Source organism: Nyctereutes procyonoides, unplaced genomic scaffold (assembly GCF_905146905.1).
Source record: "Nyctereutes procyonoides isolate TBG_1078 unplaced genomic scaffold, NYPRO_anot_genome, whole genome shotgun sequence".
Taxonomy (NCBI): Eukaryota; Metazoa; Chordata; class Mammalia; order Carnivora; family Canidae; genus Nyctereutes; species Nyctereutes procyonoides.
The window spans coordinates 691669-763757 of NW_026575129.1; the positions used below are offsets into that span (position 1 = coordinate 691669).

Consider the following 72089-nt stretch of genomic DNA (forward strand, 5'->3'; position numbering starts at 1 on the left):
ACCAGGCTTTGTCCCCAGAGCTCGGGCCCTCCTTTTGTGGCACCCCTCTGCTCCCACACACCCTGGCTGAAAGTAGGAGCCTGGGGATCCCTGGGTGGTGCAGCGGTTTGGCGCCTGCCTTTGGCCCAGGGCGCAATCCTGGAGACCCAGGATCGAATCCCACAGCGGGCTCCCGGTGCATGGAGCCTGCTTCTCCCTCTGCCTATGTCTCTGCCTCTCTCTCTGTGTGTGACTATCATAAATAAATAAAAATTTAAAAAAAATGAAAGTAGGAGCCTGTTCTGTTTGTAAATGTGAACTCCTGTTGCCAGAGACCCATCTCAGCACTTCCGCCCGACATCTCTCAGGGGTTAGGGATCCAGCGAGTATTTGCCCAGAGAAGAATCCTGGCCCTGGGATGCGAACTTCCATCAGAAACTGGAGGGGCGAGATGGCACACGTTCACTGCTCGTAGTGTGGTTAACAGACAGCAGCAGCAGCTGGGTGTGTATGAGAAGCGCAGATCCCAACCCCAGACTGAGTGGGACTCACACTGGAACAGGATCCCCAGTTGAAACACGCATCTGCCGTGCGGGACACGGCACAGCGGGGCCGCTTGAGCCGTGGAGGAGAGTTGCACACCTCAGCGGTTGTTCCCTGCTGTTGGGCAGGGACCCCTTGCTTGATGCCTTATCTGCCCCTCTGGTCTGTGTGAAGCACAGAAGGTGCATGGCACGTGCTGGAGGGAATCCAAACTCTGGTCACCCTAGAGAACTTCCAGGGAGGGGACCTGGAAGGGCTTTCATTTGCTGGGCTTCCTGTCCAACGGCCCTCAGAAGAGGAATGAATTGTAACCACAGTCATACAGAAAATTCAGTTAGAATTAAGATCACAATAAAAGAGACCTCAGCACGTGGTGTCTCACCTCTGACTGTATGTACTTGGCACAGGAAAGGGAAGTTTCCGTGAACACGGCCCAGGGCTCTGCTCATCTGGCTGCACGGGACCCTGATGACACCGGCCGCTCCAGCCAAGCTTCTGTATGAAGAGCTGGTCCGCGCACGTTTCCCAGAACTAGCCGGTGAGTTAGTTTCAAAATAGAAGCTCCTTCTCCCTCAAAATGGTGGGGAGACAGTGAGCAGAACAATACTGTCCATTAACAGCAACAGCCCAGTTTGGGGAGACCTACTGCTCCTGAAGAATATGCAGCTCCTGGGGAGGTATTATCAGTGGATGCTCCTCCAGGGAGGATTATCAGTAGATGCTCCTCTGGGGAGGATTATCAGTAGATGCTCCTCTGGGGAGGATTATCAGTAGATGCTCCTCTGGGCAGGGATTATCAGTAGATGCTCCTGGGGGAGGGATTATCAGTAGATGCTCCTGGGGGAGGGATTATCAGTAGATGCTCCTCTGGGGTTATCAGTAGATGCTCTGCAGGGATTATCAGTAGATACTCCTCTGGGGAGGGATTATCAGTAGATGCTGATCCCGGGTGAGCCTCCGTGTTCTCAGCATCACTCTCCTATTGGGCGTTTGACAAAGTGGAGGAGCATTTCTGTTGCTGTGTATTCGAGGAAGGGTTGTGTGGGGCGTGGGGAAGCAGAGAGCGCAGGAATCTCAAGGTTCTAGGAGAGTTTCCACAACTAAGCGCAGTCCTGCAGGTCCTGCTCACAATGCCGTTTGCCCCGCTGGGGAAACCTGCCAGTCAGTGTATTCAAAAGCAGGATCTCTAGGTGAAGAGAAAAGAGCAGACAGGCTTTTACTCCGGCAACTTGGGTTTCTGCTAAGAACTGCTTGCCAAGGACTGCATCACCAGGGAAGGCGCTTTCAAGACCTATCGATAGATTAGGGCTGGGGAACGCTCCTGTAAGGATGGCCATTCAAGCAGAGTGTAGGCACATCTGCCGTTGCCTGAATCACACTCCGCAAGACTCAGTGTCAGGCGTGGTAGGTACAGGGATGACGTCTCCTCCCACGACCTTGTCCTCGAGCACCGGGATTGTTCCCTCAACTTTAAATTTCCTGGTTTCTAGAAAAGAGTAAGAATTCTCAGGGGAGACTAAGTGGCAGCCCCCCGAAGTGGTGCAGGATGTGCTTGAGCGAAGACCGTGGGCCTGGGCCTCAACGCCGGCGCTAGCCTCACTGGGCCGGTGCTCTACTTTACGAACTAGAAAATGGTCTACGTCGAAGGGTTGTTGTGGGATTACATGAGTCATAGTACCTGGCACGTAGCAAGCGCTTAATAAATGTTACCTATTAATAATAAATGTTATCCTATTTTTTCCAGAAAAGATCTTGTCAATTCAAAAACGAAACGGACTCGAGGTCCAAGAAATGTGCAGTTTCATAAACACATAAAGAAATTGTATTTGGGGATCCCTGGGTGGCGCAGCGGTTTGGCGCCTGCCTTTGGCCCAGGGCGCGATCCTGGAGACCCGGGATCGAATCCCACGTCGGGCTCCCGGTGCATGGAGCCTGCTTCTCCCTCTGCCTATGTCTCTGCCTCTCTCTCTTTCTCTGTGACTATCATAAATAAATAAAAATTAAAAAAAAATCTTAAAAAAAATTGTATTTGATTTTCCACTCTGCACTTTTAAAATTCAGTTCATTAATGCCGTAAAATTCCAGTAGTAGTGTGGACTCCCAACTATGAAGATGGTGATGACGGAAGCTCTACCAGATGGAAAGACGGTATTAGTATTTGCCAATTACTGAAATGGAAGGCCAATTTTTTTTTTGACTTACAGCCAATGGTATGATTTTTGCATTTCTGCCATTTTTTTATAAGTTTTTTTAAATTTATTTTTTTAAAATTTATGATAGTCAGAGAGAGAGAGAGAGGCAGAGACATAGGCAGAGGGAGAAGCAGGCTCCATGCACCGGGAGCCCGACGTGGGATTCGATTCCGGGTCTCCAGGATCACGCCCTGGGCCAAAGTCAGGCGCCAAACTGCTGTGCCACCCAGGGATCCCTGCATTTCTGCCATTTGATGCAACATATGTGATAGCATAATCTAGGTTTTACACTGTTTGGTTTTTTTTTTTTTAAATGATGGTAGGAGCAGCATCCTAGGATATGAAAAAACCAAGGGATTTAGAATACATAGACATGGTTTTACTCATGGTTTTGCCACTTATTAACTGTGAGCCTTTGGGCATACTAATATTCAAGCTCTCAGATCTTCAATTTCCTTACAGAGGAGTGTCTCTCCCACAAGAGCGGAGATGAAGGTTGAGTGCCTGGGAAATGCCTACTCTTATGCCCAGAGCCCAGACTATTGAAATCATCCACTGTTCATTATTTCCCTCCAGTGAGAGAACTACCTTTGGAAATGTATAGTTACTCTTGGCTTTAAATAACACCTATAAGTAGTATATTGCTTAGACAAGACCAGAAGTGTATACCAATGTTGTTTCTTTTTAGTCTCTTGGTTATGTAATTACAGGTGATTTTTATTTTCTTTGTACTTTTTGCTACTTTCCAGGGTTTTTTTTTTTTTTTTTACAATCAGCATGCAGTATGTTTATAATCTGAGAAAGTTGTGAAATAAACATGATATCAAGTATCAGTGTATATCAGTTTCTGTGCACCTATTCATTATAATTTAAGGCTCTCCATTCTCAAATTCTGACTCTAATTCTATAAGGCCAGAGATAAAAGTCTTGAGCAATAGGAGTCCAGTTATTCTATTATAAATTTAGTTTTACATCTCTGTCTCATGCTCATTGTAAATGGCCCCCTTACTTTTATGAATGTTTAAAATAAGTAGTATATTTACACGAGTCCAAAAAGTTTTTAGAGGGATGCCCGGGTGGCCCAGCGGTTGAGTGCCTGCCCTCGGCCCAGGGTGGGATCCTGGGGTCCCAGGATCGAGTCCCACATCAGGCTCCCTGTGTAGGGCCTGCTTCTCCCTCTGTCTGTGTCTCTGCCTCTCTTTCTGTGTCTCTCGTGAATAAAGAAATAGAATCTTAAAAAAAAGAAAACGTTTTTAAGAAAAGTATTCAGTGAAAAGTCTAGTCCCCATCTGTTTTTCAATATGAATATGCTGGTTTCCACTGACCATGCTAACTTACTCCCTCTTCTAAAATCTGGGTAACCTCTTTATGCAGAAGCAAACAAATAGAATACATACTCTTCCTGTAGGAGTGTTTTAACTGTGGAGTTTAACTTAGGTTAACACTATTTGGTTCTGCCTTGGACAATATACTTAAAGCTTAAAAAGATGCTTATGATACTCTTAATTACAATATTCATAATATGCCCTTTCGTTTGTCCATATAGTTATGGCTTAGATACTGAAAACCACTCCCAGTTGTCACCTAGGTTCCTCAAAAAGCAGAGCCTGAGATTAAAGTCTATGAATAGCTCTTTTTTTAGGGGTACAAATCCAAGAAGCAAGAGTGAGTTGAGGAAGCAGGGAGAGCCCAGACCAGGGTAAAATACCAAACTGGCAACCATTTGGTATTAAGCATAACTGATTATATGACTTTCAGGGTACTCTGTTCTGACAGATGCAATGGACACTTCAGGGCAGTTCATACAGGGAAGAAAGGAAGGACTGATCTGTTACCACAACTGGGTTGTTAATTCTGGGCTGCGTAGGAGTAGATGCCAAGTGGAGCCTACAGTCTCCTGTGCGTCTCACAGAGTGCACGGCGCAGTCATAAAGAGTGTGGCTGTGGATGCGTAGCACAAGAAGTGCTGTTGGTTTGTGTTTGTTGAAACCGATGAGGAGCTGTTTGCCACAGTGGTAGCTGGGCAATTCAGAATAAGGATCTAATACGCTAATTCTCTCATTCTTTACTTCAGAAAAGCCTTAGTGTGCACTCCAGAAAATGGGATGTCTATCTCACATTTATTCTCTGTTCTATTACAACAGAACGCAGTAAGAAAAACTATTTCCTATAATAAAGTTAGAGCATAGATCATGTTCAAAGTCAGAGGCTTCTAATTAAGTCCATCCAGTTCTGCTAAAGATATGAAAATTGAGGCTCCGGATAAATCCTTTAGAATTTGTTTTTATGTAACCCAGAGTACTGGGTGAGATAGGAGGGGAAGGTAGATGTCACTGTTTCACAGATGGGATCCTATTATTCACGAAATTAAATGTCTGGCCCAAGATAACCCAGTCAGCTAGCAATAAAACCATGAGAAGCCTGGTCCTGCTTTCCTCAGTCACTTTTACCCAGATGGCTTCCTCCTATTGGCCAGCCTCTGAAAAGTCTCTGCCAGGCCCAGAAGGTTTGCTGAGTTGCCCAGTGCTATACCCACCCCCATTTAACATTAATATTATTCATATGTCTCACCAATTCTCATTTTTAACAGTCTTAGGAAAATGAAAACTAATATTAATATATTAATAATAATCACAAAGACTTTGTGATACAGTATCATTATTACTCTTTATTTTTAAAATAAAAATACCTTAATTAAATCTGTTTAAAATAATTTTTTTAGTAAACTTCTCAAAATTTACCTAATAACACTGGAAATGATTTAGCCTTTTGGAAGTAACATTGAGAAAACAGGATTTATACACTTTTATGGTATAATCAGGGACAGGCTGAACTTATTAAACAAATTAAGTCGCTTTTTAAAAAAGTTTTACTTAATTGCTTAAATTAAAAAAACATTAAAATAAGCCTACATATAGTTACAAAGGATGGTATGACTTGAAAGAGTCTCTTGTAATTTTGAAAAGATGAACATGATGCATCCATGGTGTTCTAAGAATATGAAATTTTAAAAGCTAGAGACTTCAAATCCTTGGTAAAACCAGAAGAATTAAAAGATCTCAATGTGCATATTCATTTTAGTCAACCACTTTTATGGAGTGAATGCTTGTGAGAGACTGGGTGTGAGTTGACCTGGTTCCGAGGGACCGAGAAGCTGAGGTACTACTTTCAGGATGAATCGTCCGGGGATATTTTGCTGCAGCAGCTTGAGGAATGGTTTGCTGAAAAAGTTAAAAGTCTACTTTAACAATCCCGTAAGATTACACACATTAAGTGCCATTTCATTATATATAATTTAACCAAACAAACATTTGTTAAGCATCCAGTAGACAGAGGCAGTAAGCTAGGGAGGCAGCCATTAGAACAATTAAGCTGTGGTCCTTAATCCGTTAAGTTAGACTCGTGCTCAATACTCAGTATAGAGCTACCTTGCAGAGGGTCACATAAGGAGCCGTGGGAGTCACTCCACAGAGAGGATTCCAGGGGAATCCTGAAATGTCCAGAGAGGCCAAGTACAGAAAGGGACTTTATAGTGTCTGGAAGAAGGGTCAGCCCAAGCCCTCCCTCCATTCTGGTCAGTTTTCTCCTCCCTGTATCTGTGAACACACGGGGTTCAACCTCAGGGAACAAGGGGGAAAGCTCTGAGGAATCCTGCCTCGTCCTTGCTTCAAAAAAGAGCACGTGTCTCCTACCTACCTCAGCCTGGCTCACCTGGGAGCTGACTAAACCTTTTATGATCATAAGCGAAGGTATTTCCAGCAGCCTGGTGCTCCTCAGCATGGATTACAACCTTCTATACAAATAACTGGATGCTGGGGACACACACTGAGAGGAGGATACCCATGCCACGTCAGAGCTCTGGGGAACATCTGGGACGTGAGCATCGAAGCCTCAGTCGGTACAACCGACTTCACCTACACATGTAATACGTGCAAGTACAGGTTTTCTAAGTACACGTTACATGCATACACACGCATGAGATGTACCAGTACAAGGATTCCCTATACTCTGGGGCTACAGCTTCCAGTAGGCAGCAGTGGAACTCATTATCCAGTCTGCAGGCCACGGCACTGAGTGGTGCAGGCACATTCCTAGTAGAGTCTTCCACTTAGAAGAGTCCTCTTTAAAGTACTTGAAGTAAAATTATATATATCTGACTACAACATTCACTATGTATTTTAAAAAAAAACCTTTTCTTAAAAGAATAATGAATGAAAACTTTTTTTTAAAACTTTTTTAATTTTTATTTATTTATGATAGTCACAGAGAGAGAGAGAGAGAGAGAGAGAGAGTCAGAGACATAGGCAGAGGGAGAAGCAGGCTCCACGCACAGGGAGCCCCGGCATGGGATTCGATCCCGGGTCTCCAGGATCACGCCCTGGGCCAAAGGCAGGCGCTAGACCGCTGCGCCACCCAGGGTTCCCTGAATGAAAACTCTTAAAGCTGTTTGTGACATTCCGCTTTAAGAGTTCCTCCTTAAAGAAACAGAAAAATAATTTCCTGACTTTAATGTATTTTACAGAACTGTTTCACTGTACGTAAGTAACTGGATAAGCATTACAGGTGGGGAGATCTTCCAACTAGTAAGAAACTAGTTGCCAACCACCTAATCCGACCCTGTTCAGACAGCGATTTCTCCTTGGGGACCTGGGCTACAGGAAATGGAGAAACAGATTCACCCTACCACTGCTTTCATGATCTACAAAAATATGGCCGAGAATGAGGGAGCACAGGGAACAATTATCCAGCAGATGGGGCTAACGTGTCAGAAATCCATGGTTTGTTAGGAACAGCTGTTTCCAGTAGTTACAGCTCCCGATTCTGGGGATAGAGGGAGAGTACAGAGGACTGCTCTAGCTGTCTGTCATACAGTCCCACTTAGGGAATAACGGAAGCAGTTGACGGCTGTCTTGTTCACAACCAGTTGCTGGAGAAGTGTTATAGACAATCAGCAAAGGGCAGCTGGGGAGGGAAGCCTCAGAGGAGTTGTCTTTTATTTCTTTTTTTTTCCTCGTAGAATACAAATCCCTATCATTAGTACAAAAACAAAAGGCTGTCTAAATTAAAAGTAAGCATATATGTATGGTCTCTTTATGCCTTCATTATCTTACAAATGGATAGTCCCTTCTCTATACACATATGTGCTGACAAAAATAGAAATTAGTTCATTTCTTATTTCTGATAACTAATTTCACATATTCAAACATATGTCGAGAAGTCACCTAAGGACTTCAGAGTCTCTGCAACCTCTGAAGGCTGATACTCCTCCACCCTCCATATCCCCCATCTGGACTTGGTGCCTCTGTGTCTGTCTTCCACTTTCCTCTCCTGTGGCCATTCTTTACCTGAGGCTAAGTTTAAACAATCTCTCCAGCTTCTCTTAATCATCTAGCAACCATCTAGTGCCCAGAAAGAAAAGGATGCAAAATCATTTCACATATATTTTTGCTAATATTTTGACACAGTAAGTAGACAGGAATGTTGTCTAACATTGAAAATTTATGTACGGAGCATTCTCTTTTAAAATCAATTCTTGTTTCTCTTTAAGGATGTGATCTTATAACTTTCAAAAAAAAAACGTTTTGAGAAAATTGTTGATTCATATGCATTGTTAAGAAATAATACAGCAGTATCCCATGTACCTTACTCTAGTAATTTTCAAGTTCAATATGCTTATGATGTTACAATTTATAAAATACCTTTTAAAAAATATATATCTCATTCAATTTTTACATTATCTCATTTAATCCTGAATCAAGAAAATAACTGTAGGAGCGAAGTACTCTTAACATTCCCATTTTTACGCAAGAGGAAATAGAAACTCAAATCTTTTACTTGATTTGTATATAATCACAAAGGCAGTAAATAGCAAAACTGAGGCACTAACTCAGGCTTTTTTATTTTTGCCTAAATTCCAGGCATTTTCTCTTATTTCACATGAATTAATTACAACCTGAATTTCCTTTTTTCCAAACTACAAATATGCTGACAGTTGTACTGAAAAAAGGGGAAGACTTAAAAAGAGCAAAAATTAAAGACTATAAAACTATAGGGAAGTGTTTCTTGTAATTAAATACCCGCTACATGAGTAGCAGATAACGAGTAAACAGTTTTTGTCTCTTTAAATTAACGAGAAATCATGTATAGGTTTCTTTTGGTCACCAACATAGTGGATTACTTTTTGGGTTGATAATTTTTACACTGTTGAGAAGAAATGTTTCTGAAATCAATTTCCTAAAAGAGCAAAGGTAGATTTAGAGCAGGTTTGGCAAAGCAGAAGTTTTATAAAGATGATCATAGTAAAGACAGAATAAGAATCATCATAAATTTTCATCTTCTCAACATGTAATTTGTTTATTAGTCTATGAACTGAGGAAAAAGATTTTTTGACAAACGTCATCAAATATGTACTTACCACTGTGACTGGATGATGTTTCTCCACAACAACTGAGCTCATGGGAGGAGAAACTCCCATTATAGCTAAGCCGCTGCTAATTCTGTTTTTTGAGGCAAAATCACATCTCCCTGTGATCCGGGCTGTAATTGTTCTTCCAGCTTTCTGTTGTGCAGATGTTACAACTCTGGGCACATACTAAAAAACCAAAGAAATAACCAGCTGGTAGAAAATCCATGGCAAAACATATAGTACTGTTGCTTCTGTAACTTATGAGGAAAATACACAGGCATTAAAAACTAATTGTAGGGACACCTGGGTGGCTCAGTGGTTGGGCGTCTGCCTTTGGCCCAGGGCGTGATCCCGGGGTCCCGGGATCAAGTCCTGAATCGGGACTCGTCCCTGTGGGGCACCTACTTCTCCCTCTGCCTCTCTCTCTCTCTGTGTCTCTCATGAATAAATACATAATATCTTTAAAAATAAAAATTAATTGTATATTTAATCAACTTTAACACGGAAAAAAATAAATGAGACAAAAAGCCAAACAAAGAACCAAGCACCCCAAAACACCCCCTTAATCTTGGGTGTACCCACCATACTATAGACTTAAAAAACTCTTTATTTTGAAATAAATACAGATTCATAGTAAGTTGCAAAGATAATACGGAGAGGTCCTTTGTATTCCTCACCTGGTTTCCTGCCATGATTACATCTTACCTAAGTACAGAATTATGATGTCAAAGCCATCATGTGTACAATGCCTTGGTTAACAGATCTATGTCATTTGAACACATCTACATTCCTGTAACGATCACTGTAATCAAGACACGGAACTATTCTAGCACCACAAAGGTCCCCCTCTTGTGACCCTTTAGAATCATATCCATTTCCCTTCCTCAACTGCCCCTAACCATGGCAACCATTATTCTGTTTTATAAACGCTTTTGATCCTTATGTATAATTAATATTATACACATGCTTTTCATTAGACATATGCTTGTGTGCTCTTTTTTCCTATTGCTTTGTTAAATTTTTTTTTTTTAAGATTTTATTTATTCATGAGAGACACAGAGAGAGAGGCAGAGATGCAGGCAGAGGGAGAAGCAGGCTCCATGCAGGGAGCCCGGCGTGGGACTTGATCCCGGGTCTCCAGGATCACACCCCAGGCTGAAGGCGGCCGCTGATCAGGGCATCCGGGCTGCCCGTTAATATATTTTCTCATGAATACAGAGACCTGCTATAATTTTTAATGAGAGGTTTTAATACCAACAAAGTACAGTTTATCTAACTCAGTTATTTTCCTATTATAGGAAACAAATTTTTGTAAATGAAGATTCCTTTTCTTTTGAGAGCTATTTCTGTAGAATATTTCACAAAAATGAGATGACCGTATCAAAAGGTAATGTCAGCTTTTACAGCTTTCGTTACTGCTGGATAATATTCCAGAAAGGTTCTATCAGGAATAACATATATTTGATTTAATTTGTGGTTTCTTATTAATGTTTCATACTTATAGTTCATTTTGTCAACTATCCATTTTCTTTAATTACTTGCCAGGAATAGGTATTGCTCTCAAAAATGTTCAATGGCTCCTAATGAATGTTTAAGGGCTCCTGATACAGATACTCATCTCATAGTATTTTTCCTATTTCGTTTTATTTATTTTTCATGCACATAAATTTAAAAAATCATCGCTAATTTTGTCATTAATTTCTTCCATAATTGAATCAACCAGCCTGCTTTGGACAGCTGGGATAATTATACTCTTCTAACGTTTATTTATTTGGGTTTAATTTATTAAAACATTTACAATTTCAGTGTGAATTATGAATCTAATTTTCCCTCTAACCATAATTTTTCCAAAAGCATTATGAAATAGTGATCTTTGTCCATCTGAGGTATCATTGAGTTCTTTACATATCTGCATCTAGCTACAGATAGTCATCAGCTATATACTGAAGGATGATGATAATGGGTTCCATAAGAAATGTCTCTGGGAAAATTAAAATGATAGAATATTGATGTGTTGGGAGGACGCTAGGAAAACAGCGCTCAGTGAGGTTTTGTAAATCCTTAGAGAGTTTGAATTTGAGACTTAATTATAGTTGCACAGAAAATCAAGCAGAGACAAAAATAAAGGAATCAATTCCAAGAAAAAAAAAAAGTTGTACCAGAAAGGAAATGTAGGCATAGTATACATTTGTAACTTAGCTATATTTACATACCATAAATTTAACTTAATGCAAAGATGGAATATCTGTATCTAAATATGTAAAGTGGAGGAGCACCTGGGTGGCTCAATCGGTTAAATGTCTGACTCTTGATTTTGTCCCTGGTCATGATCTCAGGGTCACGAGATGGATCGCCATGTAGGGTTTTGTGCTGACCGTGGGCCTGCTTAAGATTATCTCTCTCCCTCTCCTCCTGCGTGAGCTCTCTCACACACACACACACACACACACACACACACACACACACACACAGACACACACACACACACAGTGGATGGGGGAGGGGAAGGAATCAGGTGGTATCAAAAGGCCAAATTCTTTCATCCATAACAGGAAACAGATAATGTCTGAAATTGATGCATGTGGAAATAATGATATGAGCATATTTAGGGAAAAAAGGTAAATAGAAAAAACAGCTAATAGAATTTAAGGAAAGGGATTTGGAGGACTGTTTCTCACTATAATACTTGTAGAAATTATTTGGCTATTTAAACTACATTTTTATGGATCTTATGAATTTAAGGAACCAAAATGCAGATCCTAAGATATTTACAAATATATATTTGTAGACTGAATTCATGCTTCTGACCTTTGGGAAACTTTATTCTATTTCTTATTAAATATAAAGTATAAAAAAGGATTTTATAAACTGCCGAAGAGCCTTAAAAAACATTTTAAAATGTAAAATATAAAATTAATTGCTGGTAAGAGTATTTTTATGAAAAATTAAAAACTGAAGTACAATTGAGCTGGTAACCTTATTTCTGCCCAGTCACATTTGAGGGGTATAAACACTCCCAACCATAACAGCTGTTCTTACTTGGAGGATGAAGGAGTGAAAGAAAAACTAAGTTAGTTTTGACTAGGAGACGTGTGGAATAAGAAAATTTAGAGTAGCTGGGAAAATGCTCATGGCTGAAACCTTCACTCAGCCAGTTGAGAATTGCTTTAAAATGCCTTCAGGGGATCCCTGGGTGGTGCAGTGGTTTGGCGCCTGCCTTTGGCCCAGGGCGCGATCTTGGAGACCCGGGATTGAATCCCACGTAGGGCTCCCTGCATGGAGCCTGCTTCTCCCTCTGCCTGTGTCTCTGCCTCTCTCTCTCTCTCTCTCTGTGACTATCATAAATAAATAAAATCTTAAAAAATAAAATAAAATGCCTTCAGTAAGGGGCGCCTGGGTGGTCAGTTAAGCTTGTCTTTGGCTCCGGTCAAGATCCCAAGGTTCTGGGACGCAGCTCCACACGGGGGCTCTCCACTCAGTGGGGAGTCTGCTTCTCCCTCTACCTCTGCCCCTCCTCTCCCGCTCAGCTCTCTCATTCTGTCTCAAATAAATAAAATATTTTTTAAAATAAAATAAAATGCCTTCAGTAAGATGAAAATACATACTCCAGTAAATGAAAAAAAAAAAAGACTTTAAAAAGAAACCTTGGGATCCCTGGGTGGCGCAGCGGTTTGGCGCCTGCCTTTGGCCCGGGGCGCGATCCTGGAGACCCGGGATCGAATCCCATATCGGGCTCCCGGTGCATGGAGCCTGCTTCTCACTCTGCCTGTGTCTCTGCCTCTCTCTCTCTCTCTCTCTGTGACTATCATAAAATAAAAATAAAATAAAATAAAATAAAAAGAAACCTTTATATATTTCTCTGAATTAAATAGTTGTCTTAAATTGACTTGCATGTTTATCAAGTCCTCTTTTGGTTTTCAAATGGCATATTCTATCATCAGATTGCATTGCAAGTTTTGTTAGATTCTTGCTTTACTTGACAAAGACTGAAATGGGAAATTAGAGAAAAATAATCCACTGAGTGTAGCTTATATAAGAGAAGGCTTAATTACAACCTGTAAACCCATACTCAATTTGGCTCCACATTAAAAAGTAGCAAATTAATACACACTTTTGAGAATAAAATAATGTGTAAGATATATATAATTTTTTAAAATTTCCTGCTTTACCTGACTTTTTAACTGACTTTTTGACTAAATGACCACTTACTGGTCCCAGTCATGTTGAATCTCATTAAATTTATCAGCTTTATTGACTTGGAAAAAATGCTATAAAAACGGAAATTCTAGCTTTTTATACCCTATCAATAAAAACAACAAAATCAAAAGGATTCAGAAAGAAAAGGGAAACGACATATTTTTAAAACTCAGTATTTGTATCTTAATATTTGACAGAGACAAAACCTGATTATTGGTTAAGAAACAGGGCACTGTGACCAAACGGTCAAAAGTCTGAATACCAGTTCTATTACTTCTTATATCCACAGGCAAGTTACTCACTCCCTCTCTCTAAACCTCAGTTTCCATTTATAAAATGAGGAAAGCTGTCCAGGTGCCTAATGATACCCTCTCACTTTCCATTCAGATGAACAGGAAAGTTAAGAGGGAATCTTTACTGAAGAGCTTAAAAATCCAACTCTCAATTGTTGAAGTGTCAAAAGAATAAAGTGTCACCTATTGTCCAACCTTGTGAACTGCAATGTATTTGCTTGTATAACTGCCTGATGTTTTCTTTGAAGAGTGCTTTCCTACCATGAAATTCTGGTATTTTATTTAACAGAGTGAGGGTATCTGCAGAAAGGAAAGAATTTTACAGGTGAAATTTTACAGGGGTTATTTTACTAGGATTATCTTATACTCCTTTCTCCAGTTGTTTCCCAGGCTCTGCGGCTTATTCTCTGTACACACCTCCTACTAAGTCTGGAAAAAGTTTTTTGAACGTTCATAGGAAGACTCTGTGATTAAAATGAAAAGAAAGATAAGCAGGCCTAGCTCAGAGATCTCTCCTTTCCCACTTCCAACACTCATGGTTTCACATTAGGTAACTTATCCAACTAATGTACTTGTTTTTAAAAAGAACCATAATAACAAAAGTAGGAAACAAGACACATTTGAGGTGAATCTGAATCTGAGTTCTGTAATTATATACAGAAGGAAGAACACCAGCATTACACTGACAGAGTGATTTGCTTCTGATTTTCTTCTCCCACTAACTGTAAAGGCTGTATTCATGTAACAAAAATTGAATGTGTATCTATTAATGAAGAAGGAAGGCTGGAAGGGCTCTCTATACAATATTTTATTTTTCAGGTTTCAAAGACTTCAAAATTATCTCAGATGATCAAATTGTTTCAAGAAATAACAAGTAGAGGGGATCCCTGGGTGGCTCAGCAGTTTAGCACCTGCCTTCGGCCCAGGGCATGATCCTGGAGACCCGGGATTGGGTCCCACATCGGGCTCCCTGCACGGAGCCTGCTTCTCTCTCTGCCTGTATCTCTGCCTCTCTCTCCCTCCCTGTGTATCTCATGAATGAATGGATGAAATCTTAAAAAAAAAAAAAAAGAAAAAGAAAAAGAACAAGTAGGTGTTAAGCATATTCATGCATTCTGTTCTTCTGTGGATGTTCAGGTTTATATATAAATGTACAGATGTACAAATGGTGTAGTCATATTTGAAGGGAATTCTGAAAAATCTAAGTCTATGTATTTTATCTGAATATGCAACAAAAGACAAACCAGAAATTTAAACAAATACTCACTGTGTTTACTTAAATGAGATCATCTGTATAGGATCACACTTGAAAATGTGTAATCATGAAAAATAAACACAGTTGAACATATGCAGAGTTGAATTTTAGTGTCTTATTTCAAAGTCAAAACTCCCTCACATACTCAAATTTCCCTTAACAGCTTTATTTTTTTAACCTCTTTGAATCAAGAGCAAAAATGATAAACAGTAGATCTCAACATATTTCTCCCTGAAGTTAGTAGCTTTCAAAAGGCAGAAATTCACGTGAGCTGGAACACCCAGGATGACCAGTTGTCTGGCTGACTCAGTGCCTTCCTTCGCTGCAGAGAGTGGTCTGGGGCAGTGGCAACTGGTGACGGTCAGCCAGGGAAGCCGTAAGACACAGAACCCATTCCGCCATCCTCTGTCCTCTCAGTGGTTGGGGTTGGGGAGGAGAGGGACACAAGCAAATCCCAATCCTCTCAGGAGCTTTATAAAACTACACGTGCCTTTGTGCCTAAGCCAAGCCAGAGCAGGGAAGGTTACAGTGTTGTTAAAAAACAGCCCTGCAGAAGTGAGCCCGGTAGGTAAGTTTGGACTGAATCCTTACTCCCTTTGCTTGAGAACCACGGTTTGAAGAATACAGGATTAACAAGAAGCCCAGGAGTCAGAACCCTGACATGCTTTGTCTATAACTCTTCTAAATTAGCTTGATGAATTCCCCTTCAGGCAAGTTCTCACACAGATACTCCATCCCCATTCAATCATTCTAGCTCTACATACTTCTCTTGAAAGTAGCTCAGTGACTAGGAAAAACTACTCCCATCTTTATTCTAATGTTTTTCCAAATGAAAACCTAACCAAATCAAGATGGAGTAATTACAGAGTTGTGTTAATGATAGATCTGCATCCAGGAAAAGGGAAAGTTGTAATTGAATACAAAATGTACAAAAGAGCCATTGATCTTCTAAGCCCTTGAAAATACCCACTAGGGTTCCCTTAAAAATAAAAAAGTCCATCATCAACTCTTTCTCAAATTTATTTTTCCTGAATAGTTCTTGAAAAATGGGAAATGAGAAAGTTATTTCTGTTTAATTATCACTACTATATTTGAACTTTCAAATATTATTTTCATTTTAAATTGTTTTAGCCACTTCACATATTAAATATTTTCTGTAGGTTGGTCTAAATATCATTAAGACTTTTCCTCCATGAGAAAATATATTCTAAGTTAAAAATACCCAATATACAAGCAAGGTTTGAGCCCCTTTCCCCACGAGAGCACCTGTATTAACTGTACTAACCATTTCTTCTGGTGCAGCAGTAGCTGTAGGTCCAGCGCCAAGAGCTGCAGAAACGGGAGGGTGAGTAGAGGAAGCGGAAGCAGGCCCAGCAGAAGAGATGGAAGCAGCAGAGGGAAAAGCAGCAGTGCTGGCTGCTCCCATGGCTGCTGGTGGTGGGGACGGTGGCAGTGCAACCACTGAGGGCATCGGAGGGGCCAGAGGATCCAAATGAGCAGAATGTTCTTTTCCTTGAATGCCAGGGCCATACTCTTCCTTTTTATTATTTGTGAAGTCTATCCCTACAAATTACAAATTCATCAAAATTCTTCCAAGCTAAGGTTAGTCTTATGTCCCCCAACAATGAAACTACATAATAGCTAAAATTTGGTTCTAAAGAAAATGTAGAAACTTGTCACGTACTGCATACAATGTTTAGCTAATATAGTTTGTCATTATTAACTGATTAACGTCCACATTAACTATTAGAAACTTCAGACCATTTCCTTCAACATGTGAACACTAATGAAGAACTGCTTGTATGTAAAAGATAAAAATAAGTATCTATTCAGCTAGGATGTCAGCTGAGTAAACTGTATTATCAAAAAAGTCATTATAATAATTTGGTCACATTAAGTCTAAGGATTTATGTTTTTTTAACATCATTTCATACAACTGTCCTGATCGGGGATCCCTGGGTGGCGCAGCGGTTTGGCGCCTGCCTTTGGCACAGGGCGCGATCCTGGAGACCCGGGATCGAGTCCCACGTCGGGCTCCCGATGCATGGAGCCTGCTTCTCCCTCTGCCTGTGTCTCTGCCTCTCTGTCTCTGTGACTATCATAAATTAAAATAAAAATAAAAAAAAAATAAAAATAAAAAACTGTCCTGATCGATGGTCTGGTATTTAGATCTGTAGAATTCTTTTCTGCTATCACTATACCCTCTCATTTCCATCTAATGCTCCTATTCAAACAAAATCAATGTATTTTAAACTTGATTTTTCAGCAAACCATAATAAATCAGTATGTAACCCTAAAATTTTTACCTTTAACACTGTAAAATATAAAGCACAAAGTAAGGTATATTTGCATACTTAATTGACTTCAGTGACACACTATATATTAACCTTCTCTCAAAACTGAACCTTACCCTTAGATCAGAGTGAGTAACATCGGCTTCCAGATGCTGGAGCAAAGGGTTTCTTCAAATTTTAGATTTGAAGAATTTAGATTTGAAGATTTGAATTTAGATTTGAATTCTAAAACCCCCAGTTTTAGAATTTGGTTAAAATTCCCACTTAAGACTATACCTATGTGGCACCTGACACCAGGGTGAGGGTTTGGAGATTCAGTCACTGAAACGTTTCAGAATGTCTGAACAGAGGGTGTTATGCAGCCCTACATTCAAATGGTCTCTTCCCATTGGAAATTTGGGCTTCTGTGTAAGTCCTTCTCTCAGGCTACCTTTACATAAAACAGAGTAATAGTACCTCATTAACAAAGTTTAATGAGGGACTATAATGCATAGATCCTTTGAAATCCTTTGATGAGAGGGACTAATTCAATATAAAGCAGTGTTGACAATTAAAAGACCATTTATTGGAGAAATCAAGCACTTCTTTGGGTATTAGCAGGATAAACTAGTCTGCTCTGAGATTCTAAGTTTCTAACCTGCAAGTGGACCACACACCATGGTTGCTTCAGACAAAAGTTCCTTGCCTTAACGGCTACCATACACAACACACACAATTTAAATAATAATGTTTGAAGATGTTTTAAAATGAAGGTACAACAACCACAGAAGTTATTCACTGGATTGGAATGTTAATGGTGTTACAAAATGAAACCGACTCATTGATAACTGTGAGTCTCAAATACGATTTAATATGAGGATATACTGTAAAAAATGATTATGTATTTACATAAAATCGGCTGACTTAATATCATTACTATCATCTTACATATCAAAGTATTTTTTTGTCTTTTAAAGAGCTTCCGATTATATTTCACTGCATTTCCACAAGAACCCTCTGTGAAGCAGGTAGGAAAGATTTACATTGTCTTCTTTGTTCAGAGAAGAAAACTAAAACCCAATAAGGAAAATAGACCTTGGTGCACATTACTGGCAAAGATTCTAGCCATGTGCTAATAATCTAAGTCCTGCTGAAGAAACACCCACATAAACAGATCCCAGCTAATACATGGACTTCTCTTCTTAAAATAAATTAATTTTAGTTGAGGCCTCTCTTAAATTGGAAACAAGCAATTTTTAAAATGGGAAGACATGACTAGATAAATCTTTAATAAACAAAATAGCCCAAGGCACTTGGCAAATTAATTAATTAATTAGTACTTGAAGGCATTGAAATTATTAGTTGAAAGAGCCTTAAAATGTTTTACATTCAAAACATCATTTTAACATTGAGCCTAAACACTTAAGAATTGAGAGTTTACTTGATCAAATCTAAGATACTATAAGTAAGCAAAATGGAGTGACTTTTCATGGCAGAATTGAATTGGAGAGGATACCATCAAGTAAGAACTGTACCTGGATAAGACAGTCACTGCAGAAAATTAGTACCACAGACCATAATAATCACTGAAATCTCCTCAAATCCTTTTTGAAAGTAGGCAGAGAACCTTAAATAAAATACTAACCTGTATCACCTCTGTTTTGAAATATAGTCATGGCTTCGAGATTTAATGCACACACTCCCCTCATGAAGGCTTTCTTCATGGAATCTTCAAAATGCTCTTTTTCATGCTGCATTCTTTGGATCTCAGCTTTTGCATTTTCCAAAGCTCCAGATAACTAAATAAGGAGAATTTTTTAAAAGAAAAAGATATGGGACACAAGGAAGGATGTTAATTATTAAAAAAATAGACTTACCCTGTGATGTTATTATTTTTTTTAATAAAAGGCAGGTTGTGTTTTTATTTAGAGTCACAAGCAGTTAACTGACTCAAAATGACTCCAAACACAATGAAAGCATTCTACTTCACTCCATTCTGAGTCCTAGGATGGCCCCAACTAACAGGCATGCTGCTTGGAGCCCATTCACAAGTTTAGTTTCTCAGTGAGGGCAATCTGTGACTATGTGATTGGCCAAGTAGCTATTGAGCATGGTCTCAACATCACTGGGGATTATCTTGTGTACTTGGTTAACCAGACTCATCAAGCAGCAGCATGAGATATTGTCAGTGGATGCCTTTCCCGACACCACATCCTCTGTATACTGCAATGCTGTGCTTAGGACATCCTAGATGTGAACTGATGCCTGTCCTACCTGCTGCAAATTGCTTGACAGTCTGTACCCTTGGTTGGGGCTAAAACAGGTCTTCAGGATCAGGTCAACTCCAATGTGTTCAGTGTCATAATATGCATATTCCACTGTCAGAGGTGTGAACATCACCTCCATGGTACTCCCAGGGACACCAATTCAAGTGCTGACGTAGGCCTTGGTGCTCATGTGGCCATTCTGGAGGCTCCTGTCCACAGTGAGGTGAATAGGACAGGGACTTCCCTGCCATAGTACCCCTGGATCAGCACAGGGTACTCTATAATGTCATGGCCTGTCAGGTACCGGCACAGGATGAGTTCTTCTGGAGAGACTATAATTCATATATACTCTCAGCGAATTTAATGTCAACAGATACCTCATCTTTTGACTCCTTGTGAGGCACTGAAAAGCAGCTGTTAGTGATTTCCACTGAATGCTTGTCAGCGGTTCTCAGCAGGGTCCTAATAACGGGCAGCACCCTCGTTGCATGGTGGCTGTCCATGATGGAAGCCAAAATGGCCCGAGTGCAGCCAGACCACACAGCTGCAGGGGGAAGGGGTAGGCGAGGGGCAAAGATGCCTGGGAGAGCAGGAGTGGGGCCTAGACCAGAGTCACGGTCCTAGCAGTTTTGCCATGGGGTCTACAGATGAGGCTGGAGCCAGCACTGGAGTTGGAACCAGCGCCAGAGCGGGAGCTGAGGCCAGGGCTGGAGCTGGAGTGGTGGCAGGAGTATTTGCTGGTGCTGCTGGTGTGGCCATCTTGTCAAGCTGTGAAGTTATTTTTATGTGACATACTAAAAACACTTTACCTCTTCTGCTCTGTATCTGTTTATTTTAAAAGGTGCATTTATTTCTACTGTCTCCATCAACAAACCGTTTTCATTCCTCACCATAAAATCAAGGTTCAGACAAGGGGAATTTCATACCAGTCCCACCAAAGGTTGCTGATGTGTTTTAATTATACAAACAGACATGTCATTTCTTAACACAAAACTTTTTTTTTTAATTTTTATTTATTTATGATAGTCACACACACACACACAGAGAGAGAGAGAGAGAGAGAGAGAGAGAGAGAGAGAGAGAGGCAGAGACACAGGCAGAGGGAGAAGCAGGCTCCATGCACCGGGAACCCGACATGGGATTCGATCCCGGGTCTCCAGGATCGCGCCCTGGGCCAAAGGCAGGCGCTAAACCGCTGCGCTACCCAGGGATCCCAACATAAAACTTTTATAGAGAATATTAAAATACCGATCTCATCTCTTCAGAAAAAAAATACCTAAGTGCACTATTAACATAATTTTTCTTCCTTTTTTAAAAAACTGTTATCCATAGAATTCAAAGTGCAGAGGGACATCAAGCACAACACCCATAGACCAAATTAGAAGAGACTGCATTTCTTTTGCATGTCATTTTGAATTGCAAAAATTTGTATAGTAAATCTTATTTTTAGCATTAAGAACTTAGTTCTATAATGGAAAAAGGTTTTTCTTTTAATATTTGACTTCAAGAGACCTACTGCATTCTTCACTATGGTTTTTATTTCATTTTGGGTCTCAAATATTTTCCCTTGGAAACAATGTTTATTAATAAAAGTCAATGGGAAAATAATTTTAATTTATATGCAACTGCTTTATATCAACCTTATCAGAACATAATTTACTTAAATTAACATAAGGATAAACATTTTTGTTTCGGGTCTTTACTTACAGCTCAATAAAAGTCAAATGAAGCAGGAAAGGAAAGCATGCTTTCTTAGAAACATAGGATTCTATAGGTGATTTACATTTCCAAGGGAAATGGATATGCTAGAGATCCAACAGAAGTATGGAGTTCAGAGAATTATGTCTGTGGATCCAACTTACTAGCGTTCTTTGCTAGGAAGTCTTGTTTGAATCTATAGGGCATTAAATGGAACTGGAGAAATGGGTTACTGTGCTGAACTATAAACTAACGGGTTTTTATCTTTTTAATTTTTATTAAAAGAAAGTGAAAGTATGAGAAAAAGTTTACCACAGCAACTCTGGTTTCATAATCATTGGAAAGCTGGACACAAACTTCTTCCGCTCTTGCCTGACAAGCTCTTTCCACCACATCTTTCCACTGCTTCTGTACTATGGATCGCCAGCCCTTCCAGACTTTCTTCAGTAAAGTTCTCTGGAAGTACTGGTCAGCCAGTTTACCTTCGTAGACCTAAATGAAAGTAATACGCAACCTCAAAAACACAGTGGACTGGTAAATATATTGGCAGTGACGTTAAAAACCATAATGTAACACTGCTAAGCAGTGTACATATGTTATCATCTAATCCTGTGTAATCACATTATTCTCATCTGCAGACAGGAGGACAGGCTTAGAGAGGTTAAATAACCTGCCCAGGTCACACAAGTAGAAATGGAAAAGCCAGCCTTGTCTCACTTCAGAATCCAAGCTCTCATCCTTATATCATCCTATATGCCACCAATCAAGTTAGGAGTAAAAAAACAAAACAAAAACAAATGAAGGAAAACTAGTAACTTGCCCATTGGGGGTAGGAATGAATAGCACCTTTTACTTGAAGGCAGGTCTAGGCGAACAACAGAGAATGGCTGCAAGGCAGAGACGGTGGTGGCTGTGGCTTCAGGTGGCCACCACTAGAAGAAAGGCTAATTTAATTTACACACTTTGCCATCATATATAGCACCAAATAGATCCAAATAGAAACCTATGCCAGTCTTCTTTTATCAATGAACTTAAAGTCTTTGGAAAAAGTAGTTCCAATTTCAATTTTCTTAAATTTAAAAAGCTATTCAAAAAACTGATGGCAGCCGCAACTATTTCAATATTTAAACATAATATATTCTCATCATTTCACTTGGTAAATAACTTTCAAAATATGGCATGCTCATTTAAGTAATTCTTTTCAATATAATTAGCATAAATTAATCTACTGGGATTAATAAAAAAAGAAAGAAAGCACTAGAAAGTATCCTTCAAAGAGAAATCCTATTCCATGATAGTAGTAGCCTTTTCCTTAAGTATTAATCTCTTAGAAGTAAACCCACAGAGCTCACTCCATGGCTCACATGAGCATCAAATAAAACACACACACACACACACACACATCCATTCTGTACACTCTTGAGTCTCCATACTTTGTATTCTTGTTGGATATACATGGATTCTCACTTTTCCACTTCTGATACAGTAATTTATTCTTCTTAGTTCATATTTGCTCTGCTACACTGATTTAGCTCTGATTTAATTAAAATAAGATGTTCAAGTGTAAATTATAAACAAACTAAAGATAATTTTTAAAAAGCTATACAGATATGGCTTTTTTGGTTCTCTGAGGCAAATCTACAATAGACATTTACACAATTTTATAATATATCAATATAGTACTTCCTCTTTATGAAAAGGATATATTCAGGCATTTCTGAATTAGCAACAAATAAGAAGTATATATGTTAAAGATTGTAAATTCTTTCTCCACATCTGACATTAAATTTGTTGAAGGGGTTCCATGACAAGGGAATCTGTAAGTCAGGTATGATCGTTACTAACTTTATTAAGTAGGAAACCATATAAATCAGTCTATAAAATATGAGGGGTTTTTTCCCCCCAAACTATACCAAAATCAAATTCCCTTGAAATAAGAGCAATATTAAATTATAAATTCATTTTGATTTATTAGAAAACAAATCTCCCTTTGACTTTAATGAGAGCGCTAAAATGTGATCCTAAACTCTTTTGAGTTCAGAAGTCTAATATCTATCAGTTATCATTTTGTTTTTATACTTACATCCTGTCTGGATTTAACATGGCCAATTCGCCAGTGGAAGAATGTTCTCATCAACTCTATCCTTTCCTTTTGTTTGCCTATGGCATGCGACAAGCTAGAAATCACCTGAAAACAGCAATTAACCCAATTATTGCGATGTTATAATAACAGTAATTGGTAAAGTAACTTGCTTATATATCAAAAAATGCCCTAGAGAATTCCTATATGTCACTAGTCTATTCATCCAGTTAACCTCATTATTATCTGTAAAAAGACCAAAAAACTTGACCACATGAATGTACTATGTATCAATGAATGAAGGGGAACAAAAGAGAACAGTAAGAGAAATCTTCATTATGTGTATCACGGTAATCCTCAAAAAGTTCACATATATGAAAATTAATATGGTCATTGACATTTAATTCAAGAAAGATAACTACACATTTGAATATTTTGCTACATATACAGAAAGTCTTTGTTCACTAGGCTTGAGGGTAGGACCAGGTTTTAAACATCTTTCTGGTCTCTAAATACCTTTGGTACCTTGGATTAGAAGTTGTTCAATAACTGTTTAAGGATTTTCTGGAGTCAACAAACTCATTAAAGCAAACAATAGTTATCCTATAATGTACTTTCTCAGGTCTTCTTGTTCTTTAAAAAAAAAAAAAAATCTACAAAGGTGTTTAAATCCTAAGATGGTATTTTCCCTTAAAAAGAACTGAATAACTAAAACACATATTTTAAATTGGCCACCTTAAAGCAAAATTTAGTAAATTGGGTATATTTATTTTACTTTTTTTCTTTTTAAGATTTTTAAATTTATTTATTCATGAGAGACACAGGCAGAGAGAGAAGCAGGCTCCCTGCAGGGAGCCCAATGTGGAACTTGATCCTGGAACCCTGGGACCACACCCAGAGGCTGACACCCAACCGCTGAGCCACCCAGGCATCCCTATTCTGGCTTTTCTTTAAATTATTGTCAAAAGTGGAAAAGGGCACACATTCTAAGACATTAGTAATATTCTATTTCTCGAGCTCTATGGTAGCACACAGCTGTTCATCTTATCCATTTTCAAAAATTAGACACATGTACACTCTTTTGTGTGTGATACTTTGAAATTAAAAAACATGCATTTAAAATATTTTAAAATCTTACAACAGAATTTTGAGGGGAATAGAGAAAATGACTGACATTAGTATCTACTGCTTCAAAAAAAAAGAACTATATAAAATGTTTGATTTTATAGGATACCCTGAACATTAAAAGAAATGTGTGTGTGTGTGTGTGATATGTCTTATTTCTGTGCATCTACTTTTTTTTTTCCAGTTTCTGAAGCAAACTTCCCTTTGTATCATGTATGACTTGAATACATTTAAGTATTACTTGGCATTTATTACCTAGCAAGATTTTTACTGCATCTCACTTAAAAAGAAATATAAAAGTGAAGACCTCATCTTTTCTCCCAATGGAGACTTCATAGGCTTTCTGCAGCTCCTTCAAGCTGTTGATCTGGTTGCACAGTTGTTTTAAGTGTGCTGCGTGTTTTTCTTTCTCTTTTTTCATTTCCATTCTGTGCCAGTCAATAAAATTAAGTCTCCATTTGCTTAGTTCAGATATGATGTTTGTCTGAAAAATAAATACACCAGCAATTAAGTTTAATATTGCTTCTTAAAATTACACTGAAATTAAGACATATTAAAAATAATCAGAACAAGCAATCAACATTAAGAGCTATTTATAAAAACCACTAATGAGAACCTTTTTAAGTTCAACCGTCACGGCTCTTCTCAGTTCATATTTGCCATACTAAGGAAATGAATTTTTTTCCTATTTTAAGTTACTCTCTATGAAAGCTGGTTGTCCTTTAAAAAAAAATTCAGGTCTCCTCCACCAGTAAACAGATACTTTATTTATTCAGGACTTTAATGTCCATATTAAGATGGAAAGAAGAAATGCAAGGGTTATGGCCTAGGCTCAGCCATAGGACAGGAAGTTATTTAGATAGAGGCGGACAATGGAAACCATGGGGATTGATGCTTTCCTCCCCCACATTATTTATCACAAAGGCCACCTTACAACAAACTGTTAAGTGTGGTCCCTTTTCACCCTACTAACTACCGTAAGTAAAAATACCAAATCATCATGTTATCAAAGAAACTGGGTGACAATATGATTAACTGAACGTAGAACAAATTAGATGACTGGCTACTCCAATGGACTTACACCATGACTGGAAGCATGAAACCTGTTCCAATGGGAGAAATGGTAAAAATTATACTAAAATATTATTTCTAGAATTTATGGTTTCAAATAATAGAGAAATATAAATGCCACAGAACTCTCATTAGAGTAATTTCACTGTGAAGGTGAAATCAGTTTTTTCAAACTGTGTCTCAGAAACACTGTCATTTTCTCCATTATATATTAAATAGCAAAAAACCCCTGCCATTTCTATAATACTGTTTTATTTAGAGGCCAATAATATCACCAAAATAATCAGTTTTTATAGACTTCTCAGTTACACACTATGGTTGCTTTAATAAGCAGCTATAAAATGAATATATGTTGCTAAAACTGGATGCTGTGTTTCAGACAAAAAGAGACATGATATGGTAAGGGTTCGATAAGGGTCTCTGCTACACATAGGCTGAGTCTTTAAAAACATCTGAGAAATTCAGTGGAACCTGCAGAACTATTCCAGCAACTGCTGAAAAGTATGCTATTCAAAGTATGGGTCCTGAACTAGCAGTGTCAGAGCTTGTTAGAAGTGCATGACCTCAGGCCCTCGTCAAGACCAACAAGGACAAGCTATAGCTTAAAAGGATCCCCAGATGATTTGTATGGACATTACAGACTGAGAATTGTAGATTTAAAACACCGGACTAATCTTCTCAGGAAACTAAAGACTTTTTTCACAAAATCTTTTGATTCAAAGAAAAGAACAATAGATAGTGGGATCAAGAGCAAAACTGTTATACTACATATTAAACTGTAATTGAATAAGCATAATACCTTAAGTCCTGAACTCCAAAGATCAAGTACATTTTCCATCTTCTGAAGGTTTTCATCAGAAATAAGAAAATCGCTCACAACGATCTCATGGACGTCTGCATGACTAGAAATAGACCCTGGTGAGGAAGAGTCACCTAAGAGGTTAGAACTGAAAAAATCCATGACTGGGTGTGAGGGCTTCCTTGGTGATGACACTGGTGATGACCCTGGAGAGGAGGGAAAGATGTCGTGGTCAGGCTGGAGAAAAGATAACCCAAATGTAAGGAGTTCTAATAGACAGTAAGATGTCAGTTACCTACAGAGGTGGAGCAAAATGCAGAGAAATGACTTTTTAGTGTACTTTTTAAAGATTTTAAAATTTTATTCATGAGACACAGAGAGAGAAAACAGAGACACAGGCAGAGGGAGAAGCAGGCTCCTGGCAGGGAGCCCGATGTGGGACTCGATCCCTGGACCTGGGATCACAACCTGAGCCAAAGGCAGACGCTCAACCACTGAGCCATCCAGGCATCCCGTTATAGTGTACTTTTAAATTAAACTGAGCACAGTCTGAAATTAATACTGTAATTTCAGTATTGTCACTGATTCAGGACTAACCAGCCCAAGATGCCTCCTATACTCCCTCCCCCCAAAAAGGACCTCTATCCCAAACAAGGATACTTCATATATCCAGGTCCAGCCTGAGCTAAAGTTATTCTCATCTGCATCACCATATTAATTAACATTTACTAAGTGCTTGCTATGTTCCTGTAATAGTGTTAGAAAGATGAGCTCTGGGCAGCCCGGGGGGCTCGGCAGTTTGGTGCTACCTTCAGTCCAGGGAGTGATCCTGGAGACCCGGGATCGAGTCCCGCGTGGGGCTCCCTGCATGGAGCCTGCTTCTCCCTCTGCCTCTCTCTCTCTCTGTGCCTCTCATGAATAAATAAATAAAATCTTAAAAAAAAAAAAAAAAGAAATATGAGCTCTCCTATTATACGCCACCAAAAGAGTCAGGCATTACTATCTCCACTTTACTGATGAAGAAACAGGTGCAGAAAGAGGCAACTAACCAAGGTCCTGGTGGTTGTATATAGGTGATTATTACTTCATGTAAAACACTGGTATGGGTTTTAACACCACCAAAATTCAACTCTATAAGTAGAAAGAGACTAGTAGTTTAGTTTTATCAGATAATCAGCTGTAAGGCACACTGTTAGCCTTCAACATATAGGTGAAAATATATATACATCTCTTTCTATATATATCCATATATACATAATTCCCATCCTCTGCCCACAGACATGGTGGCAGGGTGGGGGGTGGAGGTAGGGGTGAAAGCCAGAGCCAGAAAAACTGGCATCTACCTTTAAAAAGCACAAAGTAGGAAAGGTTACTACTTTATCACACATGCACGTTGGAATTAGAGACCGTTTATCATTTCTCACGTATTTTGCTTTTCTTAGGAGGGTCCTGATAACCAAGATTAAAAGGCCCCCGTCTTCCTTAGTGAATGAGTCAAACAAAGGTAAAGCTACTACAGGAACTTACTTAAAAGTAAACCAAGAATGTTTTGCAAAAAGGATAATCATTCCCTAACATATATTTTTATATAAAAAATTTATCAACAAATAGTTCAGGCTAGTCAACTATGAGACACTACGTATTCTGAAGAATAAACCCAAAGAATAGAGTGACAGAGTACATGAATGTTCTCTTTCACTAACAAGAGTTGCACTTGTGGAAAAGCAAGAGGCTCTGCTTTTTAAAAAATTTTTAAACATTTATTCACCTTTTACAAAATAGAATGACCTAAATGAAGTACTTGAAATATCCCCCGGGGAGTACAGTGCCCAAGCCTTTTATTTACAAGTGAGGAAATAAAGGATAGAGGCACTCTTTATGTGGTGGCTTAAATGGCCTATACGTCATATAACATCGAGTCACAAGGCAAGCAAAGTGTCCTATTTTAATTATTTCAATCATTCTATGTCAAAGAAAAAGTTTCAATCTGGTACTAGTTTGCTTTTATAATCTCTGTAACACAAGTTAATCTCTCCTTTAAACAAAGAAAAAGCAAACTTCAGGCTGAACCCACCACCACTAGCAGTATTCAACCAAAACTTAATAATTTTGTCTGAGTTGCTTTTTACCGACTGTTAAAAGGGTATATTAGTTTTATGCTATAATCAGTAATGACACACACCAATTTTCCTTTTAATGAATTTAAGCTAAAAATAAATATATCTGAAGAAAACCAAAAAATGATAGAACAAGTGATATAAAGATAGGACAAAAATAATTAAGTTGGTACACAAATGCCTGAATGTTGGGAAATAATGCCCTGGTTCATAAAAACATTTAAAATGGCCAAGCTCTCTGACATTCCATTAATTCTTTTAAAGTATTTGCCTGCTAACCTAGCAGTTTTAAGAAAGGATGCCATACACTATTATACATTAACCTGTCTTAATTGTACTATTTTGGAATTTTATGAAATTACTTTAAATAAAATTAGTTAATAGATTAGCAACAGCAATATTAAAGAATCCTGCCAATAAATAATATGGTGAAATTATTCCTCTTATTACACAAATAATATTCACCAAACCATACAATGTTATATATTAATAAAAACAAAGTAAGGCAAAGGCATACCATCTGTCTTTGAATGACTTGAAATATTCAAATCACATCCTTTCCCAACTTCCATCCTTGATTCTCTTACTACAGGGCTATTTCCTGCTGAAAAGAATTATTATTTTTTTTTTTTTATTAAACCAAACTACTCATATCAAAGGTCTAATGACACATAGCTAATTTAAGAAGGTAAGAGTGTCTACAACTTTAGAGCAAGCAAAATACAACTGCTGGGGATACAGGGACACCAAGACAAAGAACAAGAAAGAAAAAGTCTGAGACTAGAAAAAGTCTTACTGTATCACTAGTTAAGCTCAAATTGACCCATCAAACAGAGCTGAAAGAGAATGCAGCCTACTGCAGCATTTAGTCCACGCTAAGAGACTAAGTGGATGACTGGCATTAGAACTTAGGAGCTACGCTAAAAACACTGGTTGTTTCCAGGGGCCTGGGGCTTTTCACTAGCTGCAATCAAACTAAAGTGACACTGGTTCCCCCAGAACAGGGACTGAGTCAATACACGGCAGAAAGAAAACAGAGGAAAACTTCACTAGAATGGCTGTGCTGGAGGCTTACATATACTCTGCCAACTTCAAAATACACCCTACTTATACCAAGTGACAGCAAATGGGATGATAAATGCATATATTCCAACCATGCCTATGTGTGAATTGGGATATGTAAATTCACTGCCTGCTGTGTGCTTAGATCTCAAACCCTTTGTGGAAAAGGCAGAGTATGAATGAATGAATACTAACTTGCATGCTAGAGAAGAACAAGGGTTTTATTTATTTATTTTTTAAGATTTTATTTATTTATTCATGAGAGACAGAGAGAGAGAGAGAGAGAGAGAGGCAGAGACACAGGCAGAGGGAGAAGCAAGCTCCATGCAGGGAGCCTGACGCGGGACTCGATCCCGGGTCTCCAGGATCACACCCTGGGCTGAAGGCGGCGCTAAACCACTGAGCCATCCAGGCTGCCCAGAACAAGGGTTTTAAATTCCAATTGATGTCCCTGAAAGGCTGGCAAGTCGGGGCAAGGAAAGGACTCCCACTTTGTGTCTCTGGGAACAACAATACAGTAGGACTGCAGCCAGTGGAAAAGGAAACAAGCTTTTGGTAGAAGCACAGAGGGTGAACACATGGATTGACTATTTACATATTTTATAAGACAGTACGCAGCACTTTGGGTTTGCTCAGTAGGAACTACAGGCTGAGGTCAGGATCATGGTCAAGATCACTATGTAAAATGAATAAATCCCAGTGTCCTATCTCTTGAGGATCAACTAAAATTTAGGCAGAAAATATTCAGTGTTAGAATGTTTCAGTGGCATGTTCTGCCCTTGATCCACTGCAGTAGGCGGAGGACAGACGAGCAATGAAAACTCCAGGTTTGCAGAGGGAGAGGAACCAAATATCAGGGCTGCAATTTCCCAGAAACCCAAGAGCCTGCTGACTCCGATTAGGCTGCATCATGTGCCTTCAAGGAGAGATCCTCAGAGTTATGCCTATTGTTGACAACTGCCCATTGCCAGGGCCATCTTAGGGGACCTTTCTGTGCCCTTTTAAGTAATATTTACTTAGTGAGCTGTTTGGAATCTTGCACTTTAGTGAATAAGGAATGGATAGGTGGAAGGAGTTTTACCCTCCTTTCTCCAGCTTTCATTCATCTATCAATATACATTCTGGTTTGTGTTAGCTTTCAGTACTGTCACTGACATAGTCCAAAATGGGTTCACCTTTGTGGTGATTTCAGTCTTCCATACTCACAGAAACGCTACCAACCATGCCCCAGCAAAGGGCAGTTATCAACAATAGGCATAACTCTAAGGATCTCTCCTTAGAGGTTTTTTTTTGTATATTTTTTATTGGAGTTCGATTTGCCAAAAATATGGAAGGCTTCACAATTTGCGTGTCATCCTTGCGCAGGGGCCATGCTAATCTCTGTATGGTTCCAATTTTAGTATATGTGCTGCCAAAGCCGAGCACAACTTAAAAAGTTCTGAGGGCTACCTATGGACCACCTTTAATTTGGGGCCTTGGGCATTTAGTTTCCAAGGTAATCCTGGTATCTAACGATTGGAACAAGCAGAGGTGCAGTATACTCCACTGAGGAATGTACAATGACTACTGTGTTGCTTTAATTATTATTTTTCATATAAGTAGCACTCAAACAAAATTCACATAAAAATCCAGCTGTCACGTAAGAGAGATAAACATACTGAAATGGAAAAAGTTCCTCCAGATGATAGTGATACACAGGACTGACTGAGAAGAATCACTGGCGAAACATTTTCACAATCATAGGTCAATAGCATTAATGAGCTCAGTAACATCCTAAATTAAGAGATATCTTTAAAAATATACATAACCTTGATTATGAAGAACATCATCAATTACAGCAGGAACCCTAACATCTGGTACCACTTCTCCCTTAGAATGACATGGCTGTGAAGCATCTGATTCAATGTTTGGAGTCACAATGGCATAACGAAGCAGTTCTTCATATTCTTCCTATGAGAAGCCAATAACAAAGAATATATTTATTATAACACATTCAGGCAAAGAACAACAAAGACACAGTTAAACATGTTCTCTACTTCAATTCTCAAAATAGCATTCCCATGTCATAAGCAATGTGTATTCCTTAAAAACAATAAAATCCAACAAATAAACCAATCCAAGTTTCTTCCAGTGATAGTACCTTAGTACACAAATTCCTTCGGCGTGTCTGTCAATTTAGCAGTGGTGACACAAATTACCTAGTGTAGTTGCCTGAAGCCAACCAACAGCTACAAGGCAGAAGAGCCCTCCCTCAACTGGCAGCTGCTTGCAGGCTGGCAGAGACACCATTAGCCGCTTCTCTGCTTTTCTGAAACTTAGTTTGAAGATGTTGCTCCCAAAGACTCCACAATAGGATAGTCTAGGGATGAAAAGTAGTTTTGACTCTGCTTACTGACAGCCACCATCCAACAACAGCCACTCAGCAACAACTCTGGGTCTCTCTTCACAGTATGAAAAGAATATAAGGGAAATACTGGAAGAGGACAAATATTGACGATAAAGAGACCATGAATGTAAACTTGTTTCACTCTATCTGCTGGCACCTTCATAGCACATGAGAAAGGAGTGATAAAAAAGAGGTTACGAAGTGTAGACCTTACAGTAATTCCTCAGGCTTAAAAAAAAAAAAAAAGAATTTCCTAGCGCAAATACTTAGCTATTTCTTTAGCCAAATCAAAAAATGTTATTTGTGAAGTAAAAAAGTATACTGGAATTTAGTCTCTATTCACAAGGTATTGGTATGATGTAACAAATATTCCTCCTAAGCAGTTACTTTTAAGAGTATTGCATGGACCCACAGAATGTCTTTGCATTAAAAAAATTGGGGGGAAGATTTTCAAGAATGCTAAATGTTATTATTCCATGGGATTATTCTGTGTTAGTTTTTCTCCATAAGAAGTTTAGTTCAGATACAGAACTATCTTCTCAATAGTCCTAATTGTCTTATTATCTGGATTCATCTCCAGTATGAAGATAATCGATGCTCAAAACTACCTCTTTGAAGGGTCATAGTCAAGACCTGCTGAAGCGAACTGAGTGAATTGTCGAAATCAACGAATTATCTTTAATAAAATCATTATATGGTATACGCATTGGAAATTAGCAATTTTTGCTCTTTCCCTATGATTTTCTATGAGTAAGAATATTTAACTGCCCACCACACCCAAGTTTCCAGCCATGGTTGTATCACAGTTAGCTGAAGTAAGTGTCTTCATGTTTCCCAAAGGAAACCAGTCCCTCCCTATGAGAGTGAGAAGCTGTGCAGCAGCAAATGACTTCAGATCATGTTACATGCTTATCATATTACAGTCTTAGCACTTATTCCAAGTTTGAATCTTCTGGGTGTTTCTTGTGTGATTTTTATATTACGAAAAGTTTGAAGAAGCAACCAATTTTGTTGGTGATTCCACACTGAATCAAAAATTTTCTATCAATTTTTTTTATGGTTTTGATCAGTTTATTTGAAGAGGAGATACATTTTTAAGAACCTACCAATTTTTTTTCTTTCTTTGAAAAGATTTTATTTTTTTTCATGAGAGACACACAGAGAGAGGCAGAGACACAGGCAGAGGGAAAAGAACAACAGGCAGGGAGCCCAATGTGGGACTTGATCCCAGGACCCTGGGATCATGCCCTGAGCCACAGGCAGACGTTCCCACTTAACCACCCAGGCGTCCCAAAGAAAGCTACCAATTTTTCATAATGCACAGAGAAATTGAATCACTATGGTATACACCTGAAACTAATGTAACTCTGTGTGTCAACTATACTCAAAAAAACAAAAAAGCTACCATTTTCAACCATTTATGTTAAGAATCAGAATTTTCTTAATATCATGTAGCCCAAATAAAATACAGATGCAAAAAGGTCACTTAGGCTTATCAAACTATGCTGGTCTTCTATCATTCACCAATGTCAAATCTGCATTTATAAAGGCAGCCTCATTGTTTTTGCTAACTTTGTGAGAAGTAAATGTCACATATTTGAATTTATAACATAAATCTACACAATTATATTTCTGCTTTAACCTTTTCCTATTGGAATTTGAAGCAAAATTGTTTGAAAACAGGGTTTATGCTGGTAGCTGTTTGAAAGCTGCTGGTCTTTAGGGTAATTAAATGTAAAAAAGTGACTTGGTTTTAGTTTCAGCCTTGATCTGCATATTTAATATAGATTACTTATATACAGTAAATTTAGTTACAGCAAGCTCAAATTTTTACATGTCAAGGCTAATTGCAGAAGAGAAAGAGATACTCCAAAGGGAGAATCATTAGAAAGAAAACTTAATCATCAGATTTTGGGGCACCTGGGTGACTCAGCTGGTTAAGCATCCAATTCTAGGTTTCTGCTCAGGTCATGATCTTGGGATAGTGAGATCAAGCCCGAGTAGGACTCTGCTCATGGCAGTGTTTGCTTAAGATTTCCCTCTCCCTCTCCTTTTGCCCCTCCCCCACCCTCTCTAAAATAAATATTAAAAAAAAGAACCTTTCATCTGGCTATAGTCAACTCCTTAGACATATCCCCTTTATGATAATAAACACATGTCTGATTTTTATTTATTTTTTTAAAGACTTTATTCATGAGAGACAGAGAGAGAGAGAGAAAGAGAGAGAGGCAGAGACACAGGCAGAGGGAGAAGCGGGCTCCATGCAGGGAACCCGATGCGGGACTCGATCCCTGGACTCCAGGATCACGCCCTGGGCTGAAGGCGGCAGTAAACCTCTGAGCTACCCAGGGATCCCCCATGTCTGATTTTTAAACTTACATTTCCTGACAGAAAATAAAAGTATTTCACATTATGGTTATCACTGAGGTAGGAGGCTCTTATTAGAGAAAAAGTAACTTAGAATTTCAGATACATTTCATTTTTATGTTGACAAAAATAACTACAATTCTTTAAATTTAAATATTCTTAAATTTAAAAAATAAATTCCTGAATCACATCAGTTTTCCAGTTATTACAATAAAAGGAAATACCCAGAGAGTTTGATAAATTGAAGCCCTGTACAAGATAATCGACTGGTTTCTATATACTCGAATGTATGAGTCAGTCCTAACATATATAACATTTCAAGGGTAATACTCTCTATGACAGAAAAGGCTAACAGTCCAGCAGCATCTGTTTCCCCTTTATTCCTTTAAGTTTCTAAGACCTCAGGGTCTAACCTGGGCAAATGACCACCCAGCAACATTTCTCAACCTCCCTTTCACAGGTATGGCCAAGAGACCTGGACTATGGAAATGGCGTGTACAACTTCAGGGCACGTCCTTGGAAAGGAAGCTGCTTGCTCCTACTTGTTCTTCCCATGGGTTAGAGACGGCAGTGAGCTAGCACCCAATGATGCGAACCTTGTCAACACCCTAGGGCATGGCACAGCCACAGGAGAGAAGAGCCAGAGTCTTCAGGTGACCTCAGGACTCCCTACCAGCTCTGACTTACAAGAGACTATGTATCAGCTCACACTTTTTTTTTTTTAAGATTTTATTTATTTAGTGTGTGTGTGTGTGTGTGTGTGTGTGTGTGTGTGTATATATATATATATATATATATGAGAGAGAGAGAGAAAGAAAGAGCACAAGCTGGTGGACCAGCAGGCAGAGGGAGAGGGAGAAGCAGGCTCCCTGCTGAGCAAGGAGCCTGATGCCCTGCAGGGCTTGATCCCAGGACCCTAAGATCATGACCTGAGCTGAAGGCAGACGTTTAACTGACTGAACCACCCAGGCACGACTCACTCAAGCTTTTAAACAATTTACTTAACAATTTTTACTTGGTTCCTGTTAAAGCGGCCAAAATAATACCCTATTATACTTCCCAAACAGCCAAAATAAACTTTTGACTTCGACTAAGAACACATAAAAATGTGGCTGTTACAGATTGAATGTCAGTGTCCTCCTCAAATTCATATATTGATAACTGGAATCTCCAGAGCAGCTGTATTTGGAGATGGGGCCTCTACAGTAATTAAAGTTACCTAAGGTCACAAGGGTGGGGTGCTGATAAGTCAGGATTAGTGTCCTTTTAAGGGGCACAGAGAATTCTCTGTCTGCCCATGCACACGCACTGAGGAAAAGCCATGTTGAGGACTCAGTGAGAAGGCAGCTGTCTGCAGGCCAAGAGGAGAGAGCTCACCAGAAACAGACCCTGCCAGACCTTGCTTTGGTACATCCAGCATTCAGAACATGAGAAAATAAATTTCAGTTGTTTAAGCCACCCAGTCTACGGTGTTTTGTTATGACAGCCCAAGCCAACTAATACAGTTGGCTATCTTGTACTTATATTTTGATGTCAATTAACTTTTTAATTGGTGACAATTACAACTACATTTAGCCAAATCAGCATTGCTCAATCAGACTTAATTTATTACAACTTCTAGCCTATAACGGGAAGGGAATTAGAAGTCAGTGGCTTTAACTTGCAGCCTCCCTAATCTGACTTCTGCTCTGGATCAGAAAGGGGGGGGGGGGAGAGCCAGACATGTATTTCAAAGTCCCCACAACAAGCACTATGACTTAGAGCAGAGATAAGTAGGTGTATATTAACAGTATTCTATGTACATATGTTAATTTATCTTAGGTAAGACTAAAATACTAGTTATTTAAACAATTATCATACTTTCATATATGTAGATACAGGCCAAATGGGCTATTTTAAATCTAAGGATCAAAATAAATAATATTGTTTCTTAATTATTAAAAATAACCTGTCTTCAGGTAAATAAGAATCCTGAACTAACAACCAAAACTTGTAATTTTGCTCCCCACCAATAACAGCTGGACTGGTGTGACCCTGAACTACAGGTGAACCCATACATACCATGTAAGGTCAGGGCAGCTGACCTGGCAGTTTGGAGTTGTGCTTGGAGGGAGTTACCAGTCAGTAAGCACCACGGATGCTGCCCATCCCTCAGCATTCATCAATGAAGTTCTAGGAATCATTCACACAATTGAGACAGTGAAGAAAACTCCCTGAGAAGGAGTACTGACTTGTAAGGGGCTCTTATATTAAATGTTTAGTTTTACATATTTGTTATCTATGTAAAAGCATATAATTATTTTATTTTTAACATGTTTTAGTATTCATATTTTGAAATGTTTCCAGGAATGGAAATATAGCCAAGTTTTCAACTGTCATCAAGAACCAATAGGGTCGTAAGCTGAGGGTTACTAATAAACAGAATCTCAGGTGGGCTGACATTCTAAGCAGGTAACCAATAACACAAAATTATTTCTGGCATGTTTCTCTCAAATTCTACTCTGGAGATTTATTTTTTTGATATAAAGCTTTGTCTCCAGGCAAAATGACAACTTGAGATCTTACAAGGTGTTTACATTTTAATATTAAAAGGATCTGAACCCAACAATGACAATGTGTGGGGTTTTGATTCCCTCACCAGCAACAAGCTATTCTTAGGCACTAGCTGAGTGTCCTGCAATTCAACTCAATTCTGACACTATCTACTGGAGACAGCTTCAGGTTCCACAAAGTAAGGGCTCAGTCCTCTAAGACTTCACCTCCCCCAGCCCAAAACTCAGACACCAGGACCAAGTCCAAGTTACCCCCTGAGCTTATGACTAGCCAGCTACACAGACTGGAGGTTCTAAAAATCCCTCTCCCCAGGTCTGATGAATTTGCTAAAGCAGTTCACAGAACTCAGAGAAACATTTTCCTTACCAGATCACCAGTTTATAATAGAAGGATGCAAGAGACACAGGACAAAGTATAGGGTAGAGGGGAAGAGCTTCCATGCCCTCTCCTGAAAGCCAGTCACCCAGCACCTCTATACAGCCACCAAGCTGGAAGCTCTTGGAACCCTCTCCCACTGGGTGTTTATGGAGGCTTCATGACACAGGCAAGCCTGATTAAATCATTGGCTCCTGGTGGCAGAACTCAATCTCCAGCCCCTCTCCCCTTCCAGGAGCTCAGGGTGGGTGGGATGAAAAGTTCCAACCTTCTAAACCTGTGGCTAGCTCTTCAGCAACCAGCCCCAATCCTTAGGTGGGGTCCAAAAGCCATCTTGCTAGCATAACACACACATTTATCACTTTCATTATTTAGGAAATTTCAAAGGCCTTTTGAAACCATGTACACAAAATGAGGATGAAGATCGAAATATATTTCTTATTATAAATTGCAATATCACAAGTATAAATTAATCAGTTCTCTCCTGAAGCAAGTTTGAAAAAGGCCGAGATAAAAAATGCAGGAAAGCCCTGCTGCCTTCAAAGACGGCACAAGGTAGAAGTACATCCAAAGCTAGAGCAAGGAGGAAACATCTAGGTCACAATTCCACACTATCTTTATCCTAGTAAATATTCACAGTATTTCCCCAATAGCTTCCCAATTTCTAAATCTGTAATTTCAATTAAAGGAAAACATGTTTCATAAAATATCTTCCTAAAGTTTTTCTCATATTATACACTTTCAAAAACTTATTCTATTTAGGCATAAACATAATGTCCAGCTTTTCCCCCTCTTAAGTGGTACAATTCTAAAACTCAAGACATACCATGTCAGACTCTCTCATTTAAAATCTACTCTAGAAATCTGAATCCATATTTCTGATAATAAAACATGTAGCAATAAAAGAAATTTAAAACAGTTCATGTAAAAACCACACCATCTATCTGTCACCGTCCAGGTCCTGGGCAGCAGAATGTGCTGAATGTTGTAGCAACAGGGACTAGAATCTAGAGTAGAACTTTAGGGAACCTAGGGCCCCAGAACTCTGGGCAGTTTGACAGCGTATTAATTTGCATTAAAGTGAAAGCAACATTCAGCAGCAATGGCTACAATGAGAAAATCTCAAGGAAAAAAATGTTTCTTGGGTTTCCAGCTTCACTTGTTATGCTGTTTGAAGCTTTTGCACAGAGTATTTGAAGAGCTCATGACTGTTTTCTGAAAGGTTCAAACAATGTAAGGCATGTATGTCCCAAAGTTTGTGCAATAATTCTCGAAGTTTGATTTTATTATAATTTGACCTACATCATACGCTATAAACAAAATGTAATTATAAAATGTACGTGGCGCGAATAAGTGAAAAATGTATTCCTAGTTTTCCCTCATATTGTCACTTGTTTAAAATAAATCACAACAGGGACGCCTGGGTGACTCAGTGGTTGAGCGTCTGCCTTCGGCTCAGGTTGTGATCCCAGGATCCAGGATCGTCTCACATCGGGTTCCCCGCAGGGAGCCTGCTTCTCCCTCTGCCTGGGTCTCTGCCTCATGAATAAATAAAATCGTTAAAAACCAAAATAAAATAAATCATGACAAACTTAGACATGTCTTCCTACCTGAAGATCTGAAGAGACAGAACTGCACTGGTCAGAGTCTTTCTGCATAACGGGAAGTGAGCATTTCTCTTCATCTGATGACATTCTGCACAAACACTACAGAACAATAGAAACTCACTTCAGTTTTCTTCCCTTGATATTTAAACATTTTAGTTTTCTATATACATACATCCTAACCTGTAAACAATAATCCTGTTAAAATCTTTCAACATATTGAGCACCCATGGACAAAATAAGTAGGCAAGGAAGGAAATAGTAAAAGACTCAATTCTCAGCATCAGTGAGTTTTTAATGTAGTCAAGGAGATGACACAAATATATGAAACGTTAAAGAGAAATGGAAGCTCCTCAGACATCCACAATGGGGTCTGTTGAGAATAGACTGTGACCAATGTTCCTCAGCAATGTGTGGCAACCTGTATGCTGTTCATTGTCCTATAAGATACTGAACCGAGAGAGAATGAACAATGTAGGCAAATTCTCTGCTTAAGGAAACTTACCATTTGGGAATATTATTTTAAGAAAAGCAAGACTATATAGAACGAAAGATTCTTATACACAATAGAAAAACTGTTAAAAGTCTTAACCAAAAAAATAAAACAAGTACTTTTAATATCAAGTAAATAAATTTAAAGGGCAAGTAGTAGGGAGCCCGGGAGGCTCAGTCAGTTGGGCATCTGATTTTTGATTTTGGCCCAGGTCATGATCTCATGTCCTGGGACTAAGCCCCATGTGGGCTCTGCACTCAGTGTGGAGTCTGCTAGAGATTCTCTCTCTCTCCCCCTTCTTTCTGCCCCTCCCGCTATTTGTTTGCACACACATGCACTCACTTTCTAAAATAAATAAATCTTAAAAAAATAAAAAAAAAGGACAAGTAGCGACTATTCAAATTCCCTGAACAGGAGGTACATGTAAAACAGTGGTGAGGAATTAAGATGAAGTTCTGTCCTCACAAACTTCAGAATCTGCAGAGATAGCCAGACACACATAGAATATGAATGACAAAATGGAAGAAAAAAAAAAAAAAAGCTAGTAGACCCAAAAACAAAAGCAGTACAAAGCAGGGAGTAAGGAGTAACTATTTTTCATGGGGTGGGATTATGAGGGTGAAGAAATGGGAACGGAGTCAGAGAATGTTTTAATTAAGAAGATGAACTAGGTATTGAGATCTGAAAGAGAGATAGATGTAAGGACACGCTAGGCATTAGAGTAGCAGAAGCAAAGACACAGAGGGGCATGTTCGTCGGTCAGGAACATAAGTAGTTTGCATGGCTGAAGCAAAGGGTGCAAAGCGAGGCTTGGCTAAGGATGCAACAGGCAAGGTAAGGAGCTGCTAGTGTATGGAAGATCATTGCGTCATGTCAAAAAAATGTGGGCTTCCCTCTAGAGAAGTTATTGAAATGTTTCAAACAAGTCATGACATGCTCAGCCTCTTCTTGTAAAGCCTCCAGGTTTCTAGCTTGGGCAATCAGACGGATAGTAGTGCCACTCACCAAGGTGAGAATCGTAGGAAGATAATAAGCAGGTTGGGAGGGCAGACAATGGGTTCAAAATCAGACCAGCTGGGTGTGAGGCACTGCAGTAAAGCTGTGGATACACCCTTTACAGTGCACAACAAGGACTGTGTCCACGATGTGAATGCTGCTTTCTGGAGTTAAGCAATGAGGGAGCTCTTCTGCCCTGGAGGTACAGTAAGAAGAATCAGCAGCATAATGGGAAGTGCTGAAAAAGGGAGGGGGAAAAGACCACCCAAGAAGAGGAGTGTGAGAAAGAGTTCTTATTCTGAGGTCCATTCACCCAAATTATATGCAGTATTTTTAGTATAAATGCACATGTGTATTTATCTAGTAAGAGGATCCTCAGCTTCTAATGTGTTCAGAGGGGCCTAGAGCCCTAATCAAGTTAAAGGCCTACTACTGTAATGAGATTAAAAACTAGAAACACACGCACAGAAAAAAAAAACAAAAACAAAAACTAGAAACAGTAACATTTAAAGGCAAAGACAGGAAAGGAAGTCAGGGGAAGCTCCGATGGTTCAGCGGTTTAACGCAGCCTTCGGCCCAGGGCGTGATCCTGGAGACCCCGGATCGAGTCCCGCCTCGGGCTCCCTGCGTGGAGCCTGCTTCTCCCTCTGCCTGGGTCTCTGCCTTTCTCGCTCTTTCATGAATAAATAAAATATTTGAAAGAAAAGGAAGTCAGAGTGGTAGAATTATCAGAAAGAAAAGCATCATAAAAACTTGGGGAAGGGCGAGGTTAGGGTCCAACCTCGCCGTTCCCCAAGTTTTTATGAAGAAAGATGAAAACTGGGGTCTCCTGAACATGGCAGGAAGGAAGTAGCTGACGTCTATCTAAGTAATTTCGGCGGAAGATGAAGCAGGTGTCCATCACAGCAGCCTGAAACATAAATGAGACCAGGACATCGAGGTGGAAAGCGCAGAGCACGGAGGTCAGGCCCGGGCTCGGGACGCGTCCGCCGCATCCAGGGGACCAGGAGCGGGGGGGGGGGGGGGGGGGGCGGCGGCGGGCGCAGGGAGCGGGGAGGGCGCGCGGGGCTCCACCGGCCCTGGCCGGGTCACACTCCCTGAAGAAAGCGTCGGCCACGGGGGCCTCTCCCCTGCATCTTCACGGGCCGGAACCGCCCCCCCGCCGCCCCGCCGCCAAGGTACCACCGGCTCCGCGGCGTAGGAGCCCCGGCGCAAACACACGCGGGCCGCGGCACCCCCCAGCCCCGCACGGCCTCCGCCACCCACCGGCGCAGCTCTCCGCGAAGCCGGACGCTCCCCTCCGCGTCTCGTCCCGCGGCGCCGCCGCCACAGCAGCCGAACAGCGGCTCCCGGCAGCAGCCCGACAGTTGCAGCCGCGGGAGGAACAAAGGACGGTGCTGTTCATTGGCCCCGAGCTTCAGCAACCTGCCGCTTGATTGGCCTCAGCCTCGGGGGCGGGGCCCTGGCCGCCGGAGACGCACCGGGCGGGGCGGGGTGTCTGGAGGGAGAGCCCCGCCCCCGGCGCCGGTCGCAGCAGGGGGCGGGGCCGTGGGCCGACGAGGACCCGCGGGGGCGGGGTTCTGGAGGGAGAGCCCCGCCCCCGGCGCCGGCCGCAGCAGGGACCCGGGCCCTGGGCGGACGAAGACCCGCGGGGGCGGGGCCAAGAGAGACCCCCGCCTCCGGCGCTGGCTGCTGCAGGGGGCGGGGCCCTGGGGAGCTCCGCCCCGCGCCCGGGAGCTGAGCCGCGGGCTCTCTCCGCTCGGCCCCGGGCCCGGCTGGGTGAGAGGGCGCCCAGCTGCGCTGATGACCTCCGATGACCCTAAAGCCCGTGCTGGCCCTTGTGCACAAGAATCCTCTTGTCCGTAATGCCCTGCTACAGGATCGTTGGAGATGCTTTTTAAAAGTACGGATTCCTGACACCCACCCCTCTGCTTAATTCCTTCCGTCTTAGCGCCAGGGAATCAGAATTTTTACCGAGGACTACCAGTGATTCTGGTGGAAGAGTCAGCGGACCACACTGTAAGAAACTGCTGAACGGCGTGTTACTAGTGACCTCAGGTCAGGCCCTTCTGGCGAAGTGACTATGAACCTTAGAATAATCGGGTCATAATTGTAGCTGGCTCTACCAGCTATTCGCTGCCACCTTGGGTAATGCTGCCCACATTAGGATCCAGGTTGCAAAGGGGGAGCCCCGTCTGGGGACCAAGTAATGAGCTCTGGCTGTTCTCAGGCTCCCTTTGTTACGGGAGGATGAGGTGTCTGCGTTTTGTTTGTTTCTGTAGATAGAAATGGCATAACCTGGGCCCCGTCTACCTTCCCGTTGGCAGAGCCAGACTTCTACTTGTACAAACAATGAAGTCAGAAGAGCCAGCAGTTTCTTTGGCATGAGCTATGCTTGTGTTCCTCTCCCCAGCCCTCTCCTGTGGTTATCATGAATAGAACAAATTCCTGCTAATGCATATGAATTCATACCTGGTTGAAATATGTTTTTGAATTGAAATGCAACTAATGACTCCATACACTGTAATTTTTACTGATGGACTTCCCCCTTTCTCTCCTGCCTCTTGGCTCCATGTTGCTCTTCTCTGTCTTCTCTGTCCTGGGGGGTAGATTTTCATAGAAAAACATTGGGTAGGTCATCTCCATTCTTCTGTGAGGGTACAGAGAGAAAGAGACCAAACCTAATCTGGATATCAGGAATTTAAAACTGATTCTTTTCCCAAGATTCTGAGAGAAGGGGAGAGATGGAGAAAGAGAGAATCAAACACCTGCAAATTCATAATTAAATTGCCAGGTTGAACCTTCATAATTATTCATTCAACAAATAATAATCTAACATGCATCAGATGTAAAACATTTTGTTGGTGCTAGGAATAGAGTGGTGAACAAAATAGACACAGTCTGCCCTCTCGGGAAAAAGGACACATCAAAGAGGAACAAAAAACCCCACACATGTGAATAAAAAATTATGAATTATGTTTGAAGAGAAGGGATAGCAGGAAATGCCTGACTGAGAAAGTTTATTTAAGCTGAGACCTGAAGAACACGTAAAGAACTTATTTTATCTAATAAACACACATATGTTACTATGTTCTGGGCATTATATTCATTAACTCATTTAATTCTCAGATTATCTCTATGATATAGATGCTGTACCCATCCTTGTTTTAAAGATATGAAAACTGAAGCTCACAGAGTTTATGTGGCTTGCCTAGGATCACACAGCCAATAAGAACAGAACTGGTGTTCAAATGGAGGCAGTCCAGACTCCAAGTCCATGTTCTTATCATTCAGTATGTTCTGTTGGGAACTGTATGTCAGTTATGTATTGGATGGTGTCCTCCAAAAACGATATTTAAGTCCTAACCCCTTGTACTTGTGAATATGATCTTACTTGAAAATAGGGTCTTTGCAAATATAATCGAGTTAAAATGAGGTCATTTTGGATTGGAGTAGGGCCTATCCAAAACTAGTGTCCTTTTGGAGAGAGAGATATAGGGAAGAAGATGAAGGCATTACAGAGAGTCAGACGGAAAAGTTCAGTTTTCTTTTTTTATTTAAAGATTTTATTTTATTTATTCGTGAGAGACACAGAGCGAGAGAGAGAGGCAGAGACACAGGCGGAGGAGAAGCAGGCTCCATGCAGGAGCCCGACGTGGGACTCCATCCTGGGTCTCCAGGATCATGCCCTGGGCTGCAGGTGGCGCTAAACCGCTGCACCACTGGGGCTGTCCAAAAGTTCAGTTTTAAATATGCTATTTGGAATGCCTAGAGATAGCCCAGTGCACTGTCCTTTAGGCCATTTGACATACATATCTAGAGCCCAGAAAGGAGATCTGGACTCATAAAAAAAAAAAATGGGTATGCTTTGGATATAAATCTGTGGAGGACTCCAAAAAGGCTCCAGTTCTTCATATCTCCCGTATCAATGTCCTTTGCCATGCCCTCTCATTAATGGCCAATGGGATTTAACAAACGTGGTGGAGGTAGAGGCTTTAAAGGCACTTGTGTGATTGACTTGGCTTATTCTTGCCCTCTTTTTTGATCATGGGGACGTGCCTAGACTAGCCAGTTGGAAGATGAATGACATGTGTATTAGACTTGAGGTGCCTTGTCATCCTGGTGGAGGCCATCCCAGATCAGTCTGTAGCCTACTGACATTCAGACAGGGGTGAAAGTCCAATAAAAAATGGTAAGACCACCAGGTAAACTTCCTGTCATGAGCTCAGTGAATGTTGTCTAAAGCCACTGTGTTTTGGGTGGTTTGTTATGTAGATTAACTTAGATTGACTCTAAGAGAGAACTGATAAGATGCAATTTAAAGCTAAGGAACTAGATGAGACAGCCCTGGGGGAAGCAGGGGTTGGGGAGAGTAGGCTGAGTAGAGAAGAGGGTTCAGAACCAAACCTACTGGTTAAGAGCTAGTATCCTTACATGTCAATGGAGAAGCAGCAAAACAGACTGAGAAGGAGAGGCCAGAGAAGTGGGAGGAGAACCTGGGGAGGCTTCAGTAAAATGCTAGTGAAGTGGCTAATGAGTTTAACGATATGGAGGCCTTTCCGGGCCTTTAGGTGCCCTAAATTCAGAACCTCTGCTCTAATAATCTTTCATCTTCTTTTAATCATCACTGTTTTAGATTTGGCTGTTGGTGAATTTGGCTTGGATTGTTTCTATAGTTGCATGCCTTCATTTCTTCTTTCTACAACTCACGCTTCACAATGCTGACAAATCATCTTCTTAAAATAACATTGCGTTGCATAACTTCTCCCTCAAAAACCTTCCATGGTGTTATATAGCATTCAAAGCTCTCCTAAACGCAGAAGATCTAGGCTGGAATCTTTAAATTGTCCATGTACTAGGTATATAACTTTAGGGAAGTTCTGTATCTTTTATCAACATAAGCCACATCTTTTTAAAGTTGAGAAAATAATAGAACCTACCAAAACTAAAAAAAAAAAAAAAAAAAAAAAAGAACCTACCAAAACTAAATCTAAATCTGAACTTGAATCAACCCGTCTATCTACCTATGAAAATTATCCCTTTTGAAGCTGGGGAGATGTCAGCCTAGTTAGATTACGTGTCCCAGTCTACTTTGCAGTTTATTGAGGCAATTGAATATGTGTGGAAGTGGAATGTACCATTCCCTGAACTAGTTTTTAAGACTTTAGGTATGTTTTTTTCTGAGCCTTTTCTTTCCCCACTGTGTTGAATGATCATGTGAAATAGAACTCCTTTGCCAGTTCTGTAATATTAAAAAAAAGGTTTTTTTCCCTTTATTTTTTTTAAATTTTTATTTATTTATGATAGTCACACACAGAGAGAGAGAGAGAGAGAGAGAGAGAGAGAGAGGCAGAGACACAGGCAGAGGGAGAAGCAGGCTCCATGCACCAGGAGCCTGATGTGGGATTCGATCCCGGGTCTCCAGGATCAGGCCCTGGGCCAAAGGCAGGCGCCAAACCGCTGTGCCACCCAGGGATCCCTTTTTTTCCCTTTAAATACTTGTTTTTGGGGGTCAGTCTGTTACAGCCATCAGTAATATAATTTCTAGGTGTGTATAGATGGATACGACACTGTTGGGAGGCAATGTATATGAAAGTATTTTTTAAATTTTTTAAAGTGAGGTAAAATAGCAGAGGGTTTGGAGTCATAAAATCTGGTGTTTAACTTTTTTCCAGAAATTAGCATCAAGTTTTACGCCTCTCTAAGGACCCCATGGGAACATTTACTATCAGTGGTGGTAAGAGTTGAAACCCGTGTCATTTTTGCTAGACCTGGGTTAGGGGATTGATTTGAAACTTGTTTCTTTTTCAGGTCATCTATGACTCATCTAAAAACGTCTCCTGGGATCCCTGGGTGGCTCAGAGGTTTGGCGCCTGCTTGCGGTCCAGGGGGTGATCCTGGAGTCCCGGGATTGAGTCCCACATCCGGCTCCTCGCAGGGAGCCTGCTTCTCCCTCTGCCTACATCTCTGCCTCTCTCTCTGTGTCTCTCATGAGTAAATAAATAAAATCTTTTAAATATATATATATATATATATATATATATATATATATATATATATATATTAAAAAAAGGTCTCTTCACCCTATTTGTTTAGCTGGGACTTTAAGGGAAAGATCCTCAATCTGGGAATCTAACATAAATGACTTGTCCTAGGGTAGCAACCGTAATTTAGTCTATCACTGTGATTTTATGGAGGAGTAAATTAGATCTAGAGGAAAATAGATTTACTTTTCTTGAGTTGCACATCTGAGGAGAGAGAGAGAGAGAGAGAGAGAGAGAGAGAGAGAGAGAGAGAGGCATGTCCAGAGGAAGGGAAAGGAATAGCGGTGGAGATGGGGAGATTTGAGTCAGAGCCCTTGCCAGGGCCTCTGTCTGGGTAGAGGCTGCCATAATCTTACCTATCTTTCCACCAGACAGCCAGACTCAGATTTTCTTCCCTTCTTTTTCATCTCATCTACTCCTCAATTCAAATGTACCTAAGGCTGGACTTTGTTTCTCCAGGTCATAGGTGGTTGACATAATAATAATTTAATCTATACAGAGAAAGGAACCAGCCTCCAGAGTGCTCCTCTCCCTGTGAGTTATGAACACTGGCCTTCTGAAAACAATGTTTTGGTTTTTCTGAATTAGATAAATGACTTGATGGTGAGATTTGAGTTCCAGCAGGAAGGTGTGCAAAGAACATGGTAGATTATTTTTGGGTAAGAGGCTCACAGTGTGTGTCCCCAAATAGAACTTCTGTAGCTGAATTCATAGAACACATTTACCTGACGCAGAGCAAAGGGAGAAAGACTGTCACTTAGCCAAGACACAGGGTGGTAGCAGGCACCACGGGCGCTGTGGTCTACAGACGTGGCACCACGGCAGTGCTGTGCAGGGGCAAGTATTTGCTGTGGAGTAAGAGCTTGTTCAGGATATTTTGATTCCCTGGATTCCACAGTTATATTTTGTTACCCAGCACTCCCTGGCTCTTTTATAGTAGAGGGGGGTTAATTTCTTAGCTTCCTCATCAGCCTTCTGTTCTTCCTAATTATAAGGACTCATCCGGGACCCTCTCCATTAGCATCCTCCAGCCATGTGAAATCTTCTTCACCTTTCATGTTTCTTTCTTTGGATAAAGCCATCTAAGTCTAGCTGTGAGAGGCAGGATTAATTAGTTTTTCAGAGAATAAGTTAGTGAGTCCCACTGATGTTTTGAATACTACACAGATGCTATATTCTTGGGTCTTTAGGGTTTCTGAGATGGGTTTGCAGATCAGGGTAATTCAGCCCAGTGATGAGAACCCGTGCAATTGGAGGTTAGGGAAGCATATGCAAAACCGACCAGAAGCCACTGCACTTATCAGCAAATTTCATATGATTGTTTGGTAAAAGCTCCACAGGTCTACACAGGTCACCTCTCTCAGGATTCTGCAACCAAATGAGCCAACTGTGGGCCCCTTGCAATCAGGAGTTTACAGCTACAGGAGCCCTGGAGACAGAGGCTGGGCCCAGCGAGGAGCAGTAGCACTCAGGCTCCTGCTCCCACAGAACTCACAGGAAGAGTTCTCTCATAAAGACGTTTGTAGTCAGAACTTTATGCTGCATTTTTATTCAGGAAAGAAGCAGGAACAGAAGAGTGTCATTTCCTAGGAATCCAGCACTGGAGAAATGAGGAAAATTCTTCCAAGGCTGGTCTCCCATGCAGAATTGAGGAAACTTTCCTGTTCAGCTCATGCAGTATGGTTTGAGGTTGATAGCACAATCATCAGAGAAGATGGAATTGATGAGCTAGCCAAATTGTATGGAGTTGAGGATACTATGTCAGAGATGACATGGCAAGCCATGGGTGGGGCATGCATTTCATGGCTGCCCTCACAGAGCACTCAGCTCTGATCCAGCCTGCCAGGGATCAGGTGCCATGGCTGATAGTAGCGCACCCCTTACACCTGACCCTGGCATAAAGGAGCTAGTAAGTCGCCTGCAATACGTTTTCCTATTATCCAGCGACTTTAGGAACATTGTAGAGCATGTTGCTTCAAAACTCAATATCCAGGGCACCTGGATGGCTCAGTCAATTGACTGCCTCTGGCTCAGGTCATGATCCTAGGAGTCCTGGGATCGAGCCCCTGAGTCAGGCTCCCAGCTCAGTAGGGAGTCTGCTTCTCCCTCTCCCTCTGCCCCCGCCCTTGCTTGTGCTCTCTGTCTCTCTCTCTCCATCTCAAATAAATAAATAATTAAAAAAAGATTTTATTTATTCATGAGAGACACACAGAGAGAGGCAGAGACAGAGGCAGAGGGAGAAGCAGGCTCCCTGCAGGGAGCCTGATGTGGGACTTGATTCCAGGACTTCAGGATCACACTCTGAGCTGAAGGCAGACAGATGCTCAACCACTGAACCACTCAGGCATCCCAAATAAATAATTTTTTTAAAAAAAGCTCAGTATCCCATTAACCAATGTACTGGCCAGTAAGCTGAAATTCTACTTTGATGGTGAATATGCAGGTTTTAATGAGATGCAGCCAACAGCCAAATCTGGTGGGAAAGAAAAGTTTTTAAATTTGTGAAGGAAAAATTTCATTTTAAGAAAATGGTCATGATTAGAGATGGAGCCATAGACATGGAAGCCTGTCTTCCTGCTGGTGTTTCCATTGAGTTTGTAGGAAATGTGATCACACAACTAAAAGACAACTCGGAATGGTACAACTCGGAATGGTATATCACTGATTTTGTAGAGCTTTTGGGAGAATTCGCAAAATAATATCAATTTTCATGTAGTTCATAACAACTTCAGGTTAATTTTTTAAAAGATTTTATTTATTTATTCACGAGAGAAAGAGATAGAGGCAGAGACACAGGCAGAGGGGGAAGCAGGCTCCATGCAGGGAACCGGATGTGGGACTCGATCCCGGGACTCCAGAATCATTCGCTGGGCTGAAGGCAGAAGCTTAACCGCTGAGCCACCCAGGCGTCCCAGGTTAATTTTTTAAAGTTAGAATTTGAGGGGTGCCTGACTGAGTCAGTTGGTAGCACGTGCAATTCTTGATCTCAGGATCATGAATTTAGGCCCTATGTTGGGTGTGGGTGGAGGGAGATGTGGAACCTACTTAAAATAAAAAATTTTTTAAAGTTATAGTTTGATACTATTTGCTTACAATTGTCTATTACAACGAAATGTATAGATTTGGTACTGTTTATCTATACTTCCAAGTAAACTATGGAAAATTGTTTTTTTTAAACTGTGGTTCCAATTTTATTATGATGATTAATTACTTGGAGAGTTTTATAATCTGAATTCTTTGTGTGTTCTCCTAGCTATATTTTCTTTAAAGCCTTTTAAAAGTAGATGGGAAAAATAAATAAATAAATAAATAAATAAATAAATAAATAAATAAATAAAATAAAAGTAGATGGTAAATTGTACACCTTCACTATTGGAAATATAGGTTAGGCAGGTTTTTGTGAACATTGCTTTTCCTTTTGTTAGGTAAATAAAAGCTTGTCCATGTATCAGAAAAAAAAAAACCTATGCAATTCTAAATTATGGCTCTTCCCTTCCACCCTCCCTTCCCTTCTTTTTTTATTCCCTCTGTTTTCAATGGAGGGAAGGACAGAGAAGCTAGATCCAGCAACTGAAAGCAGATTTGGAATGTTGTGGTAGGTAGAACTTGTTTCATCTCATTGATAGCACCATTTGTATGGATTTTTTTTCTGTTCCAGTTTGTGAGAGGTGATGCCAATCATTCCGCCTCCCAAGACGAACACATTCCAAAGTTCAGTTGTAAATGTATTGTTTGTAAGTTGAAATGCATCTTTCTACAGAAAATTGAAGATACTGTAACTCCAAGATTAGCTCAGTTATGATTTTCTAATGGGGCTGAAACGTTCACAAGCAATAAAATAAAGTAGAAAATAATACTGTTGCAATACTAGTGAGCTGGATAAGGAGGACAAATAACAGTGAATTAAAAAAAATTTTTACTGTGTTTATCTTGAATGCTGATGAGAAGGACAAAGGGTGGCATGGTTGTGAAAGCAGGGCCATGCGGTGTGCCCAAGAGGGGACTAGTCGAAAGCATATTGAACACGGGACTCAATGGGGTGCTGGCAGATGAGGAGACACTCAAAGCTAGCGTGAACCCCTTCTATTTTCCCGCTCTCAGATGCCACGGGGGGGCTGCCAAGCTCCCAGCCCCTTGTGAGCATGTGTGCCTGCCGATCTCACACAAGTTTATGGTGTAAGAGGAAATGTTAGTCTCACCTTATACAGTCTGTGTCTGCGTCTTCATGGGTCTCCCATTTCCAAATCTGTTGAAAGATAGGTGAAAGGAGTTTGGGAGTCCCAGATCGTAGCCTCCATGGTGTTGCTTACCCCTCCGGGTCAGTCTTCAGTCTGATATTAGTTCCCATTATATACCCCCCTCCAGTCCCTCGGGTCTTCTGAGTCCCTAGCCTGCATCAAAGTCACCTGAATCATTTACTAAAAACATGGATCGCTGGGCTCCACCCTCAGGGGTTCTAAGTACTCTTGGGATTGAACCCAAGACTCTGCGTTTCCAACAAGTGCCCCGCTGACTCTGGGGCTCTGTCCTGGGCCATACTTTGCCCCAGGTCAGTCCAGGTCCTCCGCTGGGAGCAGCATCTGTTGGGCCCCAGGCGTCAGCCTTCTCCACCCGCGTCACAATCGGACCTCTCTTAGGGTCTGCGCAGGCCCCTCCTAACTTCCTACGTGGTGCTCTGGAGGTTGAAGTCCATTTCTTTCCTAGGTCCCGAAGAAGATACCTTTCCAGACTGAGGACTATGGAGCCCTGTTCAAGAGGAGACCTCTGGGGTTCTGGAGCGTGGGGGTCTCCTCTCTTCGACTCAGTTCCTCTGTTCTCAGTTGCCTGCCACATACTCACCCCCAGCAGATCCACTCGCTGATACTCCCCTAAGTAGCACCAGGTCCTGATCTGTCCTCTTGGCAAGTGGGTGTCTGATCCTGAGAGCCAGTTTGTGTCGCCTCCAATAGCTTTTAGCAGACATCTGGTCCCTGCCTCAGAGCTGCCATCGTTGAAGCTGTGAAGCGGCTTCTGGGGACCCAGTGCCACAGCCTTGGCTCCCTGACCTGTAAGTTTGGATTCTTCCCATGTACTATCTCCTCACTCACTATCTCATGGTGACCTTTATCCTCGGGAAACATATATTTTGCTATTAGTTTGTTACAAAATTCTGTGTCGTTAAATCATGGGACCAGGACTATATTCCCAATAAATTTAGTTTGATAATATACAGGAAATTGTGATGATTTTTCAGATTTTTTTTTCAGTTTCAAGCTCATGAAGCCTTGGAGTAAAGCCAAAGTCTCTGTAATATTTCCTTTGTTTGGTCCCTAACAACCTATCTTAAAATAAGCCTTCCCCCTGACTGCTTCCTGGTGAATCATAGGGGCTAGTTCATGCACAGTCACAGAGTGTCTTCTCAGGTCCCCAGGAAATGCCCCCTTCCCTAAGTGACCTGCTGCCAGGACCTCAAATAGCCCCAGAGACCCTGCTGATCCTGCCTAAGGTGTCTTCACCTCCCACACCCACCAAGATGGCTCTGCTCTCTCAGTCAGCTGCCAAAGGCATATTGCTGGCCACTCTAACCTGTCAAAAATTAATGTCTCTGCTGAATGTATCGGCACCTATTGTTAACAGATTGCTAGTGTTGTGCACTGTTGATAGAGACATCGACGATAGAGCCTTGACCTGACAAAAATGTCATGGCACCAATAGGTTCTCTAAGAATGTGGGAAGGATCCCTTTATCTTTTGTCTTCTGTCATTTTCCTGGGTTCCAAAGTAGTGCTTCTAGTGGTGCCAGTGACTAGAGAGGATTTAGTGAGAAGGACCTTCCGGCAGAGATGGCCAGCTGTCTACCGGAATTCCATTATGTAGAATTAGTACCAAGAAGCAGTTGCCTGAGATTTTAAAAGTTTCTGAGTCTCCCACCCCACCTGTGCATTCAGTGGAATCATGGAATGAGTTCACCACAGTTTCACATTCACAACTTCACAGAGCTGATGTGTATCATTTCCAGGCCAAGGAGTTTAAGGAGTAGATGTAACTCCCTTTCCTTTCTCCTTCAGCTGACTCTAAGACCTGAGGGAATGTCAGAATGTAGGATGGAAGGAACTAGAACACCTTGGACTCCTCTATAAGCAAAAATACATTCTCTGTACACTTAAAAATGATTAAAATGGTCAATTGTTAATAATAGTTTACCACAATTTAAAAACTACATTTCTACTATTCTAAATTACTAAAAATTTGAGGGTTATGTGTACAGGAGCTAATGTTACCCTAATTAATTCTCATCTAAGTTCATTCTCATTTAGAGCTCCATTTCCCAGAAACTTATTTCAGGCCACACACAAGGTGCAGTAGAAGCAACACTCAAAATTCCTTTCTTCTTTTCACATTGGCCCTTTGTCCTTGACAAGTCTTTCTGTGGACTACTTTAATACTCCTTTAAAGACCTTTCTAAGAAATGTGTGGGAAATATCAGAAAGGGAGACAGAACATAAAGACTCCTCACTCTGGGAAATGAACTAGGGGTGGTGGAAGGGGAGGAGGGCGGGTGGTGGGGGTGAATGGGTGACGGGCACTGAGGGGGACACTTGACGGGATGAGCACTGGGTGTTATTCTGTATGTTGGTAAATTGAACACCAATAAAACATTAATTAAAAAAAATAAAGACCTTTCTAGAAACAGACTCTAGTTATTATAGAGTAATAGTTAAGCTCACAGACCCCAAACACAATTTTGTTGGGTTTGAACATCACCTCTGCCCTTTACTACCTGTGTGACCTTTGGCAAATTACTTTTAACCTCTGTGTGTGTCACTTGTGTTAACTGCAAAATCATCAGGCAATAATATTACTTATCTAGAGATCCTTGTGAGGATTCCATGAGTCAAAAGATGTAGCGTACACATACCTGGCTGAAGAACAACACATCACTGTTACATTATTGATGATATTCATAGCCCCTTTAGTCACACGTGTGAATCTTGGAAACAATTTTAATTTGAACTGAGCTTCTTTCTACAAAATAGTAAAATGCCACATTAATAAGAGATGTGATTTCCACTCTGAGAGGAAGGGCATGTCCTTACATTTTGCGGTGCTAAACTCAAAAGTACTTGAGTTATGTATCAAGCAATGTGCGAGACCACTTCACATATTTTTCTCCTAATTGTATCAAAATCCTGCATAATTAAATCATTAGACCGGAAATACATTCACAATAGTTGGGTGGTATGTGGGGAATTGTGATAAAATGTTGACCATTATTATAGGTACAATACTGTATTATGTATTTACCTGTAAGGTATAAGAATTAATTTTTAGAATGTTATTTGCCCTTTAGAGTTTTTATTAACAAGAAAAAAGGCAAATATATAAAATCAAGCCAATTAAAAGTTATTTATCTTCTAGAAACACCAGAAAAGAATAACTTTAAAAAGTGAGTTTTTGCAAATCTCAAGTGTCATCTTTATCCACTAAGATAAATAAGATACATAATCCTGATACTATATAAAGCAAGCTCTATCATAAACCCTCTAAAAAATATGTAGATTCTAATAATTTGAAAAAAAAAGGTTTTTTTTTTAAGTTATGGGTTGATAGAATTACATATTTAAAAAGAACTTTGTGTTGGTTATCATTTAACTTACGTAAGTCATTCTTTTCCCAGGATGTGTGGGTCGGTATTTGAAACTATTTTAATGAAAATTTAAATGTCATTGGTTAATTTTCTATGACATTGTACACTCATCAAATGTGTCTAAACACATAGAATTCTAAGAACATATGCCAAAACATGTTCTTCTGCAAAATCAAATTTAAATAAGATTGCAAAATACCATGATAACCCTATATAGACTATAATTCAAATAATTGAAATCACAACTGAAGATGCTGACAGAAACATACACAGTATAAAAGCATTAAGTTTACTATGAGAATAATGAGGAGATGTAATCGATTTGGTCAATTTCTAAGAATCAAGTCACATAGATTACTCACATTTCTTTAAAAAGAGCTTTAAAAGTGAACAGATATAAATTCACTATGACCAGTGAATATATGATATATATTTATATAATGTAAATATGTAATCTAAATTATTTTAAAGTATAGGGCAGCCCGGGTGGCTCAGCGGTTTAGCACCTGCCTTCAGCCCAGGGCCTGATTCTGAAGACCTGGGATCAAGTCCCACACCGAGCTCCCTGCATGGAGCCTGCTTCTCCCTCTGCCTGTGTCTCTCTCTGCCTCTCTCTCTCTCTCTCTCTCTCTCTCTCTCTCATGAATAAATAAATAAAATATTTTTTAAAAATAAATTATTTTAAATTATAAATAATCCAGTCTTAATAAAAGTATGGAAAATATATGGGAGGGTTTTTATCTTTTTTTTTTTTTTGAGGCAAAAGGGATTTGAAGAAAATTCAGTGGAAATATTGCTATCCAACACTGTCATTTAGAAATTACTTTTCAAGGAAAAAAAGTTTAATTGTATTGCTAATTAAATATCTTTCACCCTCCTAATAATAAAATCCTAATCATAGGTGACTGTGAATACTTTAAATTTTCTCTTGTACACTTTGCTGGTGAAAAATAATAAGATTTTATTCATGTAGTTATTTATTTATTTATTAGCAAGTGAGAGAGAAAGAGAATGCATGCATGCGTGCAGGAGAGTGTACAAGAGCTGGGGGAGGAGCAAAGACAGAGAATCTCAAGCTGACTGTGCACTGGTGCGGTGGGGCTCTATATCCCGACCCTGAGATCATGATCTGAACCCAAAGCAAAAGTCGTTGCTTAACTGACTGAGCCACCCAGATGCCCCAAGACTCCTTTTTTTAAATTAGAGTTTTTATTACTTTATTATTTTTGGCATGTATTTTTTCCTCTTCTTCCTCAGTTCCCTATTGCAGCCCATAAAATCCCAAATCTTTTTTTTAAATCTTTTTTTAAATTTTTATTTATTTATGATAGTCACATAGAGAGAGAGAGAGAGGCAGAGACACAGGCAGAGGGAGAAGCAGGCTCCATCCACCGGGAGCCCGACGTGGGTAAAATCCCAAATCTTATTCAAAACCTATATAAAATACTACTTCCCCTAAGAAGCCCAGTTTTGCTTTTTCTTTTCTTTTTTTTTTTTAATTTTATTTCTTTTGATGTCTTCCCACCTCATGCACTCCATCTGCTTAATTCACATTGCATAATGCTGTGTATCTGCGGTATATCGCTGGGTCCTCTGGGCAGATTGTGCCTTCTTCCTTTTTGTGTCACCCAGGGGACCAAGCACAGGCCTATGTACAGTGGGCCCTAAATAAATACTTGCTGAATTAAAAATGCTAAGTAATTATGGTTTTTCCAGTACTCTGTACAATAATTTGTGTTTGCTGTTGATCCAAACCTCTGTTCACTTAGGTAGGTCTGCAAATGCCTTCAGAACAAGCTCAGCCTGCAGCATGACTCAGCAATGCAGTCTGTGTAGCTTCTACAGAATGAAAGGAAGATTCCTTCACACCAGGGGGCAGTGTGATACACATCTGCATGGCCATCAAGGGTGGCAAGCGAGGAAAAAGGATGCAGTGCTTCTGCAAAGAAAACATTTAGAAAATAATACAAAAGGGGTAATGAACTTAATTTTCTGTACTTTAATCAGACATCCCAAGATTGCCATGCTGTGTATCACTGCTGCCGACAGGGAAAAGTGGAAAAAAGTTTTATTATTTGTGTTGTCAACAGGTACACAGAGAGAAATAGACGTGTATCTCGACAGACAGGAGTCCATCTTTGCACTTATATAAAGGTATAGAAAAAAAAGGTATAGAAGTGATCATTTTGAAAGTTAATGTTGTTATATTATTGTGTAAATATGAGAATAGCTATAAATGGCACAATTATTATTTGCAATTCAAATGGTCAGAGCATCTTACTTATCAATTAAGAGATTAATCTGATTCTCAATACATGCATTTTTTGAGTTACAAGATGGATGAATTTAGGAGCAAGTGACTGATTTGTGCAAATTTTTTTTCCCATGCTTACAAATAGCATTTTTGCCTCAAAGTTGGGATTTCATCTGAAGTCCCACTGCATCTGACATATGTAGAATGAGGGACGATTGCATTATACTGCTCTCAGTGCCATGCCGTCATCTTCTGTGCAGTAGCACACTCCGTGCTTGTTAGGTATCATCACTTCCACATTTCAGTTGATGAGTATTTACTGGAACTGGAGGATAAAGGAAGCACTCAGTAACAAAGGCAAATGTCTCCTTTAGGGCTTATTGTGGACATTTGTCATTGTGGGCATTTCTGATTGCCCAGCACCCTTTGCACACTTTTCTAATGTTTGCAAAACATCCTGTTTTATGAGTCCCCCCCCGCCCAGCCCCGGGGGTTGAAACTGAAAACTGGCTTTCCCCGATTCCCTCGCAGCAAGGGTACAGGTGTGTGGCCTAGGTTCCACCAATCAGTTGCCCTTGCATGTGGCTGACTGGGAAGTGGGCAATGGGAGGAAGGAGGCATGCGGAATCTGTTATTTGGCAAGTGCAGCAACAAAAGTGTTGGGCTCTTTGGGGCGTCACTGTCAGAATTTCTGGTATCCACTCCTGAGCAGCACTCAGCAAGAGCTGGGCCCCATCTACGCAAGTGGTGGTGGCGGGGCTGACCGGTGACAGCAGGGGCGTTTGAGCTGTAGTGGCTCCTGCGGAGTGTTGGACATTGTTCTGGATGCTCAGCTTCCGAGCCTGGTCTTAGCTTCTGGGAACTACTTGCTGACCTTTAATTAATTCTTTTTCCTCTTCAGGCAGCCAAGGTAGCTTTTGTTGTTTGCCATTTAAAACTTTGACAGAAACAAACAATGAAAGGACATACTTTTTTTTAGACATAAATTTTGGGATAACTTGTAAAAAAATGTCTCCTATTATGAATCTGGGGAAATGTTCTTATGAAAACAAGAAAGGAAGAAAGAGTATAATACAATACTTATATCCTGGACCTGATTACAGATCCAATAAATGAGATAAAGCAGGGACACCTGGGTGACTCAGTGGATGAGTGTCTGCCTTTGGCTCAGGGCATGATCCTGGGGTCCTGGGATCGAGTTCCTCATCAGGTTCTCTGCAGGGAGCCTGCTTTTCGCTCTGCCTATGTCTCTGCCTCTCTCTGTGTCTCTCATGAATAAATAAATAAATAAAATATTTTAAAAAATGAGATAAAGCAACTGCAACTGAGTGAAAATAAAGTCATTTTAATATTCATATCTATAAGTAACTGCTTTCTATAAATAGGGGAGAGAAAATTTTAATGTTTAGAAATAGGATTATATCATGTCAGGAAACACCTAAATTTGATATCAAAGAGTAATTGAGCAAAGTACCAATCTTTTAGAAAAGCTGAATAGAAAACTGTTGTTTTTGTTTGATTAGTATTCCATTTTCCTTCAAGTTACAGAATCCTTCTTTATTCCTGGGAACCCTTGAGAGGATAAGAAATAATTCTTGAGAAGAGTGGGGCAAAAGGTTATAACATGATAAAATTTTTTTAGCTTATCCCCAATTTATGAATCAGGAAGTGTGCTCTCACCAGATACTGAATTGATCAACACTTTGATCTTAGACTTCCAGCCTCCAGAACTGTTAGAAATAAATGTTTATTGTTTAAATCACCCCGTGCTTTGTTGTAGTATCCCCAATGGACTAAACATTCCCCCAATCTTTACTTCAACAAAACGCCGGTCTGATTTTTTAAAAATCACTATAGATGACTTTTAACTTATTCTGGAAATTCAAATAAGCGGTATCAGAGTATGTACCCTCGTCCTGGCCACTTTCACCCAGTGTTATGTTTGTGAAATTCATCCATGTTATTTTGTTTATCAGTATAATTTGTCCCCCCCCCCCTTTTTTTTACTGAGTGCCACTGCATTTATTCACCTGTGGGTGGACATTTCGGCTGTTTCCAGTTTGAGGTGTTATTAACGTTCATATATATGTCTTTTTATGGACACGTTTTTGTTCTCTTGGGTAAATACCTAAGACTGTAGTTGCTGCTATGCATTAATTATTTTTACATATTGTTGGATTTGATTTGCTAATATTTTATTTAGGGCTTTCATGTCTCTATTCATAAGGCCAAGGGAAGTTGCCATAACTATCATTCAAAGAAGGAAACATTTAGTCCTTTACTGGAAGGTTGACAAAATACAAACCCTTTAGCTCCTTACTTGTGTCAGAGCCATCGGAGCATCAGTCCCTTAATCCTAAGCAAAGGTCAATGGAACAAGAATACATATGAACCCAATGGAATCATCCATTACCACAGGAAGAAAGGTATGAGAAATGAATAATATGGCCATGGCAATAAGGAGTCATGCTGAAATTCAGGTGCAGCAAGACTCCATTCTCATAACTCTAAGTAAACTTGCTCTGCACTCCTTCCAATCTCTCGCTTTTGGGAGTTGATGTACATATGTTCTTAGGAAACCAATCCACAAGTCAATAATCTTATGATGGAAAGATAGAGACTCCCCAGAGGGGAGCTGTACATTTTTGGGGGGCTACTGATATAATTTAAAATGTCATCATGAGGCCGACTGTTTTTAGTTGTGGTGGTGTCACTACTGTACTACTGAATCCGAAGGTGGGTTCAGAAAAAGTACAGTTGCTCTGAATCCATGGAGTTACAGTTATCAACATCAGATCCAATGTCCTCTTTCTTAAGTGTGGATTGTCTTGGGAGTGTTGCTGCTTTAAAAACTGTCAGATTCCTAAAAAGTAAAGATTTTTTTTATGAAAGTGAAGATTTACAATGAATTTACTGCAACTTCTCTTTCCTATATACTTTTAAAATATCTGACTGAATCTTTGGCATGTACTGAAGCAATCAGTAGGTTTTTAAGAACCTTATTGTTCCAAGATGTTTCATCACAAAATTAGGAATTATGTAAAGATAATTGAGGTAAAAGACGAACATATTGTTCTCCTGACTCATTTCAGTTCTTCTGACTCATTTCAGTCCTTCCCCGACAATGAATTTTCATGAGCTGCTTGGACTATTAAGGTAAATTGATATTTTAAAGTCTGTGATTAATTGTGACAGGAGTATAACACTGGTAGGCTTTTGTTTACATATTTATATTTATATGGAATATCTATGACCCAATTGTGAGTAAAATACCTCCGTTTTTAAATTGCTCATTTAGTATAATACTTGCCAAATATCACTTGAACAAATAATATATGTGAAACACAAGTGCTATAAGACTTGCCTTTAAAATATTTAATTAAGATGGGACGCCTAGGTGGCTCAGCGGTTGAGTATCTACCTTTCGCTCAGGTCGTGACCCGGGGGTCCTGGGATCCAGTTCCACGTCGGGCTCCCTGCGTGGAGCCTGCTTCTCCCTCTGCCTGTGTCTCTGCCTCTCTCTCTCTGTGTGTGTCTCATGGATGAATAAGTAAAATCTTTAAAAAAAATATTTAATTAAGAAATGGGGAGAAGCATCTTAGATATAATATAAATAGCTTATATGACTTTGTGGGGAAAGATCTATTAGAGGAATTTTTCTGGACTCCTTTGAGAGCTGCCTTTTTCCTTTAACCAAGTAAATAATATTCTTTCAAAATGTATTGCTTGACTTCCTGCCATCTTAGGCAGAACAAATAGAATATGATCTGCACCTTCTATAGGTGATAATTAATGTATGTCAGTTCACCAAGGGGTGTTGCTCCGCGGTATTAGAGTGCAAACACCAAAGGAAGAGATCAGAAAATGAAGCAGCGCAGCAGTTTGGGGCCATATAGTAAATGATGGGGCCCTCTAGTAAATGCTTCCTGTCTCCTCTCGTTCCCCTCTCTCATACCTGTTGACTTCTAATCTATTCATTTCAACGCAGGAAGATTGAGAGTTGATACAAGAAACCAGATAACTTTAGCTATTCCCTCACTAACTTTATTTTCTATTCTTTTTACATTGTTGTTTTGGAGGGGGGGGGGCCTAAATGCTGTCACGCAGTTATCAAGTGTATATATATGTATATATGTATATATATGTATACATATATTTTTAAAGATTTTATTTATTCATGAGAGATACACAGAGAGAGGCAGAAACATAGGCCGAGGGAGAAGCACACTCCCTGCAGGGACCCTGATGTGGGACTTGATCCCAGGAGCCCGGGGTCATGACCTGAGCTGAAGGCAGATGCTCAACCACTGAGTCACTCAGGTGCCCTCAAGTGCATATTATTCATAGACCTTTTCCTCTCTTTTTTATGTCTTCCAGTTTGACTGCTGGGAACATGGCACCTTACTGGACTAAGGTATGTGTGCTGTACAAGCTTTCAGTTTGTAAGGTAAGTATGTTCTGGGGATCTAATGTACAGCATGGTGGCTGTAGTTAATAATACTGTTTTATGTATTTAAGATTTGCTACAAGATCTTAAGTGTACTCACTGCATGCACACATGCATTGTATGCACACACAGACATGCACACACACAGACAGATGGTAATCCTGCGAGGTGATGGATGTATTAACCACTTAGATTGTGGTGATCATTTCACATATGTCTGTGTGTGTGTGTATATATATATATATGTAATCACGTTGTACACCTTAAATATATACAATTCTTATTTGTCAATTATAATAAAGCTGGGAGGAAAAAAGTCCTTTGTACTAAAGTATAAGGAAAGCATTGGATGGCCCTCTCAAGACATGGCTTTAAAATTTTTTTTTCTGTGTCTGTCTTTTCTGGGACAAAGATTCAGATAAGAGAAGTTCATCTGACAGGTGAAGGACACATGGGCAGTGAAGGCCACAAGCTCTGTGCCTCCGTGGGCAGCTGGCCCAGCGCAGGCTGGAGTGCACCAGGGCCACTGGGAGCACAAGGCCCACTGGGAGCATCGAACCCACTGGGAGCACCGCCAGCAGCGCCAGCACCGAGCCCACTGGGAGCACTGGGCCCACCGGGAGCACCGAACCCACCGGGAGCATCGAGCCCATCAGGAGCAGCACCAGCACCGGGAGCACCGAGCCCACCGGGAGCACCGCCAGCCCCGGGAGCATCGAGAGCACCGAGAGCACCGGGAGCACCGCAGCGCTGATCCGCCTCAGGAGCCCGCCTCTCCCTTGGCCTGTGCTTCTGCCTCTGCCTCTCCGGGTCTCTCATGAATAAATACATAAAATCTAAATAAAAAAAAATTCATTTGAGCAGAAACCAACAGGAATGCGGCAGGGCCAAGCGAAAATGGTCAGAGCGCTTTGCCACAGGTGGGAGCTGGGGAGAGACTTACAGCCTAAAGCCTAGTTGACTGTGACTGGTCGAACTGAGCTTTCAATTTTGTGACCTTCAGGCATTTATAAACTTAGATTTTGGCTTGCTTAGGAAGGCTGCCGCAGCGTTGGAGCCGCCTGTCTCAGGGCCTCCTTGTTTCATGAATCCAACCGGCTTCTTGTCCTGAAGCGGCCATGGGGAGGGGGTAAAGGTGCAGCACCTCGGTGTCCCCTGCAGCTAGACACCTGGACACAGAGGGGCCCCTGTGGCTTGTAGACTGGCATTTTGAGAACAAATTGGCAACCTAAAGAAAGAGGTAAATTGAAGGAAGCTCAAATTATCTGACATTGAGTTTATTCTGCAGCAGAGGAATTGCAATTTGAAGATATGAACTTACAGCAAGCTGTAGCTACACCCCTTGAGGCTTTGCAGGTTTGTATTTATGGGCAAGGAGTACGAAGAAGGGGAGTCCAGCCAAGAAGCTCATTAGCTTGAAGATAGGCAGAGATTCTTTATGGATGTTCATTGCTCAGGAGTATGATTCCGTCTTTTATAAATCAGGCATTTATGGGAAATCAGTCTCTCAGTTCTTCCGACAGCACAGGGATGAGATTCTCCATTTCATATCCTCCAGTTCCATCTTAGGTTGGAATCCTTTCATAAAATCAAGATACAGTTGTGAGTTTCCCTTATACTAGTATCTAGAAACACTGGTCTGTAATGTTTCTGGAGGAAAAACTCAATTCCTATTAAGCAGATCCACATTGCCTGTCTTTTCTGATGGACTTCCTGAATGACTTATCCAGTGAATTGTCTAACGCACCCCTCTACTTTTATAATAATTTAACTACTGCCAATTTGAATTTATTCTGTCTTGAATAGTCTGCTGTGGTGAGATGAGTGAGAGGTGATTGATTTTCTAGTGTCAGTTTACTCTAATCCCTCAAATCAGACAGTTTTTAAAATTACAGAGTAATGATTCTGAAAAAGATTATGTCAAGCACTGCTTACTTATGGAAATTTTATCCTGTCTGTGTAAGATGCTCAGCGATGGGAGCAGGGAGTACAAATGAACAGGGATTCTGTATATGGCAGCAGAAAGCTCTTTTTATTGGCTGGCATTTTTTTGTGTGTGGATCCATTTCTCCTCAAATCTATTTGTCCCTAGAGGTATGTCTATAATGGAGTCTCACACATCTGCATACCCTTACAGGGTTGGCACATGTGCTAATTTTATGTGTCAACTTGACTGAGCCAAGGGGTGCCCAGATGGAACGTTAAACCTCTAAGTGTGTCTGTGAGGGTGTTTCTGGATGAGATGAGCATTTGAAAGCATACATCCAAGTGGATTGTCCTCCCCAGCATGTGTGGCCCTCATCCAATCCATTGAGGGCCTCAGGGAACAAAAATCAGAGCAAAAGAGAACTCATTCCTATCTTGGCTTCTTGCTTGAGCCAGGACATCAGTATTCTGCCCCTGGACTGGGATTTACACTATCAACTCCTGTGGTTCTTAGGTCTGTGAGCTCAGACTGGAACACCACCACCAGCTTTCTTGGGTCTTTGCTTACAGGCAGCAGGTCATGGGACTTCTCAGCCCCCATAGTCATGTGAGCTAATTCATCATCATGAATCTATAGTATCCCTGTGCTTATATTTCTCTGGAGAACCCTGATGAAGGCAGCAGGTGACCAGGGCTGAGCCAATCTTAGTTTACTATCTGGTTGAGCACACAGAGGTAGAAACATGATCCAGCCATGGCCAACCTCTCTGTGTGTGTTTGTGTGTGTATGTGTGGAGAGAGAGAGAGAGAGAGAGAGGGCGGGAAGGAGAGAGATTGATTAAAGATGCTGGAAGAATGAAATTCTCTTTCTGCCTCATTTGCTAATCTGATAAGAGACCAGGCATGATTGTGACAATGCAGCCAAGTAGAGACAGGTAGTGGAGACAAAAAGTCCTAGAGACTTTAGTCCCTAGATCTGGCTGTGCTTGAGCTCAACATCAGGGCCTCTGTTTTTCTGTGAGCTAATTCCTCTTCCTTTTCTTCCTCTTTCTCTTTTGTTTAGTTTAACTTAGATTTCTAGCACCTACAGTAGAAAGAGTTCTGACTAAAACACATACTGAGAACTGGCAAGAAATTGAAGATGAAAATGAGAAAATGTACCAGCAAAAATTTTTTTTGAGAAATTAGCTTGACGATTAAAAATATCCTTAAATACGATAAAAACTGATTTAAGGGCAGCCCCAGTGGCCCAGCAGTTTAGTGCCTGCCTTCAGCCCAGGATGTGATCCTGGAGACCCGGGATCAAGTCCCATGTCGTGCTCCCTGCATGGAGCCTGCTTCTCCCTCTGCCTGTGTCTCTGCCTCTCTCTTTCTCTGTGTCTCTCACGAATAAATAAAATCTTAAAAAAAAACTGATTTGATATCAATTAATAAGATGTTTTTCTTGAAACCAGAAGATGTGCGAAATTATGTTTTCACTGGCTGTTGTATTACAACACTCCTGAGAAAGAGTGCTAATATTTATGTTTACTTGCAGAAAATTACTCCTGAATATTTTTGTTTCCTGGCATCCAGTTTCAATATGTTTGTGAAAGCTGGTGAATAAATACATATATTCTTTTATAGTTTTAGTTCCTATGTGGAACTTTTTTTCTAGGGTTAAGGGATTACAATGTGAAGTGAATCCCAAACACAAAAAACATTTCTTGATGTGCAATATTTATTCTCTCCAGCAAATCAAATAGTACTCATAATTCTTTTGAGAAGTTGTTAGAAAGCCATGAGATTTCAGGTGATGTCTGCTTTGGAAACCTCAAAGGTTCATTATAGGGTGGTCAATCTTGTGGCAAATCCCTTTCTCTCCTGATCACCAAGACCTCTCGCTGCCACCGACATGATCTCACTATAGTTGCCTTTCCTTTAAAGTGACTCATAGGGGCAGCCTGGGTGGTTCAGGGGTTTAGCACCACCTTCAGCCCAAGTCCTGATACTGGAGACCCAGGATCAAGACCCACATCGGACTCCCTGCATGAGGCCTGCTTTTCCCTCTGCCTGTGTCTCTGACTGTCTCTCTCCCTGTGTCTCTCATGAATAAATAAATAAAATCTTTTTTAAAAAAGTGACTCATAGGGGATCCCTGGGTGGCGCAGCGGTTTAGCGCCTGTCTTTGGCCCAGGGCGTGATCCTGGAGACCCGGGATCGAATCCCACGTCGGGCTCCCGGTGCATGGAGCCTGCTTCTCCCTCTGCCTGTGTCTCTGCCTCTCTCTCTCTCTCTCTCTCTCTCTAACTGTGTGCTTATCATAAATAAATAAAATTTAAAAAAAATTAAAAAAAAAGTGACTCATAGTTGTACAGCAAAAATGAATAATCTATAGAGGGGCAGTGGGCTGGAGCCTCTCAGTGCAGATGTTCAGAGTTCCGCCCGTAACTATCCATGGAGGCACCTAGGTTGTAAATATGAAGACGGTTGCACAACGATTGACACAAATCATCTGTTCTCAAACTTTGTTTTCAGGACCCCTTAAAGATTGTGGAAAAACTCAAAGAGTTTTTGTTTATATGGGTTACATCTATTTATATTTACAGTATTACAAGTTAAATCAGGAAAATCTAAGTAGTGGGAAGCTTAAAAGCACATGGTGCAGGATATGAATTTCCAGTATTCTAATTTATATTGAAAGATTAGAGTTTGTAATTGACAGCAATTACTGTGTTCTTTTCCTTAAAGTAACTGGAATGTGAAGTGAAAATGTCCACCAATATGCAAATCCAAATAACCATACAAATAACCATACCAAGCCAGTATCTTTTTAAGACAACCTGGTGTTCTATCAAAAAGTGTCTAGTTCAGCTCACAACTTAAATACTCTCACACAGGTTGTTTTCCTTGAACGAGCCAACGCACTTTGGTATACAGCAGAAGCACTTAAGGGTTGAGAACTAACACTTTTTCCGTGCTTTATCCAGGGCATTCTTATGCAAAACTGGTTTTTCTTTTTTCTTTTCTTTTCTTTTCTTTTCTTTTCTTTTCTTTTCTTTTCTTTCTTTTTTTTTAACTGCAAGCACAGGGCAAGGAAGAACAGTAAATGACGATGAGAATAGTTCGGTGCCACTGCTTTGGTCAGTGCCAGCAGTTTTAGCCACGTTGTTTTTGCACCATCAGCACAAGTGACAATACAATGGAAAATGCAATTATCACCTCAATGTCATCATGAAAATCATTTTGACTTCTGGGTTCCTGGGAGGTAATTGGGAACCCCAAGGCATGGCAGAGCATACTTTGAGGATCACTGATTTAAGAAGTGCCATCATTCTGTCATTCAAAGAAAGCCTTATAAGTACCTGCTTATTGCCAGGCACTTCTGGACACATGGGATGCGTCAGTTATTGTTATTGTCTAGCAGGGTGGGGACAGACAGTACGACAATAGATGTGATGAATAGGTGAACTGGGAGATGCATGAGGACATGGTAAGTGCTGTGGAAACAGAAGTACAGCGAGGTAAGGGCGATCGGGAGTGTTCGAGGTGACGAGCAGCAAGTGGAAATTTTAGATTGATCTGGGAAGACTTAATTGCAAAGGTGATATGGAAGCAAAGTCTTGTCTTTTTATATTTTAATTCCAATTTAGTTAATAGTGTTATATTAGTTTTAGGTGTACAATGTAGTGATTCAACACATATATAACCTGGTTTTCACACAAGTGCACCCCTTAATCCCCATCAGCTATTTCCTGCATGCCCCACATACCTCCCCTCTGCTAACCACGAGCTTGTTCTCTATAGTTAAGAGTCTGTTTCTTGGTTTCTCTCTCTCTTTTTTCCCTTTTGTTCTTTTGTTTCTTAAATTCCACAGGTGAGTAAAATCCTATGGCATTTGTCTTTGACTAACTTATTTCACCAGGTTATACTCTCTAACTCCATCCTTGTTGCAAATGGCAAGATTTCATTCTAAAAAAAGATTTTATTTATTTATTCATGAGAGACACACACAGAGAGAGGCAGAGACCCAGGCAGAGGGAGAAGCAGGCTCCATGCAGGGAGCCCGACTCAGGACTTGATTCTGAGACTCCAGGATCACGCCCTGGGTCGAAGGCAGACGCTGAACTGCTGAGCCACCTGGGCTGCCCCTTCATTCTTTTTCATATCTGAATAATATTCCATTATATATGTATATCACTTGCTTCTTTATTTATCGATCAGTGGACACGGGCTGCTTCCATAGTTTACTATTGTAGATAATGCTGCTATAAACATAGGGGGGCATGCATCCCTTTGAATTAGTGTTTTGTATTCTGTGGGTAAATAGCCAGCAGAGTGAGTACTGGATTGTTCTATTTCATACTGTTTTCTACATTGACTGCACCAGTTTATATTCCCACCAATAATGTAAGAGGTTCCCCTTTCTCCACATCTTTACTAACACTTGTTTCTTGTTTTTGATGTTAGCCATTCTGATGAGTGTGAGGTGATATCTCATTATAGTTTTGATTTGCGTTTCCATGATGATGAGTGATGTCGTGCATCTTTTCATGTGTCTCTTTGCCATCTGTATGTTTTCTTTGGAGTCATGTCTGTTCATGTCTTCTGAGTATTTTTAATTGGATTATTTGGCTTTTTTGGGTGTTGAGTTTTCAAAGTTCTTTATGTATTTTAGATACTAACCCTTTATTGGATGTATCATTTGCAAATATTTTCTCCCATTCTGTAGGTTGCCTTTTTAGTTTTGGCTTTCTTCCACTGTCTAGAAGTTTTTTATTTTGATATAGTCAAATTGTTTATTTTTTACTTTTGTTTCCCTGGTTTCAGGAGATATATCTAGAAAAATATTGCTATGGCCTATGTCAGAGGCATTACTGTTGTGCTGTTTTCTAGGATTTTTATGGTTTTAGGTCTCACATTTAGATCTTTATTTTGAGTTTATTTTTGTATATGGTGTGAGAAAGAGGTCCAGTTTCATTCTTTTGCATGTATCTGACTTGTTTTCCCAACATCTTTTTTTTTGAGGAAACTGTCTTTTCCCCATTGGATATCCTTTCCTGCTTTGCTGAAGATTAATCAACCATGTAATTGTGGGTTTATTTCTGGATTTTCTATTCTGTTCCATGAGATATGTGTGTTTTTTATGCCAGTATCATACTGTTTTGATCACTACAGCTTTGTAACGTAACTTTAAGTCTGGAATTGTGATACCCCTGGCTTTGCTTTTCTTCTTTTTTTCTTTCTTTTTTTTAAATTTTTACTTATTTATTTATTCATAGACACACACACACACACACACAGAGGAGGCAGAGTGGCTTTGCTTTTCTTCTTCAAAATTACTTTTGCTATTCAAGGTCTTTGGTAGTTTCACACAAATTTTAGGATTGTTTGCTCCAGTTCTAGGAAAAATGCTATTGGTATTTTGATAGAGATTACATTAAATCTATAGATTGCTGTGGGTAGTATAGACATTTTAACAATATTTGTTCTTCTAAGTTATGAGCATGGAATGTCTTTCTATTTCTTTGTGTTGTCTTACATTTCTTTCATCAGTGTTTTATAGTTTTCAGAGTACAGGTCTTTCACCTCTCTTATTAGGTTTATTCCTAGGTATCTTATTATTTTGGGTGCAATTGTAAATGGGATTGTTTTCTCAATTTCTCTTTTTGCTGCTTCATAATTAGTGTATAGAAGTGCAACAGATTTCTGTATGTTGACTTTGTATCCTGTGATGTTACTAAATTCATTTATCAATTCTAGTAGTTTTTTGGTGGAGTCTTTTAGGTTTTCTATGTATACTATCATGTCATCTAGAAATAGTGAAAGTGGACATCCTTGTCTTATTCTTGACCTTATAGGAAAAGCTCACAGTTTTCCCCCATTGATTATGAATGTTTGCTGTAGGGTTTTCACATATAGCCTTGATTATGTTGAGGTATGTTCCCTCTAAACCTAATTTGTTGAGGGCTTTTTATCATGAGTGGATGTTGTGCTCTGTCAAATGCTTTTGTATCTATTGAAATGATAATGTGGTTTCTATCCTTTCTTATTGGTGTGATGTATCACATTGATTGATTTGCAGGCATTGAACTAAACTTGCAAGCCAGGAATAAATTCCTCTTGATCATGGTGAATGATTTTTTTAATGTATTGTTGGATTCGACTGCTAGTATTTTGTTGAGGATTTTTGCATGTATGCTCATCAGAGATATTGGTCTGTAGTTCTCTCTTTTTTTGTGGTGTCTTTATCTGGTTTTGGTATCAGGATGATACTGGCCTCATGCAATGAATTTGGAAGTTTTCCTTTGAAGGAAAGTCTTAAAGGAGACAGGGAGTTAGCTGTCTGATTATCTGACAGAGGAGCATTTCAAACAAGGGAACAACCATATAAAGATGGGAATACGCCTGACATGGTCAAAATAGCACAAGGAAGGAGCCAGTGAGGAGGGAGTGGAGATGTTGAATGGTAAAGTTTGAGACATGCGGTCAGAGAAGGAAGGAAGGGAGCAGATCATATAGAGAAATGGCAACCACTGAAGAAATTGTAGCAGAAGAGGGACCTGATTTAAGCTTTAAAAATATCATTTTTGTTGCTGTAATGAAGATAGGCTATACAGAAGGAAAGAAAATGGAGATTAATTAAGAGACTTGTGCAGTGGGACACCTGGGTGGCTCAGTGGTTGAGCATCTGCCTTCGGCTCAGGTCATGATCCTGGGTTCTGGGACCAAGTCCCACATCGGGCTCCTGCAGGGAGCCTGCTTCTCCCTCTCCCTGTGTCTCTCATGAATGAATGGATAAAATCTTAAAAAAAAAAAGAAAGAAAGAAAGAGAGACTTATGTGGTAATCTGATGAAAGATAACAGTGTGTTGGGCCAGATGTGGAACAGTCAAGAAGAAAGAATCGGTAGAACTTGGTTTTGATACAAAGTGTAAGAGAGAAGTCAAAGGTGACTTCAAAATTTTTGGTTTGAGTAACTAAAAAGATAGTATATTCATATACAAAAATTAACTCAAAATTTGCCATAGATCTAAGTATAAAATTATAAAACTTGTGGAAGAAAACATAGAAGAAAATCTTCATGACCCTTGGGTAGGCAAAGTTCTTAAACATGACACCAGAAGCATGATTCACAAAATAAATAAAAGTTTATACATTGGAATTCATTAGAATTAAAAATTTTGCTGCGTGAAAAGACCATTCAGAAAATGAAAATAAAGTGACAATATGGGGAAAATTATTCGCAAATTACATATCCCAAAAGGATGTATATGCATGTGTATACACACATTCTCTCTCTCTCTCTCTTTAAATCAGGAAGAAAACAAACAAATTTGAAAATGAGAAGAAGATTTCAACAGATAGTCCTGCAAAAAATGACAAAAAAGTACATGGAAATAAGCTTGACATTATTAGCCATTAGAGAAATGCAAATTAAAGCCACTATAAGATACTACAGTGTGTGTGTTAGAATGCCTAAGTTAAAAAAATACAGGCAATAGTAAGTGCTGATAAGGACGTGAAGAACTGGATCTCATTGTTGGCAGGAATATAAAATGGCATGGCTACTCTGGAAAACAGTTTGGCAGTTTCTTTTTTGTTTTATTTTTGTTTCTAAATTTAAATTCAATTAATTCACATATGATGCATTATTAGTTTCAGAGGTAGAGGTCAGTAAGAGTGAGATTCCTCACTCTTTTTTTTAATTTTTTTTAAATTTATTTATGATAGTCACACACACACACACAGAGAGAGAGAGAGAGAGAGAGAGAGAGAGAGAGAGGCAGAGACACAGGCAGAGGGAGAAGCAGGCTCCATGCACCGGGAGCCCGACTTGGGTTCGATCCCGAGTCTCCAAGATCACGCCCTGGGCCAAAGGCAGGCGCCAAACCACTGCGCCACCCAGGGATGCCAGGATTCCTCACTCTTATATAATACTGAGTGCCCATTACATCACAAGCCCTCCTTGGTGTCCATCACCCAGTTACCCCATCCCCCCTCGCCCCCGCCAGCGACCCTCAGTTTGTTTCCTATGATTAAGAGTCTCTCATGGTTTGTCTCCCTCTCTGACTTCATCTTGTTTTATTTTTACCTCCCTTCCCCTATGATCCTCCCTTCCCCTATGATCCTAGTTTCTCAAATTCTACATGTGAGTGAAATCCTATGATAATTGTCTTTCTCTGATTGACTTATTTTGCTTAGCCTAATACCCTCTAGTTCTATTCACATCTTTGCAAATGGCAAGATTTCATTTTTTTTTTGATGGGTGAGGAGTATTCCATTGTATATATACATACCACCTCTTCTTTATCCATTCATCTATCGATGGACATCTGGCCTCTTTCCATAGTTTGGCTATTGTGGATACAGCTGCTATAAACATTGGGGTGCAGATAACAGTTTGGCAGTTTCTTGTAAAGTTAAGTATCCACTTACCATTTAACCTAGTAATCCCACAATTAGATATGTATCCTACAGAAATGAAAATTTATATTCAGTGAAAATCTGTAGATGAATATCTGTAACAATTTTATTTGTAATAGGCAAAAATTAGAAATAATCCAAATGTCCTTCAACAAGTGAATGGATAAATAAACTGTAGTATTTCTATATAACTGAGTACTGCTCAGAAAAAAAAGGACTACATGCAACAACTTGGATGGATGTGTCAGGTGTATTATAATCTGCTAAGTGAAAAAAGCACATCTCAAAAGGTTACATACCATATGATTCCAGTTATATAACATTCTTGATATGATAAAATTATATCATTGGGGAATACATCTGTGGGTGCCAGGGGTTAGGGCTGGAGTAAGGAGGATGTGACTATTGATAGGTAGCCCGAGGGAACTTATTTGGGGTAATAATGGAACAGTTTTTTTTTAAATTTTTTTTTATTGGAGTTCAATTTGCCAACATATAGCATAACACCCAGTGCTCATCCTGTCAAGTGCCCCGCTCAGTGCTCGTCACCCAGTCACCCCCACCCCCCGCCCAGCTCCCCTTCCATTACCCCTTGTTTGTTTCCCAGAATTAGGAGTCTCTCATATTCTGTCGCCCTTTCTGATATTTCCCACTCATTTTTTCTTCTTTCCCCTTTATTCCCTTTCACTATTTTTTATATTCCCCAAATGAATGAGACCATATAATGTTTGTCCTTCTCTGATTGACTTATTTCACTCAGCATAATACCCTCCAGTTCCATCCACGTCGAAGCAAATGGTGGGTATTTGTCGTTTCTAATGGCTAATATCCCATTGTATACACAGACCACAGCTTCTTTATCCATCATCTGTTGATGGGCACCAAGGCTCCTTCCACAGTTTGGCTGTTGTGGACATTGCTGCTATAAACATCGGGGTGCAGGTGTCCCAGGGTTTCACTGCATCTGTATCTTTGGGGTAAATCTCCAGCAGTGCAATTGCTGGATCGTACGGCAGGTCTATTTCTAACTCTTTGAGGAACCTCCACACAGTTTTCCAGAGTGGCTGCACCAGTTCACATTCCCACCAACAGTGCAAGAGGGTTCCCCTTTCTCCACATCTTCTCCAACATTGGTTGTTTCCTGCCTTGTTAATTTTCCCCATTCTCACTGGTGTGAGGTGGGATCTCATGGTGGTTTTGATTTGTATTTCCCTGATGGCAGGTGATGCGGAGCATTTTCTCATGTCCTTGTTGGC

The 72089-nt window shown here is 40.2% G+C and overlaps 1 protein-coding gene, 1 non-coding gene and 2 pseudogenes across 5 annotated transcripts; 1 reads left to right on the top strand and 3 right to left on the bottom strand.

The window, feature by feature from the left end:
* Positions 1-5383: 5383 nt before the first annotated feature.
* POC5 (POC5 centriolar protein) lies at positions 5384-41540 on the bottom strand. Of its 4 annotated transcripts, none has more exons than XM_055342238.1 (12): positions 41398-41540; positions 38649-38744; positions 31166-31307; positions 28813-28896; positions 26179-26384; positions 24616-24792; positions 23187-23291; positions 21416-21595; positions 18784-18937; positions 16151-16428; positions 9130-9306; positions 5384-5935 (listed from the first exon to the last, which is right to left on the bottom strand). In XM_055342238.1, exons 2-12 carry the CDS (start codon positions 38730-38732, stop codon positions 5792-5794), a joined length of 1731 nt encoding a protein of 576 aa, XP_055198213.1. In that variant the 5' UTR covers positions 38733-38744; positions 41398-41540; the 3' UTR covers positions 5384-5791. The 4 variants fall into 4 exon arrangements, with proteins under 4 accessions (XP_055198213.1, XP_055198212.1, XP_055198215.1 ...); XM_055342237.1 differs by having other exon boundaries at positions 28813-28899; XM_055342239.1 differs by lacking the exon at positions 28813-28896 and having other exon boundaries at positions 5385-5935.
* Positions 18957-21405, bottom strand: LOC129521037 (eukaryotic translation initiation factor 3 subunit F-like; annotated as a pseudogene).
* On the bottom strand, positions 30679-30782 carry LOC129521093 (U6 spliceosomal RNA). Its single transcript, XR_008666753.1, has one exon. It is a non-coding gene; the product is annotated as a U6 spliceosomal RNA (small nuclear RNA).
* A 6243-nt stretch (positions 41541-47783) lies between the features above and the next one.
* Positions 47784-48874, top strand: LOC129521021 (phosphoserine phosphatase-like; annotated as a pseudogene).
* The last annotated feature ends 23215 nt before the right edge of the window (positions 48875-72089 follow it).

What these genes read in the sequence shown, in the direction of transcription:
- POC5 (XM_055342237.1), bottom strand. Translation starts at nt 38,732, where the DNA reads ATGTCATCAGATGAAGAGAAATGCTCACTTCCCGTTATGCAGAAAGAC. An exon ending in ATGTTAAATCCAGACAGGAT is followed by an intron (nt 21,596 to 23,186) that starts GTAAGTATAAAA and finishes ACTTTCATTTAG; the next exon opens with GTCTACGAAGGTAAACTGGC. An exon ending in AACATCATCCAGTCACAGTG is followed by an intron (nt 5,936 to 9,129) that starts GTAAGTACATAT and finishes TAACTTTTTCAG; the next exon opens with CAAACCATTCCTCAAGCTGC.